Source organism: Choloepus didactylus, chromosome 8, assembly GCF_015220235.1.
Source record: "Choloepus didactylus isolate mChoDid1 chromosome 8, mChoDid1.pri, whole genome shotgun sequence".
Lineage (NCBI taxonomy): Eukaryota > Metazoa > Chordata > Mammalia > Pilosa > Megalonychidae > Choloepus > Choloepus didactylus.
Window position 1 is genome coordinate 91222110 of NC_051314.1, and position 72089 is coordinate 91294198.

A 72089-nucleotide genomic window follows, 5' to 3' on the forward strand; every position below is an offset into this window, starting at 1 on the left:
AGTCTCTTGGCCTTAGGAGATGTCTTTAGTCCAGACCTCAGCTTCCATGGTTCTGCCCTTGAAGCAATTCTTCCTTTAATTTGTCCCTTCTCTGTCCCTTTCAGTCTAGGCTGGCAGTGGTTCTGCTCATTCAAATACCACAAAAAACTTGTTGGCTTTATATGTAGTTTGCAGGAGTCCAAACCATCAGACAAAATGACTTTCTACAGATCCATCCTGGATAACTGGGTTTCCAATCCTGACTTCCATGGAAATTGCTGACCGGTTCCATATTCAGCTAAACTTTCATATGGAGCACTATTCTTCAGGGACTCACTTTCTGGAAATTCAGGGAGGTTCCTGATAGAGCTGCTTCTGTTCCTAGTCTCAGAACACAAAATCTGGCTAGGCTCAGAATTTTCCAAACCATCAGTTTCTGGTTTCTTGTGCCCAGATGTTCAGTTCTCAACTTATACCTTTCCTCTGACATTTTATTATAAGCTGCAAGGAGAAACCAAGCTGCATGTTGCACATTTAGCTTGGAAATCCCCTCAGCTAAATATCCAAGTTAATCCCTTTCAAATTCAGCTTTTCATCCCAAATCAGAATTCCGTTTTGCCAAGTTCTCTGCCACTTTAAAACAAGGATCGCCTTTCCTTCATTTTCCAATGCCACCATCGTTTCCTTCTAAGGCCTCATTGGAAGTACCGTTAGGATCCATATTTCTACTGACAGCCTCTTCAAAGCCATCTAGCCTTTTTCTATCAAGCACCTCACAATTCTTCCAGCCTCTACCTATTATCCAATTCCAAGGCCATTTCCACATTTTTTGGTATTTGCCATGGCAGTACTCCACTCTCCTGGTACCAAAATCTGTTTTTGTTTCCTAGGCTGCTCAAGCAATTACGACACAAAGGGATGTCTTAAACAATGGGAATTTAATGGCTCTCAGTGTTGAGGCCAGAAAACAAGTCCAAATCAAGGTATCAACAAGGCGGCGTTTTCTCCCTGAAAACTGGCATTCTAGGGCTGGCTGCCTTGTTATTCTCCCGGCAGCCCGGGAGAGGCAATAGGAGAACTCTTCAGAGGAACACTGATTGCCTTGTGGAGGAGGGGCCTCTGCAGTGTCTTCCCTCATGAGGGATGTGTGAGCTCCTAAGAGAGAGGGATGGGTCACTTCTGAAAATTCTGTGGCTTCAGAATACTCAACAGAGCCACAATCCTTGCGGCCACCCACCCAGATGTCCCTGTCCCATATTTCAGGGTCCCGAGTTTTCCTCTCCAGGGCCCTGATTTCCCTTCATGGAGCAACTATGGGGGGACATGATTCTGCCTAGCACACCATGTAATATGTGGCCACAGATAGTCCTTGGCACCGGGTGGCTGCCCCATTGTTAAAAGTTTCACCATTGGTGACCTGCCCTTGATGATTTTAAATAGTTGAAATCTAACGGGGGGAACAAATGCGTGTAAGGACAGTGGTGTTGGTTGGTCTTTAGAGGTTGTATTAATGCTCTGCAGAGAGGTAATGAGAAGCTGAGGGTCCTTAACAAACAGCTAAAGTTTAAATATGAGAGCTAGAGGGCCTTTCTGTAGGGGTTCTTTAGTTTACAAACAGGCCCTTACCTCCTGCACTGAAGAATTGATGTAGCTGAGGAACAAAGTTAGAACCATGGAGCTCCAGAGACTGAAAGGAAATATGTCAAAATGTTCACAGTGGTGTTGGAATTATGGATAACTTTCCCACTCTTTTGTTCTTTTACATATTTCCAAATTTTTTCCCTTGAGTGTGTAATGGGAAAATTGTACTTAGTTCCAGTTGGAATTATACCAGGTTAAAATGGTAACACTTGCTTTCAAATGAATCAAAAATTAATTTTTACTTAATACAGGTAACATGGTAGCTCAAATCTTTATTGAAAAATATGGAATTCATGGTAGAGAACTAGTAAAGGTGTCCTTGGTAGTGAAAAGTTTGAAAGCCACTGGACAAGAACCCAAAGATATTTTCTGTCTCTGGGATTCTATGGTGGAAACTTCCGGTGTTCCTCTGTGTGTACCCTTTTGATATGATGTCTTCTAAGAAAAGGTATGTGGTTAATTTGACAGTTATCCACTGATCTTGCTGCCAGGTATTCATCCTTTTAGAGTCTTCACAAACCATGGAGCCCACCTAGTAATTTTAATTTGATTATTTCCCAGGGCAACCCTAAGAGGTTGGTATTTTGTGTGTCAGAAAACGGAAACTTAAGGATCAAATGATTTGACTAGAAAGTTTCAATTAGGACTAGATATTCAGATTGCTAGAACCTTCTTCATCAATAAGCTTTGAAAGAGAATACCTTCAGAGTTGTTGATGAGAATCCCTTTTGCTGCTGCTGCTGTCTTAAGCAGAGCTGGTTTGCTTCTACGCTCTGGCGTTATCCATCCCTTACCTTCCCCGAGAGCCTCCCTGCAGTCTGCGTGCACGTGCTCCCTCCACTGTAAAACTCATCACGCTTTATTAGAATTACATAATGTTTGTCTTTCCAATAAACTAAGTTCTCTGACCTTTTCATTGCCTTTCCCCAATGCCTAAGACAGTGCCTAACACCAACTAAGTGGTCAACAAGTAATTGATGTATAAATAAATAAATATGTGACTTTGGGTCACATAATGGCCTACACATATTAGTAAAGTGCTTTCAATGTGCCAAGCAGCGTTCTAAGTGTTTTTTACATGTATTAACTTATTTAATTCTCCCAACAACCCAAGTTGATAAGTACTGTTATCACTCTCACTTTACAGATGAGGAAAATGAGAAACTGAAAAGTTAATTAACTTGCCAGTCACACACTCAGGTAGCAAGTGGTAGAGTAGAGACTTGAATCCAGTCAGTCTGATTCTATAGTCTGTGCTCTTAACTATGATTCTATACTTCCTTTTAAGTCATTTAACCTCTCCATGCCTAAATTTTCCTAACAGAAAAAATGCGGTTAATAATACCTACTCACTGGACCGTTGGAAGAAGTTTTTTTTTTAAAAAAAAGGAATGTACGTATACAGCTTTGTACATATTAAGTATTGTTATTACTTTTATTATTATAATTAATATAGATTATCCAATATTATACTTTCCTATCAAACAAAATCAGATATTATGATTATAAAAAATACATTGCTGGGTAATTGATAACAGTGGATTAAGAGCTGTGGTTTTTTTGGTTTTAATTGTTTTTTAGATTTTCTGAATGACTTTGGGAAGATAATTTCTGGTCGTTTTGATGGGTTTCATTCATCTCATCCCATAAATGGCATTTGCTGCTTGGGCAATTCTATTCATCAATCATTAAAATTGATGCTATTCAGGAAATGCCACTAGAGCCTTGGGGTGGTGACTGAGCAAGGGAATTTACAAATGGTTCTCATCTGAGAAGGGAGAGAGTCTCCCCCTAGTGCTGGTCTGTGTGCAGAAGGTCCCAGCCCTGCTTCAGGCTCTTCACAGAAGCTTTTTGGTTTCGCCCAAGTCTCCTGTAACTTTTGGAGCTAAGGTTTCCGAGTTCCAATTCTACAGCAGCAGAAATGACCACATATCTGGCATATTTAGTGTTTTATTTCAGCTATGGAGACTGTAGCCACACACTATAAATAGCTGTACATCCACAGATGTTCTGGCTGTTTTACTCTTCATAATCTAGTTTTAAGATGCTTTACCCTCTATCAGTTCAGAACCAATAGTAATTCCTTTTTGACCCAGTCTGGGACTAACTTGAACAACACTGGAGTAAGTAAAGGAAGGAAACTAGTCTTCCTTGGGCACCTACTAAGTGACATCATCTTTTCAATACACATAAATTTTAACAGGTATTAATTTATCCATAGATATGAGGACTGAGGCTATAGGGGCTTATCCAATTATTATACATTGAATATATGATAAATGTTGTCTTCCCAACCCAAGTTCCACCTCGGTCCATTACTCTCTGCTACCCAGCCTGCTGCTCTTGACGTCCCCATTATAGCACCTCTACAGCTCCAGCCTCCACTGATTTGAGAGACCTCTTTCTCTGAAGCTTTTCCTTCCTTCAGTTAACTTGCCTGTCCTAGTATCCATGTCCTTTAGGGCTCTGTTCTTTGAGAATTAAACTGATAAATTGCCAATGTTACTATTTGTGGATAATAATTTGGTTTTGAATAGGGATCTTCTGTAGAGAATAGCTTCACCCAAAAGGGTGGTAACCATAGATAGGGTAGAGCTGAATGGGGCATTATTTAAAACATCCTTTTTCTTAATAACCTCAGTATTTGTAGATCATATCTTTCGAAACCTGGGTTTGTGATGGTGAAATAATGAAAGTGCTGCTTGCTGGTGAAAAGGAAGACCTCAAGTTCTATCTTAAATGACAGCTTTTTCATTCTCCATGTGGGACTGCTGAGCCAGGAATTTATGATGACCCTATGTATATTATCTTAAATTCTCCTAGCAATTTGGTGTTTAACTGGAATGCAGGAGCAGGGGGAAATACTGTTTGGTAATGGGCCAGTTCTATAAGCAAGTTTTGGTTTTTGTGGTTCTGTAGTTATTTCAGTGAATAAACTGCCCCATTCACAGAGGCCAGACTGGTTATAAGCTGGCATGAGTGATGGTCAATTACAAGTTATTCACATTTGGATCGATATCCCAGACATAAGCTCATTAACCCCAAACCCTATTATCTCACACATGTGAAGCAGATTGTTTTTAATGTGATGCCATTTTCCCTGTCTACAAACCTGAGTTCTGATGTAGTAAAAAGCCTCAACAGAAGTAAGCAGCTGTGTTGATATCTACACAACCAGTGAAATGACACATGCAAATTAATAGATCTCTGCTTGTGCCACTCTGGGGTTCAGCTTGAGAGCTGATAACCTTGGTACATTTCCTGTCATTCCTCATCTTATTCCCCATCTCCTTGGGATGCCAGCCCTTTGTTGCATCTAGAATCCACTCTTCTTTTAATGCCTGTAGATTATGTTTCTCTGTCTGCAGGCTGTTTCTTTATTTTCCAAGACATTGGTTTTTAGGCCTGTTGGTGCTCTGGCTTTTATCTATTATAATCTTCCTTGTGTCTTCCCATAACAATTTTAATTAATGGGCAGGTTTTCTTTATAGACAGGATGCTCATACCTCCTAAAGATATATCATCGCAGCGATTAGAATCATTTATTCACATGCTATCCCATTTTCCATCTCTGCAGGAGCAGGCAGATTTTTCTTCAAACCATTATCTCTACAGCTAATGAATTCAACCAAAAATCAACTCTAGATTACATGGCTGCATCTCACACTTGTCTGTCATTTAAGGGTTCCTCTCGGAAGCTGCTGCCTGATGTCCCCTTTTGTGGAGCTCAAGAAAGGGGGGAAAGCTTTGACTGTTCATTTTATAAAAATATGGTTTTAAAAAAATGAAACAGACTTTTTTTCTTCTGGTTAGACCCACAATGCCATCTCAGTAATTCAAAATTAAAATTTTGACTTCACAACATTTAGAATTATAGGATCATGTTTCCCTCATCTGTAATGAACAGTTCCTGTTCACACAACAGATGGGAATATTAAATGTATTTTCAAATTTTGAAATGTTGTATAAAACATCACGTACAGAAAATGTCATTAATGCCAGGGTTGAGAAACCCCAAATACAAAGACTATGATATAAAAAGCAGACATTAAGTATTGTTTAATAATCAGCCTTGCTCCTGCTCCTCTCCCATGTGCAACTGTAGTTTATAGCTATTCTCTTAGCTAATCTTTCCCCATTATAGGCCAGCTAAATTAGGTAATGAAATGGTAATTGAAAGTGCCACTCCTACTACTGGTTATTAGACAGAGGAAGCAAATTTGATAAATACTATTTTTAACCTTTCTTATTAACAAACAAGCATCTTGTGAATAATATTTAGTTGTTGGAAGGATCAGGATGTGCAGCTATTCTGTTATTTCCATACCCTAGTTTATCTTTAATACAGTAACTTGTCATTAAAGCATAGAATCCTAGAGCCCAGAGTGGTGGCCAGAGATGATCTGTCTCACCTTCTGTAGGTCAGTGCCAAAGTCATCAGACAGATGGTGTCTAATCTCTTTCCCTGTTAATTGCCATCCTAATAGCAATGATCACCAGCATCTATTGAGCATTTAGTAGGGTTCAAGCACATTATATACATGATCTTATTTCATCTTCACAACAACCCTGAAAAATAGTCATATCATTGCTAGTCAAAATCTTTTTTAGGTCAAATAGAACTCTCTGCAGTTAAACCTCATTTTTGCAGCTTTTTCAGTTCTTCTAACATGATCAATAAATAAACAAATATTTATTGAGAGGTTCCTGTCTGCTGAGCTCTTTGGGAATTCAGTGACAGACATTTCTTCCATGAAATGTCTGCTTTAGTTTGGACACTACAGCCCAAATCCTAATAAATACTATGTAGCCAGTAAGTGCTCTGAATGTCCACTAACAAGGTAATGGTTATATAAATTATAAAATAGATCTTCATATCTTGACATAGAAAGATGATCTTAATACATTAAATTTAACAAATACACTGTTTGTGGGACAATGTGTATAATATGATACATTTTTGTTGAGCAATGTTCCTACACATTCTTAAATAGGTAAATTATTGTGTGGAAGTAGATTTGCCAAACTGTGTACTGTGGTTACCTTGGGGTTGAGATTACAGAGAAATGTTCTGTTTCTCTACATAATTTAAAATGTTTATATTGATTAAAAAGCAATCAAGATATTTGTATTTAAAACATAAAAATTAATAGAAGCTCAAGACAGCCATGCAAAATCCAATTGATCACAAAGTAGCAATCATACACACAAAAAAATAGCTAATATTAATTGAATACTTACTTTGTACCAGGTATAATTCTAAACATTGTCCATACATGAATTGATTTAATCATCACAGCAGCTCTATGAGATTAGTCTAATTTTTATTCTCATTTTACAAATGAGAAAACTGAGGCACAGAGAAGGTAAGTAACCTGCCCAAAGTTACAGAGCTAGGATGTGGTTGAGCCAAGATTTGAACTCAAGCAACCTGGCTCCAGAGCCAGGGCTTTGAAGGAGGAGGGATCTAGGGACTTGCGGTCACCTCTAGTTCTCTCTGCAGGTAATCACCAGACTCGTACCAAGCTGTAAGCTCCTGCAGGACAAGCAGAGTGCCTGGGTCACCTTTATTTTGCTCTCAGCACCCAGGCCAGGGTCTTCCACTTATAGACAGTGAGTATACAACAAATGCTTACTGGATTTAAAGTTTTAAAAGTATCTTATGATTAACCAGTTTTCCGGGGTGCCAATATTTAAATTAGAATAATTTTCCATCCTATGTAGACAAACTCTTCGTATGGAAAATGTTTGTTTTGTGTCTGGTCAGAGGTGAGAAGGTACAAGAGGTAATAAAGAGTGTTTATTCCGTCAGTCATTCGGCAGCATTTTGAACACCTGCCACATAACACAAGACACAGAGTCTCTGCTTTCCTAGAGTTTACATCTTAGTGTGAAAGTCATCAGAGACAAATAAATCAGGAAAATGCCAGCTGAACATATAGTTTTAGACACATAGGGAAATCACAAACACTGGGTATTGAGAGTTTTACAAAATGTATATTTTGTAATAAAGTTTTACTTTATTGGATAACTGGAAGAAAAAAGTTCTAATGTCAGGCAAGTCACTTGGGCTGTATTATTAAAACAAGGAAATTAAACTTAATGGCACCAGAAGGAAAATGGTAAAAATGATTTTCTGGTCACATGTTATTAACCATAATAAAATAAAAAGAGAAATGGTAAGTGGGGAAAGGGCTGGGCTATTAATACGCTCAAGGCAGAGGAACAGTTTGCAGCAGCGGAAAGCTTCTTCCTATTTCCAGCTTAACTCTTTCCTGAGTTTTACAGGACACTCCAAAAGGTATCTGTGGCTTTGGTATTCCTATGGGGCATAAAGTCTACCTTAAATAATTCTTGTTACAAGCTTCAGAGTTACTTTATGTTGTCCTTGGAGACAGAAAATAAGCTTTTACCTCTCTTCTGGATTCATTTTCAAAAATGATTCTTGGAAATGAGTTTTCCTTAGACACATTTATATATAATGACAAGCTAATATCTTACACACCATTACTGTATGTAATAACAGTGTGACAAAACTGACAAGAACTAGACTATAGATATAAGGCAATTAGTATGGCAGGAGAGTTATCTAGCAGAAAGGATGAGCATCATCATATCGTGTGGGGACTTAATGGTTACTAAGTGATGAATGTGGATATCACCAGAGGCAAAACTTCAAATGAGTGAAATTTATCCTTACTGCCCCACTTTTCTTTCTTTTTTCTTTTTCTTTTTTGCATACACCTTCTGGCTGCCAAGTCCTCCCCATCATGGAGAAAAGTTCTAGCCTAGAGCCTATGACTTAGTAGGTGCTCAGTAGCTCTTATTGAATGAATGGATAGATGAACTCATCCTTTCTTTGGTGGAAGGAGCTCATCATGTCACCCATATAAGTTTCTGACAATGCTTACCTTAGGAATGAAGAGTTAATGATGGGATGTTAAGGAAAGTGAGATTTTTTTTTCTTCTAGCCAGAAAGGACTTTTTTTCTGGTACTTTTCAGCTCCTTGTGCAGGAACCCAGTGTGTGGGGATGAGAGGCTAAGTGACATTGAATCCCAGCTCGGCCACTTTCTAGCCGTGTCATCTTGAGTGTTTTTCTTAATCTCGTTGGGACTCAATTTCTTCAGCTGGGAAATGGGCTAATTACCCCATCTACCTCACAGAGTTGTTTTGAAGATCAGATGAGGTAATTCATGTAGAGCCTGCCATATAATTAGTACTCAGCAAACATTATTGCTTATTTGTTTCCATCATATTTCAAGAGGAGCCAGAAGTGACTAGATTTCCAAAAAGAGGATGGTCAGATGTAGCATTTCTGATCTGCACAGGCAAAGATACTTGCACTGCTCCCTCTTTCCTTCTCCTCCTTCCCTTCATAAAAGAGCCAATTACTTATCAAGTCATTTGCTCCCTCTTGGATAGAATATTCATTTCCCGCTACTTGTCCTCTTGCTCACTCTGCTCCAGTCACAGCAGCCTCCTTGCTTTTCTTCAAACACAACAGGCACACTCGCACCACAGGGCCTTTGCACTAGCTCTTCCCTCTGCCAGGAATGCATTTCCCCGGACATCCATAATTCCTTCATCTCCTTCAAGTTTTTACTCAGATGTCACCTTCTAATTGAGGCTTATTCTGCCATCCTGTAAAAATTGCACCCCACCCTCTCACTCTCAGTATTCCTGATACTTATCCTGCTTTTTTCTCTTTTTTTTTTTCCAATAGTTTTCACCATGTTCTAGTATACTCTGTATTTACTTATTTATTTTGTTATGTTTATGTATGTCTCCCCCAGCAAGGAGGTAAGCTCCCTGAGGGCAGGAATTTTTGTGTTTGGGGGTCATTGGTGTATCCCATAGTAGGCACTGAACAAATGTTGAATAAATGAGTGGCTGAAATGAATGAATACACTGTAAAGCAGTTGTAAGCAAATTCAGACATAAAGATGGATCAGCATTCTCCCAGTCATCTAGACTAGAAAATCTAAGATTCCTTCTCTCCTTTCCTCTCCATATCCAATTACTCATTTGGCCCTGAGGATTCTGCCTCAGAAATATCCTTCAATCCACCCTGTTTTCTTCATTTCTACATCTGCTGCTTCATTATTTCTCACCAAACTCTAACACCAATAGTTTTTCTCTTCCTACAGTTCCTTGCAACAATAGGATTCCTGGATTATTTATGTAAGATGTTGATTAATTTACATCAGTGCTTAAAAACCTTCAGTGGTTCCCTGTTACCAGGATGAAAGTTGAATTGGCCCTAATCCAAAAATACTACCACAAACAAACTATGTGTGATAGGCATATGATGTCCCCCCCCCCCCCCCAAGGTGCTGATGCCCTGATCTCTGGAACTTGTGAATGGGCTCCCTTACATGCCAAAGGAGAATTAAGGTTGCAGGTGGAATTAAGTCTGCTAATCAAGAGTAGCCTGGGTTTTCCAGGTGGGCCCAGTGGAATCACAAGGGTCCTTAAAAGTAGAAGAGAGAAAGTCAGAGTCAGAGGGAAGTGTGACTGCAGTGTCGGAAGGAACCCGTTAGCCATCACTGGCTTTGAAGATGGAGGAAGGGGCCACAAGCTAGGCAGTAGGGGAGCTGGAAAGGACAAGGAGCTGGATTACTCCCTGGAGTCTCTACAAGGGAACACAGACCTGCTGGCACCTGGATTTTAACCAAGCAAGACCTGCAGCAGACTTCTGCCCTCCAGGACCGTAAGATAACAAATTTGGGTTAAGTCACTAAATTTGTAGGAATTTGTTACAGTAGCAGTAGAAAACTAATACTTTAAGTAACCTTTTTGCTTCCTTGGGTTTAGCTCTTTGACGCTAAGCTGTAATAATTGCAAGGCTCTTAAATACAATTCTTTGTAAAATGCCTAGCCATGAGACACACATAGTAGATGCTAAATAAATAATAGCCCTTAGCTCGTGTCACTACTTCCTTCCAAAGCATACTGTTGCTTCCAAGGAAGACCCATCTTTCTCCCTTTGATATTCCTATGGAGAACAAATCAATGCCTGCCTAGTAAACGTCTTCTCCTCTTTTAAGACTCAGCCCAGTGTTCCCTTATCAGACAAGCCCTCCCAAATTCCACCCCCCATCCTAGGTAAAAGTAATCTACCCTCTCTCTATTTTCTTAACTCCATGATTCATACAGTAGCTATTAGACCTCAGCATCATTATTCCCAGAAGCTAGGACAAGGGTGAGGCAAGCAAGGCACAAAGGTATGAAACTTAAGGAGAGGCTAACCCTCAGGTTTATGCAAGTGCTTTGCTTGCCTCACCCTAGACTTGGTCCTGATTAGTACCATTTGCTTGAAGTGGAAACCCAGGTTCAGGGAAATGAAGTGTTTTGCTGGCAGGTGCCCAAAGGGACAAAGCCTGTGTTCTTGACTTTACATAAGCTCCTACAGCAGAACCTGGCCTATAGCCAATGCCCAGGAATTTGTTGAGTGAATGAATTGAGGTGATAGATGGGTAGCAAGTTGGCCTGATATTTGATGTAGTAGTAGTAATAATAAATACTCAATATTTACTGTATAGACTGTGTACTAGCTACTATCCTGAGTGCTTGGCATGCAATTCTCCTCACATCAACCGCATGAGGTGGGCACTACTGCTATCATTCTCGTACTAACATAAAGAAACTTCTAGGCTCAGGGAAATCAACAGCCTTGCTTGAGGCCACCCAACTGGTAAGTTCGCCTTAACCCTGGGATGTGAACCTGAGCTGTTGGGCTGGGGAGTACTCCAACTTGATTTTATTGCTTTCATTTTAAACTACTGGTTGAATGCTTTATCTCTCTCAGAGGAGTCAAAGGCTAGTGACCCATCTAAGGGTTAGACCCCAGGTTTCAAGGGTCTGACAGGCTTCAAAACACCTCTCTAAGGAGGACAAGCCTCTCCAATGCCAGCAAGGCCAATATGAGAATGAGATATTTAAGAAGGCACTGAAGCTGAAGGAGACCAATTCAGGATAGCAGACATGCCAAAGCCATTCTTGTGAAGTGTGTTTACTCATCTGTTATGAGCTCACTCAAATGCAACTTTACTTTTGGTGTAATAAATTGTGTTAACTTTATGCTTGAATGAGTTATCTCTCAAAATAGAGAAATACGTATTTCTAGGAGTCTTCTTTCATTTACACATAGAAGTCTTTGGGAGCTTTAAAAATGGATTTTAAGAGCCTCAGTGATGGCTAGGAAATTGCTATTTCAGTCTTGAAAATTGCCTTTTTCTACCAGAAACACTGAGCAAGGAAATCAGACCATCTGATCTTGCTGGATTGGAAAAAATTACCCAGGTGCTGAGATGGTATCTCAAATGATTCCCACTCTCTCACCCCCCACACACAATATGATAAAAATTAAATCCTGAGTTCCCTCATCAGAATGCCAAATAAACAGGATAACACAGAAAACCAAACCATCATGTCTTTTAAATAAAGAAGGCACCCAAACATTCTGAGCCCTTTTCTCTACAGTGGCAAGATTCAGATAACTCTATTGAGGGTTGTGGTGAAAATTGGGCCTAAAGAAACTCATGACTTTAGTATTGACTTTTCTTTTGCACAGAGTTTCATTTTCCATCTTTAGGCCAGAGCTAGCTTACATAGGCTTCATGACAAACAACTGTACGCCTATAATTGAGTAATTCCCATTCTACAGCATTCTGAGATCATTGTTCGTTTTAATGAACTCACAAAATTAGTTGATCCTCCTTTCCACATAACTGGGGGAAGTCAAAGAGCCTTCACAATCAAATTCTTCCCATTGTGGAAAGAAGTGCATGTATTATTCTGGTGGTTGCCTTCCACCCTGATTGCAAATAACTGCTGTCAGTACAGTTCTTGATCACCTCTTGGTCATCTTCCAGTTGCTGTCTTCATGTTCTACTGTTGCATCCCAAGCACATCCTTTTTCATCCTTTTGCCAAAGTCCCTTTAATAATGCATATATAGAATATAATGGACTGCTACTGAACATGTAAGGACCAATGGGAACTTTATTGCATAGAATAGGAAACTATCCAAAATTTAGTATCAGAATTTACAACTTCCAACTAGGATGTATAAAGAATGTTGCCCCCACCCTAATAACAAGAATAAACCTAGATAACCAAAAAGAAAAAAAAAAAATCATAAATCTTGACTCTATCAGAGAATTGAGGCCACAAAAAGAACCAGCATAAAACCAAACAGAAGGCAGAGATCTCTAAGGAGAGACTGAGCCCCAATAGTGGCTAACTGTTGGCCGAGATCAGGAAAAAACTGGGGCCACAATACCAACAGGTAAGAAGAATACACTAATTTTTTAAAATTAGTTGCTGAGGGGTAGATGTTCTATATTCTTATAATATCCCACACCTGAGTGCCACAGAAGCAACAGGAATCCACATCTACTTGCAGGTCTTTCTTCACCAGTGATTACAAGAAAGATTAGGTACAGGTGGGAGCCCAGAAAAAGCATACCTTAATGGTGCAGGCCTGGAGGAGGGTAGCATCTGTTGCTGTGAGAAAGCCATGAAGCTCTGTCTGAAACTTCTCTCCTTAAGGAATGAAAGCCTTGAATCACGGGGAGGAGAGCAACTCAGAAACCCCAAGACACAGTGAAGACCCATTGAGAGTCAGGTAAAAGAAAATGCCAAGAAATGGAGCAAAAAACTCTTTGAGGCCCATGACCTTAGAGGTCTCATGCCTCTAATTCCTGGGTGAAAGGCAGGATCACAAGGAAGACCCAGGAGCACAGCGCTTAAGGACCAAGGCAGGACCAACGCAGCAGACAAGTTCCCTGTCTCCCTCCTCCATCACCCCCAAAAGCCAGAAAGCACTGAGAAATAAGCAATAACCATCTACTTCTGGGGGAAGGGAAGGCCTTCTTTAAGGCACAGGTGCACAGGTAAGGCAGAAGGCTGAAGATGGAGCAGAAACATTAAGAAAATCCCTCAGGCAAGCCAGCCTCCAGGTAACACTAGAGGAATTTTAAGTGCGTGGTGCATTGAAGGTAACCATAGCAACAACAAAACCCAAGCCCAGCTCAACTCCTGACTAGAGTGACTCCCTCCCCCCACAAACACAGACTAATGCCCTAGCAGGAGTGTGCCCATTTCTAGGCGGAAACGGTGTCTCAGCATACTGTCCTACACATGGTGTCCAGCATTCACTGAAAAATTATGAACAAGCAAGAAGAAAACTCAAGAGACAAAATCAACAGAACTGGACTCAGTAACTCAGATGTTAAAAGTATTGGATAGGGTATTTAAAACAACTGTGGTTAATACGCTAAAGATTCCTGTGGAAAATGTGTGCAACACATGTGGACAGATAGGGGATATTGGCAAAGACATGGAAACTATAAGAGTTGAATGAAAATGCCAGGGAGAAAGAACATGGTAGTCGACATGAAGAATGCCTCTAACAGTCTCATCAATAGACTAGACACTTCTGAGGAAAGAAAGGGTGAATTTGAACAGAGGTAGATAGAAATTACCTGAACTGACATACGAAGGAAAGAGTGGGAAGGAAAAACCCAAACTGAGCATCCAAGAGCTACTGAACAATATCAAAGGACTGTGATTTTTGGAATCATGGAAAGAGAAGAGTGAGAAGACAGAAAAAGTATTTGAGGAGATAACAGCTGAGAATGAAGGACATCAAACCAAGAAACTCAGAACACCAAGTAGAAGAAATTTACACTTGGACTCATCATATCCAAGTGCCTAAAAACCAGAGACTGCAGAATGAATTAACAAGTGTGTGTGGGGGTTGGAGTGGGGGGTGGGGTGGGGGTGGGCCTATATGCTATCTACAAGAAATTCATTTCAATAACAATGATACAGTTGGTTGAAAGTAAAAGAATGGAAGAAGGTATATCATGCAAACAATCAAATGGAAGTTGGAATGGTTGTATTAATATCAGACAAAGTAAAATTCAAAACGGGGAATATTACCAGGGATAAAGAGGGACATTAGATGATGATAAAAGGGTCAAGTCACTGAGAAGGCATCATAACAATCCTAATTCTGGATGTGCCAAATAGGAGAACTTAAAAAACTGATAGACTTAAAATGAAAAATCGAAAATTAAATCCACTCCTCTCTCAATAATTGTTAGAACAAGATAGCATAAAACAATTAAGAATACTGAAGAGCTGAACAATTCTATCAACCAACTTGATCTAATTGACATTTAGTACATTAAACTGACAACAGTAGAATATACATTCTTCTTAATTACACATCAAGCATTCACTAAGATAGACTGTATTCTGGATCATAAAACAAGCCTCAACAAATTTAAAATAATTGAATCATACAAGGTAAGTTCTCTGACTAAAATGGAATTAAATGAGAAATTGATAACAGATATCCGATAATCCCCAAATATTTGAAAATGAAACAGTACACTTCTAAATAAGCCATTGGTTAATAACAGGAGTCACAAGGAAAATTAGAAAATATTTTGAAATGAATGAAAATGAAAATAAAGAATATCAAAATTTGTGGAATGTACCTATACCAGTAATAGAGGGAAACTTCTAACATGCAATTACCAATGAACGTATTTTTCCTTTTCTTATCACATTGGCCAAAACCTCCAATACTGTTTTCAACAGCACAGACAACAGTGGGTACCCTTATGTTATTCCTAACTGTAAAAGGTATGCATCTAAAGTTGCTTTGTTAGGTATAATGTTAGGGTTTTTGGTATTTAAGTTTTACTATGTTAAGGATGCCCCCTTGTTATTTCTACATTGCTTTTTTTTTTTTTAAATCTAAGTAGTTGTTGAACCTCATCAAATGTTTTTCTGTATAATTGCAATAATCACGTAATTTTTCTTTCAGTCTATTGTCATAAATTATATGTCTTCTGAGATTCATTTTCTGATGATCCTTATTCTCTTGATATATTGTAAATATTGATCTCATAGATTTTAACACATTTAATTAAATATATTTTATTTATTACATATATTTAACAATGTAGAATTTGGTTCACTAATATTTTATTTAGGATTTTGGAACTACATGCATAGGTGAAATAGGACTATAACTTCCCTTTTTTGTATGCTCTTTATTGTTTCCTTCTTTAGCTGTCACTGTTTTGTTGTGCCCCCTTTCTCCCAACAAAATCTCTTAACCACTTCCTTATAAATCAGCAAATTTCCTGTTATTCTGAGAAATTTAGTGCTCTTAGTCTCAACAATCCCATTTCAAGGTAAACCCTGGGCATTGTCATTCATAGACAAAATCCCATTAATGTGTTGTCTTGGGTTTCCTTTTTAAGCACTACAAAGAACCCACAGAAGCTTTGAATTTATAAGTATTTTTCAATGGCTTTACATTTCAAGATCATATTCTTAAAAGGGCTCAGGTCAAATAATTGCTTCTCAATCCAATCTACAGTCTCTGTAAATGGAAGGAAGCACCAGATTTTGTCCATTTCCAGAGCAAAACTTTGGAGGTATGCCCCCACCATCACATCCCAAACATGAGACATCCAAAGTGAAAAAGGGAGTGTATATGTGAAGGGCTTAGTTAAAGCCCTCATGTTTCCATCTCTTCAGAAGAAAGAATAGACATTCTGGTTCATCTATTCCTTAAAACTGGGAGAGCATTAAATCATTCTTTCAGTCAACAAGTATTTTAGTGCCTATCATGCACTCTAAGAGCTGAGGATAGGAGGATAAGACAGAACAAAATGAAGGAACTGCTGCATGGAGCTTACAATGTAGTGGGTGAGACAGAACCAACCATAAACATGTGACTTCATACCGGCTGGTGATAAGTGCTTTGAAATTAAAAATAAAGAATGTCTGGTAAAGAAACAAAAACATGATGTGAGATGCTATTATGAGTAATGAGCTAGAAAGGAGTCTCTGAGGCCTCTGTTCTGTCTTTATTCAATGTCTCTTCTTTCCTACATCTCTGAGGAATTGGCATTTGAACAGAGACTTGAACAAAGTAAGGGAGCCAGGAAGACAGATTCTGACTGAAGTATCTTTCAGGCAGACGGAAGGTCAACTATGCTGAAGTGTGTGTGTACTTGGCTTGTGTGAGGGACAGCAGTGCGGCTGAGCAAAGTGAGGGCGGCTAAGCAAGGTGAGGGAGAGATGGAGGGTCAGGAAGCCTGAAACACAGGCAGGCCTGGATGTAGTAGGACCCTGTGGGCCGTGGGGGGACGTTCCTAGACTTTCCCTGAAATGCCGTGGATGACTTAGTCTTGGGCACGCAGACACAGGGACATACTCAAATGTAGCCTCCAAAAGGGTCTTTGAGGGTGGGTAGGAGGTGGGGAGAGAGGATACTCATTTTTGTTGTGATGGTGGTTGTTAGAAGGACTCCTTGGCCCTGGTGCAGGGAGAAATTACTCAAGCTGGATAAATACAGGGAATCCCTTACTGGCCTTGCAAGCCACAGGGAGGCTGAGCAAGGCAGGGATCAATGCAAAGGCGACTTCCAGGAAATTTAGATGAGTTTTATATGCCTTAGGGCTGGGTGCATAGTAATGGGGTCACTCTGGTATTTTTTTTTTTTTAAGATCACTTCTTATTCCCCAGAATACTATTGGTTTTCCTCTTCTAGCAAAAGGGGCATCTGTTTCTATGTATAGAAGAGGCTTCAGGCCCTGAATTATACTGTGGTAATTCGTGCTTAACTGAATGGCTGCATAGCCCTCAGCCTTGCATTTCCTAATGCCCAAGATACTAATTATTACGCTATAATTCACACTGTATGAGTTCTTAGTGACTATCTTTCTTGTAGGCTAGAGATCTGGGAACATATAGTGCCTGCGAATGACCAGTATGCTCACTCAAATAACATTAGGCAAGCAATTCCCCACAACACTGAAGAAGGTAAGAGTGTTAAAAGAAATAACAAAATGGCCTTTGAGAGTCAGAGAGGGGTGGGGGGCTGTAATTGACAGTAGTAGCAATAGCATACAGCCTGCTCAAATGGAAACTTTATGTCAAATCTTTAGTCCCTCTTATAAGGAAAAGGTCCTGTCAACTAAGCATGTAAGCTTTTGAAGGAGATTATAAAAAGGCATTGACATTTGCTAGTGAATTCACCTACATATCTGATGAAACATTTGTGATGGATTTGGGAAACCTGTTATTTTCTCAGCACTTAAGGAAAAAGCTGTGGTATCTTTTGACGGTTCAAGAACTAGAACTTGTGAAGCCATGGGAATAATACAAATTGGTGGAAAACAATAACATTCTCACAGCTGGACCATCTGGCGGGTTATTCGAATATAGCCCCGTATATCACTGAATGGCTGCCATAAAACACAGATGAAGATAAGAGCTGGCATCTTCTTCTAATTTTCCAAGGCTTAATTGCCTTTAGTTTCTTAAGTTCTGAAAATGAGGACTTCGTTTATAATGGTCTCAGCATCTTCCATAATGTGATCTTTTAAAACAAATTATGACGCGGTAGACTTTAAGACAAGAACCTTACAACTTCATCGTCTCCTCTGTGCCATAAGGTGTGTCCTTTAAATAAATGTCATATGTTCTATTATACACTTCCCTGTATAAATAACACCTTTTGCTTTAATCTTATTTTTTAAAGCTTTCCTTCATTTATCACAGCATGGAGGGTACAAGAACACATCTGAAACCAGATTGCCACCACTTATTGGCTATGTGGCAAGTTACTTAATCTTCCTGTACCTGTGTTTCCTAACTTTAAAGTGGGGATAATAATAGCAGTGACCTCATAGGGTTGTTGTGAGGAATAAATGATTTAAGAACTTAGAACAGTGCCTGTCACATAGTAAGCATTATATAAATGTTGGTCGATATAACAACAATATTCCTAATTTTTAAGTTGATGAGGATGTAGTCTCACCCTCCACTTGTTTCTAGATGGCCAATAGAATGGTTCACAGAAAAAAAGATCTCAATAATAGTTAACTGACAAAGTCAGATTATATTATATACAAGGAGAACAACAACAACTCCTTTATTGTCCACCATTGTGGAGCAGACGCTATTCTAGGTGCTTTAGACAGTCAACAGGTGCTCATGAGATGCCTCCGGGGTGAGTAGGATATTAGAGATGCAGCGGCGAACCAAACAGACTTGTTTCCTGCCTTATGAAGTAGGTCTTGTTGCCAGTATTTTGTAGGTAAATAAATTGAGGCCCTGCAGATTTAAATCACTTGCTTATTTACACACTATTAGTAAGTGGAAGCTTCCTGAAAAGCTGTCTAACTCCCAAACTCACATTCATCCCACTACCTTTTGCTTTCTCCCTTGGCATAACACCTAGAGTCTTTGAGAGACTTAAAAATACAAGGTAAGTATGGGGCATTTTGAGCATAAAAAAGAATTATGTTGGTATTGGGTTGTAATATGTTGAATAAAAAACAAACAAACAAATAAAAAAAAAAAAACACACGAATCCATAGCCATAAAGGGAAGGGATGGGAAGAATTTTTTTTCTTTAGAGAAGAATGCCAGCTAATAGGTAGAAAGAATTATTGAATTAGAAAGTCACCATTTTACAACCCCCAATTTAATAATTAAATTGGGGATTTAATTATTAATTAAATAATAGGTCCTAAAACCAGTAGGTAGAAATTTATTAGGGATCTAAGTGTTACCCCTCAGATTACTTATTCCTTATAAAGATACTTACAATAGATCAAATTTAGCATTTCCAATAGTGAGACAAGTTAATCTTATGTGGTACACAGATGACACTGTGCAGTTACTCTGACTCTAATCATGAGGAAATAATCAGACAAATTCAAAATGTAGAAAAGACATTCTAAATGACAACTGACCTGGGCTCTTTAAAGCCAATGTCATGAAAAACACAAAAAGGCAGGAAGTTTTTCCATGTTAAAACACTCTTCTATGAATGAACATAGTTTGTCTCTGAATCCAAATTTCTGAGAGATGGAATCTAATTGATTTAACTTGGTTCAAATTCTGTCCACTTCTGGACCAATCACTGGTGACTGAAGAGTTTGGATGTGGGATTTGAAATTACCTGCTGTCAAACTCCCTGGAAGTCTCTATTACAGAGGGTGGCTCCTGAGCTACACTCATGTAAAGGCTGAGTAGGAGTTTGCCAGGAAAAGAAAGCATAATGAGTAGCACACTCAAATAGGAATGGCCTCTGCTTAGGTCTTACTCTGCAAGGCAACAGTCTCCATGTTTTAAGGGATTGTAACACTTTAAGAAATGAAAAGGACACCCACCTCTGACATATGCATATTTATTTAACAAATTATTGTATTATTACATTATAAAACATAGATATAAATTAACATGTATGAAATGAAAACCATTAATAGGTCATTTATTTTCTTCCCTTACTCTAGTGTTTTATACATCCCTCTTGCAACCACTTAAGAGGTTGCTAGTTACCATTGGGATTCAATTATGTGCATTTCCATTTATCTTTATCAATATCTGAGGGAGCTTTTTATTTAATTTCCTACAGCAAACAAACTTGTTCTTTAAATTCATGTAATTTAGAATGAATTGTATGTTTTTTTCCCCAGATGTTTATTTTTCTCTTATCAGTGTCTTAAGCTCATCAATATCTGTGTCTTTCCTCAAAATAAAATAGGTACCTTAGCCTGCTTAGCTTCTTCCTGGCCTCTATTTCTCTTTTCCACCTTCCTTCCATTTTGGTATACACTAATTTTCACCATGGACTCTTGTGGGATGTATTATTTACTCAATGTTTAGACTAGTGATACTCAAATTTTTTTTTATTGTGTGCCCACATTAGCAAAAAAATTTGAGCATGCACATGTATTCTTCAATTTTAATGTTATAATATACACAAAAAATTATGTACATTATGAAAGTTGCACTAAGGCTAATTCTTTTTAGAAAGGAGATTTAAAAACGAATATAAGTAGCCATTTGAATCGTTTCCTATAGCATACAACTGTATCCTCTTATGTTGCCCTGGGTTTTATTCATCATGCTTTGGAGCCCACTAGTTTGACAAAGAATATTTGCCATCTTATCAGTGCAACTTTCCATATCTTGATAAACTTTTTGAGTATTTTTAAGAAAACCTTTATTGCACCCTCACATTCAAACAATAGTTTAGCTGGATATAAAATCCTAGGTTCAATAAATGTTTTCCATCAAAGCTTTACTCCATTATCCTCTTGCATTCAGTGTTGTTGAGAAGTCTGGTATCAGTCTGATTTTTCTTAGGCAAGTGATCTGCTTTTCACAGCAGGAGGCCTTTAGAATGTTCTCTTTGTCTTTGTTCTCAAATTTCACCATAATGAATTTACATGTAAGTTTTTTCTTGCGTTTTCTGTGAATCCTGCAAAGAGGATTCCTTTAAATTTGAAGTCTAATACTTTTCTTTTGCTCTTGGTTATTATTGCTTCAAATATTTGCTGCTCTCACCATATCAATCTACTTTTATCTCCTTCTGTGACTTTTGTTATATAGATCTTGGCATTTTTACTGCTTTCCTCCATATCTTTTAAAGTTGTCTTTCATTCTCTTTAGTCCTTTCAGATATCTTCTCACAGAGTTCTTCAACCTGAGTTTTTGGCTCACTTATTTGTTCTTTGGTTTTACCCATTCTGCTATTCAATCTATCCATTAAATGTTTATTTCAACAAGTATATTTTTTCATATCCAGGGTCTCCAGTTGTTTATTTTTCAAACTGTTTTTTCCTGCTTTGTGTTTCTAATTTTCTCCCTTGTGTCTTTGAGAATTTTTGTTTCTTCGTTTTTAAATGAGAATGACGGTAATTGTTTATATGTCATAGAGTTTTGAAAATTAAAGTATATTAAAAAAAAGCATTTAGAATTTTGCCTGGCATATCAAGTATGTATTTCCTATTTTTTTTTTTTACCAATTAATTTCCAAGGTTTCTAACATAGGGGATTAAGTGTATTCCATAAAGATTTGTTGAGTGGCACACAATTGGGCCTCTGTGTTGAACGTCTGAAAAGTCCATCTGTATTCTCTGATTCAACTTGCCTACTCACTTCTGGCTCACTCTCTCTACTTTAGGACATTCTACCATATCTGCAAGAAACCAGAAAGTTTGGGAACAAAGCTGATGCTTTCTGGGAAAGGAGGAGAATAACTAGGGAGACCCATGTCTATGTGTTATCCAATCTGCTTTCTTTAACTCTTACGGGGTACAAGGGGAGTGGGGTATCTAACAATAAAAGTTGCATCATAAAAATTTCAAGTAGTCTAAGACAGTACATTTGTTTTTAATATTTCTAGATATAAATATATGAACAGCATTTGAACACTTTTGGTATGCAGATAATTGCTATAGGGAAAGAGGATTAAAGCAGAGAAATCAAAGAAATTGAGAACTTGGTTTCTGTCTTAAAGAATATGCAGAGGAAATCTTGGGGATACATATAAAGCAAGAAAGAAGAATGTATCAAGACAGCTTTTAGATTAAGAAGACCTGAGTACAAATACTGCTTCTACCCCTTCGTAACTGTGTGGGTGACCTTGGAGAAATTACCACAGATGTTCAAATTAGGGAAACCTGAAAATAAGGTGAATCCTTGTTTTTCCAGTGAGAGCATGTAAAAAACATTCTTTTTGATCAATTGAAATATATGTTTGTAGGGAAACAGATGACATTGTAAGGTTTAATTTATAATATTTATACATTTAGTTACACATATTTAAAATCTTATATGAAATCACTTATTAATTTAGAAGTATTTGCTTTTGTCCTGTGTCACACTTCATGAAGTAATTTGATTCAAACTCTTCCCATGCATGCTTTTTAAAATCTAAGTTAATTTTGTTTTTTATTAGAGAAGTTGTGAGTTTACAAAACAATCATACATAATATACAGGATTCCACATACCACCCACCACCAACACTTTACATTGGTGTGGAACATTCGTCCTATTAATGATAGCACTTTTTTTTTAATTGTACTTTTTTTTAACAGTAGTTACCTTTGTTACAATTGATGAAAAATTATTAAGACAGTTGTACCTATCATTCATTATTTACATTAGGTGTGTTTTTCCCCTATACCCACCCTGTTATTACCACCTTGTATTAGTATCATCCATTTGCCATAATTCACAGAAGAGCATTTCTCTAGTAGCACCATCAACTATAATCTGTAGTCCAAAATAGGGCTCATTGTGTTAAACAGTCCTGTTTTATCTTTTAATTTTTATTCTAGTAATATATACATCCTAACGTTTCCCCTTCTAACATTTACCTCTGTAGTTCAGTGCTGTTGATTATACTCACAAAAATGTGTTACCAACACCATCATCCATTTCCACATCTTTATCATCAGTCTAAGTAGAAATTCTCTAACCCCAGCCTATCATCTGGTAACCTATATTCTAGGTTATTATTATATGATTATTATTATTATAATGTAATAGTAACTTATTATAATTAGTTCAGAACAGTGAAACCATACAATATTTGTCCTTTTGTGTCTGGCTTACTTCACTCAACATGAAGTCCTCAAGGTTCATCCATATTGTTGCATGTATCAAGACTTCATTCTTTTTTTTTTTTAATTCATTTTATTGAGTTATATTCACATACCATGCAGTCATACAAAACAAAGTGTACATTCAGTTGTTTACAGTACCATTTTATAGTTGTGCATTCATCACCAAAATTAATTTTTGACATTTTCATCACCACACACAAAAAAATAATAAGAATAAAAATTAAAGTGAAAAAGAACAATTAAAGTAAAAAAGAACACTGGGTACTCTTTTTATTTTTTCTTCTCCCATTTTTCTGCTCATCCATCCATAAACTAGACAAAGAGGAGTGTGGTCCATATGGCTTTCCCAATCACATTGTTACCCCTCATAAGCTACATTGTTAGGCAATCATCTTCAAGATTCAAGGATTCTGGGTTGTAGTTTGATAGTTTCAGGTATTTACTGCTAGCTATTCCAATTCATTAGAACCCAAAAAGCGTTGTCTATATTGTGGGTAAGAGTGCCCACCAGAGTGACCTCTTAGCTCCTTTTGGAATCTCTCTGCCACTGAAGCTTATTTCATTTCCTTTCACATCCCCCTTTTGGTCAAGAAGATGTTCTCCGTCCCACGATGCCAGGTCTACATTCCTCCCCGGGAGTCATATTCCATGTTGCCAGGGAGATTCACTCCCCTGGGTGTCTGATCCCACGTAGAGGGGAGGACAGTGATTTCACCTGCCAAGTTGGCTTAGCTAGAGAGAGAGGGCCACATCTGAGCAACAAAGAGGCATTTGGGAGGAAGATCTTAGGCACAATTATAGGGAGGCCTAGCCTCTCCTTTGCAGCAACAGTCTTCCCAAGGGCAAGTCCTGTGGTAGAGGGCTTAGCCCATCAATCCACCAGTCCCCTATATCTGTGAGCACATCAGCAACCATCAAGGTGGGGAAGCCCAACACCCCTGCATTCTCCACCAGCTCCTCAAGGGGGGCTCTGCATATTTTTTTCATTTTTTTTTAATCAACTTTTTTTTAAAATCAACTGTATCAAAAGAAAAAATTAAAAAAAAAACATACATTTAAAAAAAAAATTTCAAACAAACCATAACCATGGAGTAAGAAAAAGACAACTAACCTAAGATTACTTTACTTCCAACATGTTCCTACTCTACCCAAGAAAATAACCTAATATAGCAACATTTCTGTGAATTTGTTCCTACCATACTGTCAGAAATTAACAGACCATAGTCATTCCTGGGCATTCCAAGAAGGTTAAATTTACCCACAATAGCTTATCTGTTCTTATTGGGTTATCATTCCCCCTTCCTTATTTGCTCTCTATCACTAGTTCCCCTACATTCTACATTATAAACTATTTGTTTTACATTTTTCAATGTTCATATTACTGGTAGCATATAATACTTCTTTTTTGTGCCTGGCTTATTTTGCTCAGCATTATGTCTTCAAGGTTCATCCATGTTGTCATATGTTTCATGACATTGTTCCTTCTTAAACCACATAGTATTCCATCGTGTGTATATACCACATTTTATTTATCTACTCATCTGTTGAAGGACATTTGGTTTGTTTCCACCTCTTGGCAATTGTGAATAATGCTGCTGTGAACATTGGCGTGCAGATATCTGTTTGTGTCACTGCTTTCCGATCTTCCGGATATATATCAAGAAGGGCAACCGGATATATATCAAGAAGGGCAATTGCTGGATCGAAGAGTAACTCTATATCTAGTTTTCTAAGGAACTGCCAGACTGACTTCCAGAGTGGCTGAACCATTATACAGTCCCACCAACAATGAATAAGAGTTCCAATTTCTCCACATCCTCTCCAGCATTTGTAGTTTCCTGTTTCTTTAATGGCAGCCATTCTAATTGGTGTGAGATGGTATCTCTTTGTGGTCTTAATTTGCATCTCTGTAATAGCTAGTGAAGCCAAACATGTTTTCATGTGTTTCTTGGCCATTTGTATTTCCTCTTCAGAGAACTGTCTTTTCATATCTTTTGCCCATTTTATAATTGGGCTGTCTGTACTATTGTCATTGAGTTGTAGGATTTCTTTATATATGCAAGATATCAGTCTTTTGTCAGATACATGGTTTCCAAAAATTTTTTCCCATTGAGTTGGCTGCCTCTTCACCTTTTTAACAAATTCCTTTGAGGTGCAGAAACTTCTAAGTTTGAGGAGTTCCCATTTATCTATTTTTTCTTTTGTTGCTTGTGCTTTGGGCATAAAGTCTAGGAAGTGTCCACCTAATACAAGGTCTTGAAGATGTTTCCCTATATTATCTTCTAGGAGTTTTATGGTACTGTATTTTATATTGAGAACTTTGATCCACTTTGAGTTAATTTTTATGTAAGGTATGAGGTAGGGATCCTCTTTCATTCTTTTGGATATGGACATCCAACTCTCCCAGCCACATTTGTTGAAAAGACTGTTATGTCTCAGTTCAGTGGTTTTGGGGGCCTTACCAAAGATCAGTCGGCCGTATTCTGTCTATCTCCGAATTCTCAATTCAATTCCATTGATCAATATGTCTATCTTTGTGCCAGTACCATGCTGTTTTGACAACTGTGCCTTTATAATAAACTTCAAAGTCAGGGAGTATAAGTCCTCCCACTTCGTTTTTCTTTTTAGAACGTCTTTAGCAATTCAAGGCATCTTCCCTTTCCAAATAAATTTGATAACTAGCTTTTCGAAGTCTGCAAAGTAAGTTGTTGGAAATTTGATTGGGATTGCATTGAATCTGTAGATGAGTTTGGGTAGAATTGACATCTTAATGACATTTAGCCTTCCTATCCATGAACATGGAATATTTTTCCATCTTTTAAGGTCCCCTTCTATTTCTTTTAGTAGAGTTACGTATTTTCTTTGTATAGGTCTTTTACATCTGTGGTTAAGTTTATTCCTAAGTACTTGATTTTTTTAGTTGCTATTGAAAATGGTATCTTTTTCTTGAGTGTCTCTTCAGTTTGTTCATTTCTAGCATATAGAAACATTACTGACTTATGTGCATTAATCTTTTATCCCGCTACTTTGCTGAATTTATTAACTCTAGTAGCTGTATCGTTGATTTCTCAGGGTTTTCCAGCTGTAAGATCATATCATCTGCAAACAATGACACTTTTACTTCTTCCTTTCCAATTTGGATGCCTTTTATTTCTTTGACTTGCTGGATTGCCCCAACTAGCACTTCCAGCACAATGTTGAATAACAGTGGTGACAGCTGGCATCCTTGTCTTGTTCCTGATCCTAGAGTGCGGGACACTGATTACGTGCTTCGACTTGGCAGGCCTGGGCCAGGGGATCGGCCACCCCTGGGGAGGGTAGTGGGTACGGGTGAACAGCGCCCTTCACAGCCCCCCGGGCCTGGGAAAGTGAGGCCGGAGGCAGGCCCCATTTCCTCACCCAAAATACCACTGTTAGGGGAGGCTTGCCGGAGGGAACCGCCTTTTCCCCACCCCCTTATCTTGCCCGGACACTCCCCGTTGCCAGTGCAACTCCCATCACCACCAGTGCGCATACATTGTTGCCAGACACCGTTGCCAGAGCAACTCCCGCCCCTTTTCAAACAACCTCCGTGCTCTCTTAGAACCAATCCTAACCTCCGCACCCTCTCAGAACCAATCCTAGCCTTTATCCCCTCAGCATTGACTTGTAACAACCCCCGCCCTCTATGCCAGCCTATATAACCTGTGCTCACCCCTAATAAACTCTCTTGGCTTCTTCACCCTCAAAGAACCGTGTCCTGCCTGTTCCTTCTCGCCGCCCTCCACACCTTGCACGCCTCCGCCGGGGACCGGGCCCAGTCCCCCGCCTCGCCCTCGCCTCCGGGAAAGAGCCCCCGCCGCCGGTACCCTCCGAGCAACGCCAAGAGCCGAGGGTTCAGCAACCGGCCGCCCCCCCCCCCCAGACAAATCAACTGCGACCGCAACTGGCGCCCAACGTGGGACACCTGCACTTGGAAGTCCTCTCCACGCAGCGGTCCAGTGAAGCCACTCGCTCGCCTGGACGCCTCTCCAGCTCTCCTTCTCCTCGCCTGCAAGGTAAGGGCCGCCTCTCCTTCGCCGCTCCCGGAGCCGCCTCTCCCTCGCCGCTCCGCGTCAGGAGCCGCCTCTCCCTCGCCGCTCCGCGTCAGGGGCCGCCTCTCCCTCGCCGCTCCGCGTCAGGGGCCGCCTCTCCCTCGCCGCTCCGGAGCCGCTCCTCCCTTCCCTAATTATCCCGGCTGCCTCTCGTCCTTTTCTTCTATAACCCCCATTCCTCCTAACGCTCTCCCTCTTTCCCTCCATTACTTTGCTGTAGTCCTTTGTGTGTTTCTTTCTTTGTTTGGCGCCGTGTACCTCTTTGCAACCGCCCCCCCCAGACTGCTCCAAAATGGCGAACTTCCTCCTTCTTCTTCTACTGAGGGGAGGAAGTGCTCCGTGATGACGTCAGCCCTAAGCCGGGCTGGAAACCGCATGCGCTTTACCCCGCCCTTTCACAGGGCGGAGCTAGTCCGCCATCTTACGCCTTAGGCCCCGCCCTTTCACAGGGCGGAGCTAGTCCGCCATCTTACGCCTTAGGCCCTGCTCTTTCACAGGGCGGAGCTAGTCCGCCATCTTATGCCTTAGGCCCCGCCCTTTCACAGGGCGAAGTTAGTCTGCCATCTTATGCCTTGGACCCCGCCCTTTCGCAGGGCGGAGCTAGTCCGCCATCTTGTGCCTTGGACCCCGCCCTTTCCCAGGGCGGGGCTAGTCCGCCATCTTGTGTCTTGGCCACGCCTACCGCGCCGCCATCTTGCGACGCTTGGGGCCTCCCACTTTCACCTCCCCCTTCGACAAGCTCCCCCTCGGAGCCGCTACCGGCAGCTGCCGCCGCTCCTCCCACCCCGCCGACTAACAACCCCTGGCTGCCTTCTACACCTCAAGGCAACCCTTAGAACAACGCTGCCCCTACCCCCACTGCCGTGCCAGGCCCTCTACTTTGAGTGCACCCTGCTAAGAGCCGGCTTAGGAAAATTTGCCCCGCAGTGCGGCTCTGGCTTCAGATCTAGTCACTCTAGCTGTTCATGTATTTGGAGAGCCGCCGGAAAAAATTATCTGGCCCCTGGACGCAGGCCAAACCCGCCTGCTTATACGTGATAACCCGGACATGCAAATCCTCTTAGAAGGATTTCATGGGGAATTCAGCTGCCACTATCCTAGCCATCGGCTGTTACAGGGGCTCGCCAAGCTTCCCTTCCGCAGCCCCTTCCATCCTTTCCCCTCCTCTGCACCCATCCTGGGTGCCACTACCGTCTTCACTGACGCCTCCAAAACCCGTTTCACCTTCCTCTCTTATTCCCAGGACCACCCGGAACCCCGTCTATTCAGTTATGTCAACCTTCATTCAGTCCAAGTGGGGGAAATTATGGCAGTGTCATACGCGCTGAACGCCCACTGCAACCACCCAGTAAACATTTTCACTGACAGCCTCTACACTTATCAGGTCTGCCGAGTCCTCGCGTTTTCCACCTTTTTCCCGGGAGACTCGGCCATTGATAAAGCCCTTTCTGACCTCAGAAGCATCCTGGAGCATCGACAGGATCCTTGGTTCATTAGCCACATTCGTAGCCACTCAGGCCTTCCGGGGCCCCTGGCTAATGGCAATAGTATAGTGGACCAAGCGGTCTCAGCTCAGAATACCCGAGCTATGCTAACTCACACGGCAGCCCCTCCGGGGGATGCTGTTAACCAGGCCAAGTTATTGCATTCCAGGTTTCACTTTTCGGCTACGTCGTTGCATCATCTATGTGGCCTCCCCCTAGATACCTGTAAACATCTTGTCCGCAATTGTGCAACTTGTGCGCCCTTTGCGCCGCTTGGCCCCCTGCAACCTCAGGGAGTCAACCCACGAGGCCTAAAGCCCAATTCTAGATGGCAAATGGACGTAACTCACGTTCCGTCCTTTGGACGCCTCAAATATGTGCATGTAATAATTGACACCTTCTCGGCTATGTGTTATGCAGTCCCCCTTGCCGGGGAAACGGCCAAACACTGTATCAAGGCCCTGAGACAAGGAATTCTCTTCATGGGAATTCCCTGGGACCTAAAAACGGACAATGGGCCTGCCTATCGCAGTGCCTCCTTTGCGGCCTTTCTTCAATTATATAACATCACCCATCATTTCGGCATCCCCTATAATCCACAGGGGCAAGCCATTGTGGAAGCAGTCCATCGCCGCTTAAAAACACAAATTGAAAAAGAAAGGGCAATGCTCCCCCAGGCAACTCCAGGGGACCTTATCATAGCAGCCCTTATTCACCTTAATCTACTCACATTCAATAAAGAAGGGCTTTCGCCCCTACATAAACATTGGGGGCCCTCGTATAGGCCCACCCAGGCCCCAATGGTTTACTGGAAGGACCCAGAGAATAATGCCTGGAAGGGTCCCTCCCCACTCCTCGCCCAGGGGCGCAGGTTTGCTTGTGTTTTCCCAGATGATGCAGCGCAACCAATCTGGATCCCAGGAAGGGCAATCCGGCCCGCCACCAGCAGCCACACGTCTAACGAGACGAGAACGCCGTCGTCTTCGCAACCTGGTGCACCAGATGACAACAGTACACCTGGGCCTGGACCCCAGTCCGAGTGAATTCCTCCAACCCCAATCTTACCTCCTCTTGTTGGCTTTGCCTCTCCACTTCCTCCCCCCTGTATGAGCCAATTGCCTCCAACCTCTCCTTTTCAGAAAACACAGAGGACAGCCCCTCGGAATGCAATTGAAATACCTCTGCCGTCCCCCTAACCTTTCATTCAGTCTCCTTTACAGGAAAGTGCATCCGCCCTCGCTCAAGTAACTCTCCCAACCTCACAGCTTGTGCCAACTACTCATCTCCCAGCAGTTCTGCCAAGTTTCTTATTCCCCACAACTCCTCCCAATGGCTTTGCTCCTCTACAGGACTTACCCCCTGCCTTAACGTGCAAACCCTCAATACAACTAATGAAACTTGCCTCCTAATTGTCCTTATCCCTAGGGTCCTATACCACAGCGAGGAAGACTTCTTCCTCCGCCTGGAAACAACTGCAGCTCCTGCCCCTCTGCAAAAGCGAGAGCCCATCACCGCCCTCACGATTGCCTCCCTCCTAGGTCTCGCAGGCGCTGGCACCGGAATCGCTGCATTAGCCAGTCAAGGTTCCGCCCTAACTCACCTCCGGGCGGCTGTTGACGAGGACATACGTCACCTACAAAACGCTATTTCCCATCTTAAAAATTCTGTTAACTCCCTCTCTGAGGTAGTGCTCCAAAACCGCCGAGGTCTCGACTTTCTTCTCCTCAAAGAAGGAGGCCTTTGCGCCGCTCTAGGAGAAGAATGCTGTGTCTATGCCAATTCCACAGGTCTCGCCGAAGACAGCCTAAAGAAAGTCCGAGAGGGACTAGAACAGCGCAAAAGGGACCGTGAAGCTGCCAACTATTGGTCCCACATCTTTACCTCCCTCCTCCCTTACCTCCTCCCCCTCATAGGCCCCCTACTAATAATTATTCTAGCTCTCACCCTAGGACCCTGGGTTATCCGCAGACTTCGCCAACTTGCTACAAGCCAGGCCAATACCAGTGCTGTCCTCTCATCATTTGTGCAAGTCCAGTATCAACAACTTGCCTCCACTGAAGAAGCTAACCCTCCTCAGCGTCGCCACCCTCGTCCATCCCGCAAGCAGCAAGGCCCCTGTCAAGCGCCCGGGCGCCACACCAACGCTGAGCTCCAGCCTTGCTGAGCCACCGCCAACCCTTTTTCCCCTCCCCAACCTTCCCCTTCCCTCATCCTTTAGCGGACCTCTCCGGTAAGCTTCTTCCTTTAATTAGAAAAAAAGGGGGAAATGCGGGACACTGATTACGTGCTTCGACTTGGCAGGCCTGGGCCAGGGGATCGGCCACCCCTGGGGAGGGTAGTGGGTACGGGTGAACAGCGCCCTTCACAGCCCCCCGGGCCTGGGAAAGTGAGGCCGGAGGCAGGCCCCATTTCCTCACCCAAAATACCACTGTTAGGGGAGGCTTGCCGGAGGGAACCGCCTTTTCCCCACCCCCTTATCTTGCCCGGACACTCCCCGTTGCCAGTGCAACTCCCATCACCACCAGTGCGCATACATTGTTGCCAGACACCGTTGCCAGAGCAACTCCCGCCCCTTTTCAAACAACCTCCGTGCTCTCTTAGAACCAATCCTAACCTCCGCACCCTCTCAGAACCAATCCTAGCCTTTATCCCCTCAGCATTGACTTGTAACAACCCCTGCCCTCTATGCCAGCCTATATAACCTGTGCTCACCCCTAATAAACTCTCTTGGCTTCTTCACCCTCAAAGAACCGTGTCCTGCCTGTTCCTTCTCGCCGCCCTCCACACCTTGCACGCCTCCGCTGGGGACCGGGCCCAGTCCCCCGCCTCGCCCTCGCCTCCGGGAAAGAGCCCCCGCCGCCGGTACCCTCCGAGCAACGCCAAGAGCCGAGGGTTCAGCAACCGGCCGCCCCCCCCCCCCAGACAAATCAACTGCGACCGCACTAGAGCAAAGGCTTTCAGTCTCTCACCATTGAGTACTATGCTGGCTGTGGGTTTTTCATATATGCTTTGTATCATATTGAGGAAGTTTCCTTCAATTCCTACCTTTTGAAGTGTTTTATCAAAAAGGAATGTTGTATTTTGTTGAATGCTTTTTCAGCATCTATTGAGATGATCATTTGATTTTTCTCTTTTGATTTGTTAATGTGTTGTAATATGTCGAACCATCCTTGCATGCCTGGAATGAATCCCACTTGGTCATGGTGTATAATTTTTTTAATGTGTCTTTGGATTCAATTTGCAAGTATTTTGTTGAGAATTTTTGCATCTATATTCATTAGGGAGGTAGGCCTGTAGTTTTCCTTTTTTGTAGCATCTTTGCCTGGTTTTGGTATTAGATTGATGTTAGCTTCATAAAATGAGTTAGGTAGTGTTCCATTTTTTTCAATGTTTTGAAAGAGTTTGAGTAAGATTGGTGTCAGTTCTTTCTGGAAAGTTTGGTAGAATTCCCCTGTGAAGCCATCTGGCCCTGGGCATTTATTTGTGGGAAGATTTTTGATGACTGATTGGATCTCTTTGCTTGTGATTGGTTGGTTGAGGTCTTCTATTTCTTCTCTAGTCAGTCTAGGTTGTTCATATGTTTCCAGGAAATTGTCCATTTCCTCTACATTATCCAGTTTGTGGGCATACAATTGTTCATAGTATCCTCTTATAATTTTTGAAATTTCTTCAGGATGCACAGTAATGTCACCTTTCTCATTAATTATTTTGTTTATATGGGTCTTCTCTCTTTTTGGTTGTGTCAGTCTAGCTAGGGGCTTGTCAATCTTGTTGATCTTCTCAAAGAACCAACTTTTGGTGTTATTTATTCTCTCTGTTGTTTTTTGTTCTGTATGCCATTTATTTCTGCTTTAATCCTTGTTATTTCTTTTCTTCTACTTGGTTTAGGATTGGTTTGCTGTTCATTTTCTAGCTTCTTCAGTTGATCAATTCTTTGATTTTGGCTCTTTCTTCCTTTTTAATGTATGCATTTAGTGCTATAAATTTCCCCCTCAGTACCACTTTTGCTGCATCCCATAGGTTTTGGTATGTTGTGTTCTCGTTTTCATTCATCTTTATATATTTAGCAATTTCTCCTGCTATTTTCTTCTTTAACCCACTGATTTTTTAGGAGTATGTTGTTTAACCTCCAGGAGTTTGTGAACTTTCTAATTCTCTGAAGGTTATTGCCTTCTAATTGTATTCCATTGTGGTCAGAGAATGTGCTTTGAATAATTTCAATTTTTTAAAATTTATTGAGACTTGTTTTATTTCCCAGCATATGATCTATTCTGGAGAAAGTTCTGCGAGGACTAGAGAAGAATGTGTACCCTGGTGATTTGGGATGTAATGTTCTATATATGTCTGTAAAATCCAAGTCATTTATCAGATTGTTTAGCTTTTCAATTTCCTTATTGGTCTTCCGTCTGTTTGATCTATCTATAGGAGAGAGTGATGTGTTGAAGTCTCCCACAATAACTGTGGAAACATTAATTGCTTCCTTTAGTTTTGCCAGTGGTTTGTCTCATGTATTTTGTGGCACCATGATTGGGTGCATAAACATTCATGATTGTTATTTCTTCTTGATGAATTGCCCCTTTTATTAGTATGTTGTGGCCTTCTTTGTCTCTCATAACATCCTTGCAGTTAAAGTCTATTTTATCTGAGATTAATATTGCTACTCCTGCTTTCTTTTGGCTATAGCTTGCATGAAATATTTTTTCCATCCTTTCACTTTCAAATTCTTTGTGTCCCTGTGTCTAAGATGAGTCTCTTGAATGCAACATATTGATGGTTCATTGTTTTTGATTCATTCTGCGAATCTATATCTTTTGATTGGGGAGTTTAATCCATTTACATTCAATGTTATTACTGTGAAGGCCTTTCTTGAATCAGCCATCTTACCCTTCGGTTTAGGTTTGTCAGATATATTTTTTCCCCCTCTCTCTTAATGTCCTTTAATGTACCCATAATGAATCTCTTTAGTACTGAACGTTTCTCCATCTCTCTCTCTCCTTTCTTTGTTTCTCTGTCAGTAGGGCTCCCTTGAGTATCTCAAGTAGGGCAGGTCTCTTGTTAGCAAATTCTCTCAGCATTTGTTTGTCTGTGAAAAATTTAAGCTCTCCCTCAAATTTGAAGGAGAGCTTTGCTGGATAAAGAATTCTTGGTTGGCAATTTTTCTCTCAGAATTTTAAATATGTCATGCCACTGCCTTCTCACCTCCATGGTGGCTGCTGAGTAGTCACTACTTAGTCTTAAGCTGTTTCTTTTGTATGTGGTGAATTGCTTTTCTCTTGCTGCTTTCAGAACGTGCCCCTTCTATTTTGTATTTGACAGTGTGATCAGAATATGTCTCGGAGTGGGTTTATTTGGATTTATTCTATTTGGAGTTTGCTGGGCATTTATGATTTGTGTATTTATGATGTTTAGAAGATTTGGGAAGTTTTCCCCAATTTCTTTGAATACTCTTCCTAGACCTTTACCCTTCTTTTTCCCTTCTGGGACACCAATGAGGCTTATATTTGGATGTTTTATATTATCTATCATATCCCTGAGGTCCATTTTGATTTTTTTGATTTTTCCCCCATTCTTTCTTTTGTTCTTTCATTTTCCATTCTGTCATCTTCCAGGTCACTGATTCTCTGTTCAGCTTCCTCTAGTCTTGTACTATGAGTATCCAGAATCTTTTTAATTTGGTCAACAGTTTCTTTCATTTCCATAATATTGTCTATTTTTTTATTTACTCTTGCAATTTCTTCTTTATGCTCTTCTAGGGTCTTCTTCATGTCCTTTATATCCTGTGCCATGCTCTTGTTGTTCATCTTTAGTTCTTTGATTAATTGTTTCAAGTACTGTGTCTCCTCTGATCTTTTAATTTGGGTGTTTGGGTTTGGGTTATCCATATCATCTATCTTTTTCATATGCTTTAAAATTTTCTGTTGTTCTTCGCCTCTTGGCATTTACTTAACTTGATAGGGTTCTTCTGGATTTGTAGACCAATTCAAATCCTTATCTCTAATTTGTCAGGTCTACAGCTTCATGGAGTATACTTTCTCTAACCAGCAGGTGGCATCCGCGAGCTACCTAGTCCCCCCAAGCCAGTTGTCCCCTACTTTGTCTTTGTGGTGAGTGGGAGTGTGAGTCTTGTGGGGTCCAATTGGTGCACCAAGCTTGCATGTGTAGTTGGTGTTGCCAGCCCTGCATATGGGGTGTATGTCTGAGTGGTTAGGGATGGGGGCAGCTTTAATAATCAAATCTCCCAAGTGTTCCTGGAGATTTAAAGCTGTTGCAATAGTCTAATCCTTCAGTTCAGTCTTGCCACAGTTTGTCTGTGCTGCTGACCCACAAGTCCTTGGTAATGGTGTATGGTCCCTGGGACTTGTGAGTGGGTTCCTCTTCCAAGCTGTGCCCTCCTAGGTCCTCTGCTGAGGGGCAACTGTGCTATGTCACAGGTGAGTGCCATCCCCCAAGGGAACTTCTGGGCTGCATTGCTGTTTAGGGTTGTTCCCAGTCTGCTGAAAGGGTGGCTGAATGGGGCATGTTAATTTCCCCCTTTTCACACAGCTCTGCCTTCCCAGCTCCGGGACAATTAGCTGAGGGTGTGGGAAAGGGTATTGTCCATGCCCAGTATTGTGGTGTGTGTGTGTGTTGTTGGTAACACTTCCCATCACACTGGGTTGTTTGGGGCAGCTCTGGGCTGTGGCACTGGCACCAGGCAGGAGCATTCCCAGCCCACCGGGAAGGTGGCTGTAAGGGGATGCCCCCTTTTCTTGGGAAGTTGTGGTGTTTAGCGAATTTTCTCAGCCACTGGACTTATTGCCTTGTGTCTCAGAGCTCTCTTAGCTCTGCTCTTATCTGGGCCCAAATTATAAGTCTTTGAGGCTTTCTGTAATGGGCTTCTTAGAGTAATTATTTTAGAAAAAGAGAAAAAGATTAAAAAAAAGAAAAAGAAAAAGAAAAAGAAAGGCCCTCCTTGCAGATCTAATGGGCTATTGAAAGAGACAAGGAGATTAGGGCCATTAAGGAACAATCAAGGAAGCAGAGAAACCAGCTCTTCAGACAAGAAAACTAGCTTACTGGATTTGCACATGAGCCTGACTCTGTTTGAGCCCTGCCCTTCTCCATTCTATGTTCACCAGAACTCCAAAAAGTCTCTGTTTCTATTTTTGGGTTGTTTTTTTTTTTTTTGCTGTTTTTGCTAGCCTGATCTCCTCTCCGCCAGACTGACTGCTCCTGGATTCTCCGGTGTCTGGTCTCCGTCTATCTATGTTTGGAGTTTGGATCAGCAGACTGAGGTTTCAATGACAGCCGAAACTTCAGTTCTCCCTCCTCTTTCCCAGCACCGACGGCCCCTCCTCCCATGGGACTGAGCCTGGAAGGGAGGGGCATGGGGTCCCCTGGCTGTGAGAACTTATGGATTTCACTGATCTCAGCTGTTCCACATGTTCATGAGTGTTGTATGAAGTGTGCACAAAGTCAAATGGCTCTCTGGTGTCTGGTCCACACAGTTCCTGGCTTTCTACCTACTGCCCTGGAGGAGTAACTAAAACCTACACCTCACCACTGCCATCTTGCCCTGCCCTCCTATCTTCATTCCTTTTTACAGCTGAATAATATTCCATTGTATGTATATACCCCATTTTTTGTTATCCATTCATCAGTTGATGGACACTCAGGTTGCTACCATCTTTTGGGATTTGTGCTTTGAACATCAGTGTGCAAATACTGTTCAAGTCCCCGCTTTCAGTTCTGGGTATATACCTAGCAGCAGGATTGACAGACCATACTGCAATGCTATACCTGTGTGCCGGTTTGGATGTATTATGTCCCCAAAAATACCGTTATCTTTGATGCAATCTTGTGGTGGCAGATTGGTTAATCTTTTTGATTAAGGTGTGACCTCTTGATTGGATGTTTCCATGGAGATATGACCCACACAACTGTGGGTGATGACTTTGATTGGATAATTTCCATGGAGGTGTGGCCCCGCCCATTCATCATCGGCCTTGATTGCTTCACTAAAGCACTATATAAGCTCAGACAGAAGGAGCAAACTTGCTACAGCCAAGAGGGACACTTTGAAGAGCACACAGGAACTGAGAGAGGAGCTTAAGCTTACAGAGACATTTTGGAGATGGCCTTTGAAAGCAGACCTTTGCTCTGGAGAAGCTAAGAGAGGACAAATGCCCCAAGAGCGACTAAGAGTGACATTTTTGAGGAGCTGAAGCCTAGAGAGGAACATCCTGGGAGAAAGCCATTTTGAAACCAGAATGAGGAGCAGATGCCAGCCACGTGCCTTTGCAGCTAACAGAGGTTTTCCGGATGCCATTGGCCATCCTCCAGTGAAGGTACCCGATTATTGATGCGTTACCTTGGACACTTTATGGCCTTAAGACTGTAACTGTGTAACCAAATAAACCCCATTTTATAAAAGCCAATCCATTTCTGGTGTTTTGCATTCAGGCAGCATTAGCAAACTAGAACAACATAGCTTACTGAGGAACAGCTAAACTGTCTTCCACAGCAGCTGCACCATTTCACATTCCCATCAGCAGTGAATGAGTCTTCCTGTTTCTCCACATCCTCTCCAACACTTGTAGATTTCTGTCTTTTTAATAGTGGCCATTCTAGTAGGTGTGGAATCATGTCTCATTGTGGTTTTGATTTGCATTTCCCTAATAGCTACCGATGTTGAGCATATTTTCATGTGCTTTTTAGCTGTTTGTAATTTCTCTTTGTATTATTCAAGTCTTTTGCCCATTTTTTAATTGGGTTATCTTTTTATTGTTGAGTTGTAGGCTTTCTATATATATTCTGCATATTAAACCCTTATTGGATATGTGATTTCCAAATATGTTCTCCCATTGCATAGGCTTTCTTTACAATTTCTGGATGAAGTTCTTTGAATCACAGAAGTATCCAATTTTGATGAGGTCTCATATATCTATTTCTTCTTTTGTTGCTTATGCTTTGGGTGTAAAGTCTAAGAAGCCACCTCTTACTACAAGATCTTGTAGATGCTTCCCTACATTTTCTTCTAGGAGTTTTATGATCCTAAAATACTATATAGTTTTCTCAGAATTACATATAATGGCTGTAAACATATTTTAAAAGCAAGTAAATTTCCCTTCTATTTGTAGTTTTCAAAGGGCTTTTATCAGGAAAGTTTGTAGATTTTGTAACAGGCTTTTCTGCATCTAATGAGATAATCACATTTCTATTTTCCTCTTCATTCTATTTATGTGATGCAATGCATTGATTGATTTTCAAGTGTTGAACCCCCCTTGAATTCCTGAGATAAATATCATTTGTTTGTAGCAAATGATATTTTTAATATACTGTTGGAGATTTTTTGCTAGTAATTAGTTAAAAATTTTTGCATCTATATTCATAGGGAAAATTGTCTTTAAATTCCTTTTCTTCCAATGTCTTTCTCAGGCTTTGGTTTTAGGACAATGATGCTCTTGTAGAATGAATTAACAAGAGTTCCTGTCTCATCAATTTTCTGGAAGAGTTTGGGAAGGATTTGTATTAATTCATCAGAAAATCCATCTGACACTTGACTTTTCTTTAGTGGAAGGTTACTTAGTTATTTTTTCAATCCTTATACTTGTTATAGGTTTGTTTTTTTTTTTTAATTGAGATTGCTCAGATACCATACAACTATCCAAGATCCAAAGTGTACAGTCAGTTGCCCATGGCACCACGATACAGCTGTGCATCCATCAACACAATTATTTTTTTTTCAATTTTTAGAACATTTTCACTACTCCAGAAAAGAAACAAAGACAAAAAAAAAAAGGAAACTCACATCCTCCCATACCCCTAACCACACCCCCCCTCCATTATTGATTCATAGTTTTGGTATAATACATTTGTTACTGTTGATGAAAGAATGTTAAAATACTACTAACTGTAGTATATAGTTCGCAATAGGTATATATTTTTTCCCTATATGCCTCTCTATTATTAACGTCTAGTTATAATGACATACATTTGTCCTAGTTCGTGAGAGAGTTGAGTTAGTTTTTGCATAAGGTATGAGATAGGGGTCCTCCTTTATTCTTTTGCATGTGGATATCCAGTACTCCCAGCACCATTTGTTGAAGAGGCTATTCTTTTCCAGTTGAGTGGTTGGTCAAATCAATTGACCATAGATGTGAGGGCCTATTTCTGAACTCAGTTCAGTTCTCGGTTCAATTGAACTGAATATACCTATCCTTTCAAGATACATCTATTCAATATATCTAGCCTTATTCCAGTACCATGCTGTTTTGACCACCATAGCTTTGTAATATGCTTTAAAGTCTGGAAGTGTGAGATCTCCAACTGTGTTCTTCTTTTTCAAAATGTTTTTAGTTATTTGGGTCTCCTTACCCTTCCAAATAAACTTGATAATTGGCTTTTCCATTTTGGCTAAGTAGTCTGTTGGAATTTTTATTGGGATTGGGTTGAATCTGTAAATCAATTTGGATAGAATTGACATCTTAAATATATTTAGTCTTCCAGTCCATGAACATGAAATGTTCTCCCCTTTATTTAGGTCTTCTTTGATCTCTTTTAGCAATGCTTTGTAGTTTTCTGTGTATAAGTCCTTTATATTCTTGGTTTAATTTATTACTAGATATTTGATTCTTTTAGTTGCTGTTGCAAATGGACTTTTTTAAAATTTCCTCCTCAGATTGCTCATTATTAGTATATAGAAACCCTACTGATATTTGTGTGTAGATCTTGTATCCTAACACTTTGCTGAACTCATTTATTAGCTCTGGTAGCATTGTTGTAGATTTTTCAGGACTTTTTATATATAGGATCATGTAATCTGCAAATAGTAAGTTTTACTTCTTCCTTTCCAATTTGGATGCCTTTTATTTCTTTTTCTTGCCTAATTGCTCTGGCTAAAATTTATAGTACAATGTAGAATAACAGTGGTGACAGTAGGCATCCTTGTTTTCTTCCAATCTTAAAGGGAAAACTTTCAAACTTTCACCATTGGCTACAATATTAACTGTAGGTTTTTCATATATATGCTTTATCGTGTTGAGGAAATTTCCTTCTGTTCCTATCTTTTGAAGTGATATCAGGAAAGGATGCTGGATTTCATCAAATGCCTTTTCTGTGTCAATCAAGATGATCAGGTTGCTTTTCCCCTTCATATTGTTAACATAGTTTATTATATTAATTGATATGCTTGTGTTGAACCACACTTGTCTACATGGGATAAAACCCACTTGATCATGGTGTAAAATTCTTTTAATGTGCTGTTGGATTTGATTTGCAAGTATTTTGTTGAGGATTTTTGCATCTACATTCTCATGAGAAATTGTGTAGTTTTCTTTTCTTGTAGTATCTTTATCTGGCTTTGGTATTAGTATGAGGTTGGTGTCACAGAATGAGTTAGGTAGTGTTTCCTCCTCTTCAATTTCTTGCAGGAGTGTCAGCAGGATTGGTATTAATTCTTCTTGGAATGATGGGTAGAATTCACCTTTGAAGCCATCTGGTTCTGGGCTTTTCTTTGCTGGGAGGTTTAGATGACAGATTCAATCTCTTGTAATTGGTCTGTTGATTCTTCTATTTCTTCTTGAATTAGTGTAGGTTGTTCCTGTGTTTCTAGGAATTTGTCCATTTCATCTAAGTTGTCTAATTTGTTGGCATACGGTTGTTCATAGTATCCTCTTACGATCCTTTTTATTCCTGTGGGGTCAGTATAGATATCCTCACTCTCATTTCTGATTTATTTGTATCTTACCTCTTTTTTCTTTGTCAGTCTAGCTAAGAATTTGTTAATTTTATTGATCTTCTCAAATAACCAACTTTTAGTTTTATTAATTCTCTTTATTATTTTTTTTCTCATTCTCTTTTGTTTCTGCTCTAATCTTTATTTCCCTCTGCTTGCTTTGGGATTAGTTTGATGTTCTTTTTCTAGTTCCTCCAGATGTGCAGTAAGATCTTTGATTTGGGCTCTCTCTTCTTTTTTAAATGTAATCTTTTAAGACTATAAATTTCCCTCTCAGCAACTTTCTTCACCACATCCCATAAGTTTTTATATGTTATGTTCTTATTTTCATTCATCTCCAGATATTTACTGATTCCTCTTGCAATTTCTTCTTGGATCCATTGATTATTGAAGAGTATGTTGTTTAACTTACATATATTTGTGAATTTTCCAATTCTCTGCCTGTTATTGATTTCTAACTTCAATAGCAGAAGCAAGTGCTTTTATTTAATTTCACTCTTTAAAAATTTTATTTAGACTGGTTTTATGACCCAATATGTGGTCTATCCTAGAGAATGATCCATGCACTCTTGAGAAGAACATAAATGCTGCTGTTTGGGGGTTCAGTGTTCTGTATATGTTAGGTGTAGCTCATTCATCATAATTTTCAAGTTCTGTTTCCTTATTGATCCTCTGTCTAGGTGTTCTTTCTGTTGATGATAATGGTGTATTGATACCTCCAACTATTATTAGTAGAGACTTCTATTTCTCCCTTTAGTTCTGCCAATGTTTGCCTTTTGTATTTTCGGGCACCATGGTTAGGTGCATAAATATTTATGATTGTTATTTTTTCTCTTGGATTACTCCTTTTATTAATATATCCTTTGTCTCTTATAAAAGTTTTGCATTTAAAGTCTATTTTGTCTGATATTAGTATTGCTACTTACCCCAACTCTTTTTTTGGTTACTATTTGCATGGAATATCTTTTTCCAACATTTCACTTTCAACCTATTTGTGTCTTTGTATCTAAGATGAATCTCTTATAAACAGCATATAGTTGGATCATACTTTTAAATCCATTCTGCTAATCTGTGTCTTTTGATTGGGGAGTTCATTCCATTAACATTCAATGTTATTATTGTAAAGGCAGTACTTACTTCAGCCATTTATCCATTGGTTTTTATATATCATAGATTTGTTTCTCTCTCTTTCTACCCTTCTTGTTAACTTTACTCATAATCTTCATTTTCTTCACTCTATTCCAAGCCTCTTTCTCCTGTCTTTTCCTTTCAGCCTGCAGACTCCCTTTAGTATTTCTTGTAGGGCAGATCTCATGTTGACTAATCCTCTCACTTTCTCTTCATCTGTAAATGTATTAAACTCTCCCTCATTTTTGAAGGACAGCTTTGCTGGATAAAGAATTTGGGGCTGGCAGTTTTCCTCCTTCAGTACCTTAAGTATATCATTCCACTGCCTTTTCATCTCCATGGTTTCTGATGAGAATTTAGCACTTAGTCTTATTCCAGATCCCTTGTATATGACGAATTGCTTTTCTTTTGCTGCTTGCAAAATTCTCTCTTTATCTTTGGCATTTGACATTCTGATTAGTATATATCCCTTGAGTAGGTCTATTAGGATTTATTTTGTTTGGAGTATGTTGTGCTTCTTGGACATGTATATTTATGTCTTTCAGAAGATTTGGGAAATTTTCAGCCATTATTTCCTCAAATATTCTTTTCGTCCCTTTTCCCTTCTCTTCTCCTTCTGCTACTTCTATGACATGGATATTTGTGCACTTCATGATGTCAATCAGTTCTTTGAGACCCTGCTCAATTTTTTCCATTCTATTCTCTATCTGTTCTTCTATCTGTAGGATTTCAATTGTCCTGTCTTCTAGTTTGCTGATTCTTTCTTCTGACTGTTAAACCTGCTGTTGTATGCCTCTAGAGTATTTTTAATATCTTCTAATGTGCCTTTCATCCTCATAATTTGTTATGTTTCTCTTTATACTTTCAAATTCTTTTTTGCTTACACATTCTCTTCTTAATAGTCAATATCTCTCTAACCATATTTTTGTTCATCTCCTCGAATTGATTTAGGAGATTTATTTGAACATCTTTAATTAATTGTTCCAGATTCTGTGTCTCCTCTGAAGTTTTAATTGTTCCCTTGACTGGGCCACACTTTCCTGTTTCTTAGGTTGGTTTCTAATGCTGATATCTAGGCATCTGATTATCTTGATGAATATTACTCTGACGGTCAGTTGTCAGTATCTCCCAGACTAAGTAGAGCCCAGGACCCATGAAGGGGGCACAGACCAGCTCCAAAGTGCCCTGGAAAGGAGATCAGGAAGGACACCAAAAGCTTCTTTGATTCCCCCGGAAGCTGTGTTTTCCTGGCCTGCCCAGCAGATGGTACCCTTCAGCAAACCCTACAGCCCTAAGGAGGCACTGTGTCTTTTAATCTCTACCACCTCCTCCCCTGTTGGGGATGGGTTTGAAACAATGGCTGCTGCCACCTTTGTCCAGGGTGGGTTGAAACAGTAACTTGAAGCCAGTTATCTGACATCACTAATCAAAAGCCATGGTTGATGTTCCACTGTGTCCACCCCTGTGCTTGGGGAAGAGGATTTATATGCCCCTTTGTGGCAGCAGCAGCCAGCCAGGGACTGGATCCTAAGTTGATGTTCAGTGAGGGGAATGGGCATGGCAGCTGCTGCATGGAGACAGCTACTCACTGTTTATCTTGGTTCATTAGCCTCTTTCTCCTGTTCCTCCCATGGTGCGGTACAGTGTTCTTCTGGCCTCTGGAGCTGCAGAACAGTTTTTTAAGACTGTCTCTGTTTAGTACACACTGTGGTAGGAGGACTAAGTCCTGGAGCTCCCCACTCTGCCATCTTCCCAGGGGTCACCCCTCCCATGCAACTTTGATATCAGTGTCTTTGTCATTCCTGAGGCCAGTTTCTGAGTTGCCACACAGTTTTTCAAAGTAGATCTTCAGACCCATCTAAATTGTGTGAGAATTTGAATATTTTGAGTCTGTTTGATGCTGTCATTTGAAGTTTTATCCCATCCCATAAGTACGTTTGCATAATATTAGGAAAGTGGATCTTTAAATTCATTATGTAAACATTCATTATCTTTAGACCATGATTTCTTTAAGTGATTTAAAAAGACTTGAATACTATTACATGGAACTTTGAAGAGGAAGTGAGATATGGTAGGTCTGTATAGGTTAGAGTGAAATAGCAACACATCCCAAAGTAATTTGGGTGGAGAAAAATATATATATATATTCAGGGGCCCTCTGAGGAGCTGGGGGAGGATGCAGATTTCCCCTTTATCCAGTATATGGATGGATAAGTAGAAAAATGGGGACAAAAACTAAATGAAAAATAGGGTGGGATGGGGGGATGATTTGGGTGTTCTTTTTTATTTTTATTTTTTATTCTTATTCTTTATGTTATAAGGAAAATGTTCAAAAATAGATTGGGGTGATGAATGCACAACCCTATGATGGTACTGTGAACAGTTGATTTTACATGGATGATTGTATGGTATGTGAATATATCTCAATAAAACTGAATTTAAAAAAAAGACTTGAATACTGAGATCTATTCATTGGCCCCCAGGAAAATGTTAAATTTCTTTGTCTCTTTTTTTTTTTTTTTTTTTAAACTGATTCTACCAGATGACTTTCATGAGCGTCCAAAACTAGCACCAATTTTGGTCATTTCAAGTAATAGGTTTTTCTGAAACTATTTTGATGTTCAAAGTTTAGTAATTAAAACAATGCCTTGTAAAATATGAGAACTTTATGAGGAATTTAATATAAAGCAAATTTTTAATGAATAGCTTTAGGAAAATAAAACCCTACCTTATATTTAGGTATATATGGTTTTTTGTTTTTGTTTTTGTTTTTCTTTTTCGTTTTCTTTTATGGGGTTAATGGCAGTAATTAACTCATTGGGTTGCAGTGAAGATTAAATGAGATGATTTAAGTCAAGTGCCCAATACACTGTAAAAGCGCTAAAGAATCAATTATTATTTTATTAATAAGCAATGTAACAGTATGTTGTAGATGTAACCTATCTCCAAAGTAAGTGGAAAACAGGATAAGAGGGGCTTGTCAATTTTCCTTTCTCCTTTCTCCAGTTGTAGACTAGATATCAGGCTTGTATTGATAATACAACCTTCCTCAAAGCTGTTGGAAGATTTCATGGGGTCCATAATCACCGTGGATGTGGCCACCCTGCATCCTTCTGCTCGAATCCCATTAGAAAATCATAAAAACTGGATTACATCCTTACTTATTTTGCCATATTTAGACAGCTCTATTTCTTAGGTAACAGCTACTGATTGTAGGCAGTTTGGAATTCTCACGTAATCCAGGATCAGTTCAGAATCCTATAAATATTAGTTACCATGCAATAATTTTGCCTCTTTCTGAATTTATATAGATGTATTTCCTTTCCTCACTCCCTTAGCTAAAATTGAGCTAGATAATGACTTCAGAAGCCACTTTAGTTAAGACTTTTGAAAACATAGCTGAAGAGTGAAAACAACCCTCAAACCTCCTTGGTAACAATAGGAAGAGAGTCATTATTTAAGCACTTCTGTCATTTGAGTTACAAGGGAGGGAGAGAATGTCTTGTGTTACCCTGTTGGTCTTCCTGTTTTTTTATACTGAAACTATGAAAACACTGGCCAGTTTCAAAGAATAACAGCAAAGTTGAAATTTTTCCTGTAACTGTTATCCTCTTCTTCCTATAAATTTAAAGATCAATCTGAGAACGAGTTGTGTTGCAGTGATTCAAGTAAATGTGATTATTAGGGTGAATCAGGAGAACTTGACAACGTGATTTCTTGTCACATTAAAGGAAGTACTATCCTTATGGTTCATAGAATGAGGGGTACTTTAAGGCAATTTGGCTCAAGTCTGGAGAACATTTCACTGTGAGAATGGATTTTAGTTTTACATGGACAGCAGGCAGACAGATGTGTATCAAATAGCATTTGCAGCATATGAAAGTTAATTTTTCACAACCAGCAAGGTATAAATATAGTAATGTTTCTCATTTTACAGTGTCATTTCCATCAACTAGAAATGTGTTATATATTAGGGAAAAAATCACAGCCTATAAATAGTACTGCCTTGGAGTTCTCATCTTTGGGCAGATGAGCAAGGGTGGTAGGGATTCCTCTCCTTGATGATGAGCTTAAATCCAACTGTCCATGCAACATTTACATTTGGTTGTTTCAAAAGCATATTGCACTCATCGTCCTCTTCTCCAAACTTGGTCTTCCAACCCCCTCTTCTTCATCATCTTATCCAATTTATTTTATCTCTTCTCTAACTGTCCACTTTTCTTCTCTACTATGACCTCCCAAGTTCAAGCCACCCTCAGAAGGCACCTGACTGACCATAGTAGCCTTATAATTAGTCTCCTAGCCAGCATGATCCTTTAAAAATACAAATATGAAAACATTACTCCTCAGTCCCAGATCCCTCAATAGCTTCCTCTTGCTCTTTGGCCTCATCTTGCACCCTCTTCCCTTTGTGAACTCTTGCTACACAAGCTTGCTTTCTGTTCTTTACATGTGCTGTGTTCCCTCCCTGAGCCTTTAGATGTGTGGTTCTCTCCAAGTGGAATATTCTTCCCCACCTCCTCTTCCCCATGTTGGTACCTAACATCCTTGGTGCTATCAGTTTAAGCATCAGTTCTTCAAGGAAGCCTCCCCTTCCAGCCCCCAGGCCAGGCATGACCCTCCCGTTTTAGGCTTCCATAGCATTTCAGAATCCCTCAGTGTAATTATTAATGTTTGTGACTATATGCTTATTTGTGTGATTAATTTCTGGGATTCATGAAGACAGGGACTGAGTCCATTCAACTCATATTCCTACTGCCTGGCAGGATGCCTTAATTAATGTGAAAGCCCTCAATAAATACAGGTTAAATGAGTGAATAAATGCCAGTTCTAGTTTAGGATTAAGACAATATTTTCATCTTACAGACTGAGTTTGGGAAAACAGAAATGGTTTTCCTGAGACTGTTTAAAAACAAACAAACCCAAAGCTGCTGCATAACTGTTCCGAGTGATGTGTGATCAGAAGTGACAGGAAGCGGGCTGAAAGGGCTCTTCTGGGCATCGTATGCCCTGGTGATAAGACACCTAATGTGTTTTGGAACACAAGGGAAATAGATTTTGAAAAAGCACAAATATATGGAAATTTCTTCCCTTCTCATGAGGATCGTCTGAAAATTGTTCTTAATGGCCGATGGCATGTTGTATGGCTGACTCCTCAGGGGAGATGAGGAAAGGTCGTTGGCATGAAGATTTTTTAGATTGTATGTAGAAAGGGAAACTTTGACTTGTATTTCTTTCACTCACTTTTATAAGAATTTAATTATAAAGATATGATACAATAGTCTCCAGCTTTTTATTATGAGGAAATAATTCTAAAAACAAGCATCTATACACAGGAGTAGTTGAAACTAGATTTGTTCTCTGGGCACTCTAGAAATAGTGGTCAGATTTCAAAATTTTTAAAAGAGGATGTAAATGAGTAATTTAGCATTACTACAGCACCATAGAACAGGGTAGACAATTCCCTGTCAAGGCTGCACTTTGCTAATGTAGGATGTCAAAACCCTTTGTTCTTTATAATTTCTGAAGGAAAAGTGGATTTTTTAAACTTTTATTTGAAATACTTTATAACCTATAGGACAGTGACAAAAGTAATACAAATCCCATATAGAGAACTCCAACATACCCCTATGTCCCCCAGATACACCAATTTTCACATTTTGCCACATTTGTCATATCTATCTGTCTGTGTATATCATCTACCTCTCTATCAATCAACTATATCTGTCCATTTTTTGAGCCCTTGAGTGTAGGTTGTATATATTATGTTCTTGAACATTTAATATTGCCATGTCAATTTCCTAAGAACAAAGAATAAACGCACTTAAGGTGGTCACTTACGTAACTACCTTAAGTGTATTTATCAAGTTCAAGAAATTTAACATTGATATGAAGATTGCAATCTATATTTCAATTTTTTCATATCCCAATAATTTCCCATTGAGCCTTTTCTCCTCCCTTGCTAGATCTCATCTACAACCATGTATTGTATTTAATTGGCATTGTCTGTTTAGTTGCTGTGCTGATTTGAAGCTGTTATGCACCCCAGAGAAGGTGTGTTCTTTTAATACATTCCTGTGGGTGTAAACTTGTTGTGGGTGGGAACTTTTGGTTAGGTTATTTCAATTGAGATGTGACACAGCACATTCAAGGTGGGTCTTAATCCTTTTATTGGAGTCCTTTATGAGAGGATAAAAGACAGAAAGAAAAAAAAAAAAGGAGAGTTGAAAGGAAAAGCCCCAGAGAAGCTAAGAAGCTAAGAGAGGACCTAGAGAAAAAGCCACTGGAACCAGAAGCTGAAAGCAATGAAACCTGGGAGCAAAGGACCAGCAGTCACTGGCCATGTGCCTTCCCTGGTGATAGAGGTGTCCCAGATGCCGGCGGCCTGTCTCCAGAGTCCAGGTATCATCCTGTTGATTTTCGCGGCCTAAGAACTCTAAATTGTAAATTATAAATCTCCATTGTTAAAAGCCAGTCTTTTTCTGGTATATTGCATTTTGGCAGCTTCAGCAAACCAAAACAGTTCCCATTTCTTTTCTTTTCTTTTTTAAGTTGTGGGAACATATATACAACATAAACTTTCCCATCTCAACCATTCCTAAGCCTATCTTGTAATGGGATTAATCATACTTTTAATACTGTGGTATCCTCAACAATTTCCATTACAAAAACTTTCCCATCTCTCCAAACAGAAACCCTACACCTATTATCTATTAACTCCCTATTCCTATTGCATCCCTACCCCTGGAAACCTGTACTCTAATTTCTGTCTCTAAGAGCTTGGATATTCTCCAATGTTTGCTTTGTAGTTACCATGGGGCTTAAATTTAACATCTTAAATCTATAACAAGCTCATTTGCTTTGATGTAAACTTAACTTCAATAGTATGTAAAAACTATGTTCCTACACCTCTTTGTTCCCTCATCTGTGTAGTTCTTATCACAAATTGCATGTTTATACACTGAGTGCAAAACCACTAATTTATCATTACATTTTATGCACTTGCCTATTAGATCTCGTAGGAATTAAAAGTGGAAGTACAAACTGAAAATGCAAATAGTACTGGTATTTATATTTACCTAGGTCATTACTCTTACTGGAGACGTTCATTTCTTCATGTGACTTTGATCTTTTGTCTGTTGTCCTTTCAACCTGCGGAACTCTCCTTAGCATCTCTTGTAGGGCTGGCCTAGTGGCAACAAACTCAGTATTTGATTATCTGGAAATGTCTTATTCTCTCCCTCATTTTTGAAAGACAGTTTTGCCAGATATAGAATTCTTTATTGACATTTTTTTTTTTGCTTTCAGCATTTTAAATATGTCATCCCATTAGCTTCTTGCCTCCATGGTTTCTGATGAGAAATTGGCATTTAATCTTATTCTGGCTCCCTTGTATGTGATATGTCACTTCTCTCTTGGGGCTTTCAGAATTTTCTCTTTATCTTTGACATTCAGTAGTTGGATTTTAATATGCCACAGTGTGCTAAACGTTTATCCTGTTTAGAGTTTGTAGAGCATCTTAGCTGTGTATAAGCATGCCTTTTTTCGAATTTGGAGGTTTTCAGCCATTATTTCTTGAATATTCTCTTCTTCTCCTTCTAGGACTCCCATAATACATATATTGATACCCTGGGTGGTATCCCACAGGTTTTTCAGTCTATGTTCACTTTTCTTCATTTATTCTTCTTTCTGTTCCTCAGATTGAATAATTTCAATTGTCTTATCTTCAAGTTCTTGGATTCTTTCTTCTGCCAGCTCCAGTCTGCTCTTGAACCTCTCTAGGGAATTTTTAATTTCTATTATTAGTGTCTTCAGCTCTATTTGGTTACTTTTCATAACTTCCATCTCTCTATTGATATTCTCTTTGTGTTTATGTATCATTTTTCTGATTTCTTTTAGTCCTTTGTCTATATTATTTTTATCTCTTTGAAAATATTTTGGTCTATTTTTTAAAAGTCTTTGTTTGGTATATCCCAGGTTTGGTCCTCCTCATTGATGGTTTCCAATATTTTAGTCTTCTCCTTTGGGCATCACTTCCTGTTTCTTTGTATGTTTTGTGACCTGTTGTTGAAACCTGGACATTTTGATATTTTAACATGTTATCTCTGGGATTTAGACTCTGAAGTTTAAGCTTGTTTCCAGCTAGTATTACAACAGAGCTTTCCTTGATTGCCAAGAACTAACAAAAAAAAAAAAAGAAAAGAAAAAAAGAAAACACCTTTCCCAGTCTTTGCAGATTGGCCTGTTTGAGTGCTCTCCTTCAGAGCTTATCCGTACAATGAGTTTAGAGAATAGCATCTAACCAAAGTATAGGCGCCTCCCTGATCCTTTCTGCGCATGTCTTATCTTGGGCATGATGTGTGACCCTAGGAATCCCCACACTTAGATGGCTCTGAATATCCTCTCTTCCCTAGGATACAAATGTCCCCTCTTCCTCAGGGAATAGTTTCCTTATGGTCCTGGGCAGTGAATTGTGTGTACTAGAGTCAGCAATCCCTTGCCCCAGGTAGCATGACTTGACTGCTCTCCTGCAGTGTTCTGTAGGAGAGTTCTGAGAACTGCCTTCTACATGCAGGGCAGGTTCTGGGATCTTTAAGTCCCTCGGGCCTTCACCAGACAGATTGGGCCAGACATACATGCTTCCAAGGTTACTTTGCACAGGGATCTGCACTGGGAGTGTAGGCTGACTCTGCACCAACTCAGTGAAGGGTGGGGAATAGACCAGTCAGGGTGCCAGGAGATCCTACTGCTTTTATGTAGCCTTTTTCCTGATTTGGCACTCACCCTGCAGTCCTTTTAACTGTCTTCTGGAGCTTTGAGGAAGATGTTTCTCCAGTTCTTGCTGGTTGCTCAAAGCTTCTGTGAGGTGATGGGGTCCTGAAGTGTCTCACTTTGCCATCTGTAATGGGATGGTCTCCACCTTTCAGAAACAGTCAATTTTTAAAAACTTTTCTTATAGTAGGACTCTCGACTCCCCACTTCTCCACTTTTCCTTCTCTAGGGCTTATTTCCTCTTGAGCATAGAGGAAGCAATACAAAAATTTAGTCATATGAAACAGAGAATTGTGCAATTAACTAGATTAGATGTTGCAATTGGATGGTCATGGTGGCTGTGGTATATATTTGATCTGCATATTACTTTTGTTTGTCCTGCAAAGGGTTTACAGTATTTAAAATTGTAACATTTAAAAATTGGGAGATCACACATTAAAAACATATCTTTTATTGGAAAATCGGAAGCCTAGGAGCCCTGGGCCTGCATTCCTGCACAGCCCTATCAGTCTTGCTGAGCTGAGCCCCTTAAACAGAGTATATCTTCTCCAATGTACCACAGTCCCTACTTGACCCTCCTCCCATTCTTACATTGCCTGCCTGCAGGCATTTGACTGTGTAACTTAAAATATAGGAGAGCATTTGCATTAATTCTCAACTTATTCTGGCTGTTAAAAAGTTTCTTTGTACAGCTAATCCACATTAAAGAGCTCCTTTCTAAAATTGAGAAAACTAGCATAATTTACAGTAGCAAGTGGGATGACATATCTCTGGATCACCTCTCTGCGAAGTTTATATTTAATTCCCTTAGCCCTCAGTTTCTTAATGATTTTTAAAAATTATTTCTTACAAAATCTCCAGGTGCTTCCCTTCTTCTTTGTGGTTAAAAAAAAAGAAAGGAAAATTTGCTGGATTTCTTAATTACTAGTATCTAAAAGATGGCATGCAGTGGGTATTTGTAAATGCTGCTGAGTCATTACCTTCTTTTGTGAATATCCCTTAAGTACCTTAGTTTATGAATACCCTAAGTTGTTATAGGAAAAACCACACATGGGCCTGATGCTCACCTAGAAGGCAATCCATGACTGTTTGCTTTATTTTCACTTCTAGATTCACTCTCAAATGTAAGACATAACATTATAACAATTAGGCAACCTAGGACCACAAGGAAGTGGAATCAAAACATGGACAAGGAAAAAAATATCGGATCAGCTTGTACACCATGGGACTCATCTTTTCTAATGTTAGTGTATCGCTACTGTTTTTTACTTATTTATACTGTGATAAAAAGTTAAATTCACAAAATTGGAAGCTACATTATTTGCTATTGTATCCTTAGCACATAGACTAGAAACTGGCACATAATAGACATTCAATAAAATAGAAAAATAAATTAAAAGTGAGTTTTAGACACACAAACACACACACACAAGTCAGTCAGCCATTTTTGCCAAGGACAAATCAAAGCTATAAGCAATACTACACACTGAGGTAATTTAGAATTTTTAAGAAATAATCTAGATTGGGTTATGTCATCCCTAAACTCGTAAGCTTGCAAAATGTTCATTTCTCCACACTCATTCATGTTTCCATGACATCTTCCCTTCTTGTGGACATTCTTTATTTCCTAAGAGCATTGCTCTTCAACCAGCAGTATCTCCATAATTATTGACTGGCAAACCATTCCCACCCTATTCCTGGAGTGCTGTCACCTGAAACCCTGTTGGCATGGCAGCTGACTTGGTTGAGTCCTGCACAAGCCTCTCAGTGACTGCAGGGAACCTCACCGTCTGTTCTATCCTTCTCTCTAACTGACCACTTTGCTCTACTTTGTCTTCTTATTTATCTTGCACATTGACCAGCATGGCTGCCTCTGCATGTTTCTATAATTTTTTTGCTTAAGAGCCTTCCACAGACTGGTACTTCTATATTTCTTTATTCAAAAACAGAATGAAGGGAGGATTGTGGGAAGATGGCAGAATAGGGAGCTCCAGGATTCAGTCCTTCCACAGGAACAACTGTTAAACAGGCAGGAACTGTCTAACACAACTATTTTGAAACTCTGGAGGCAAGAAGAACACTTGCAGTATCCAGGGAAGAGCGGGAGGAAAGGGCTGATAAAGTATGGTAAACAACAGTAAGTTGCTCTCTCTGTGCAGTGGCTACCAGCACCGACCTTCCACTCTTGGGGCAGGCCTCCATAGGGTCCAGCCCCTGGCTAGCTCACTGGTGACAGAAAGGGAAGTAAAAATCCTCTTTCCCAAGACCAGGGGTGGGGATGGCCGGTCACTGATCATGGCCTTTGGTTAGTGACTTCGGATAGCTGTTGGCCTCTGCTCTGAGAGCAGCCATAGTTTTAGCCTACTCCAGACAAAGGCTGGGGAGGAGGAGACTTAAAAGATGCTGGGCTTCCTCAGGACTGGGGAATGGTTATTTCAAGGGCTGCATTTGCTGGGCAGACCAAGAAAGCTCAGTTTTGGGGAGCCATGGAAGAAGCTCTTGGCATACTTGCTGATCCCCTCCCCAGGGCACTTTGGAGCTGGTCTGTGCCCTCTTTGTGGGTCCCTGACCCTGTTTTGGGCAGGAAAGAATGACATGGGGAAGTCCTCTCCTGCATGCCTCTCCTCCCAGAATTTGTCCTCTGGGCAAAAGCTCCTTGAAACAATGAAAGAGTTATGAGAAATGATAGGGGTGGACAGTCTGGGGCAAAGACTTGCTAGCTTCACACACCTGGGAGAGGGAGGTCTGTCTCCTGGCATACAGAGGGGACAACCAGAGTCCTGTAAGCAGGGGAACTCCAAAACAATTAATAAGTGAAATCCCAGGACAGGACACAGACCTAGAAAGAAGGGAAAACCCTGCACACAGCATTCACTTTGCACAGACCTTCCTGAAAAGAAGGCTGAAGCTCAAGAAAATTTCTGTTCTATCACCAGCTGGTTACAAATTAAGAAACAGCCTTCTCAGGGAATAAATCCCAGAATTCTTCAGCCTGAAAGAAAAGAACACCAGACAGTGGTTGAAAGCACCATATAGAAATAAAGGCCTATGGTAAAGGTAACCATCTGGGTAATTATAAATGCCAGTATCATTATAGTGTTTTATATATATATATATAGTATTGTAGTGTATATATGTAACACCATGTCTTCCTACAGGTGCTAAAAGGCAAACGTTTGAAAAGTAATGATAAATCTGTGATTTCAGACATATAATGTAGAAAGATATAAATGGTAACAAGTACAAAAACATGTGAGGGGACAGTTGGATGTAGGAAAAGTATATGTGTATGCTATTAAAGTTAAGTTGGTATCAAACCAAATATGATTGTTATATATATATATATTTAGGATGTTAAATTTTAACCCCTAGCAACCACAAGGAAAATATATATAAAATATATCCAGATAGAAAAGAGACATCACTCAATATGGTATAAAACAAAAATCAAATAAATATGAAAGTAGATAGTAACAGAAGAATTGAGGGACAGAAAAGATTTAAAACATACAAAAGCTAAATAGAAAAATGGCATAAGAAAGTCCTGCATTATCAGTAGTGACATAAAATATAATGTATTAAACTCTCCTGTCAGAAGGTAAAGATTGGCAGAATGGATAAAAAAAAGCATGATCCAACTATATACTGTCTGCAAGAGATTCACCTCAAATTCATAGATACAAGGAGGCTGAAAGTGAAATGATGGAAAAAATATACCATGAAAATAGTAACCAAAAGGGAGCTGGGGTAGCTGTACTAATATCAGATAAAATAGACTTTAAATAAAACCAGTTATGAGGAACAAAGATGGTTATTATATACTGATAAAGGGGACAATTCAATAGGAATATGTAACAATTGTAAACATATTTATATACTCCTAATAAGAGAGCCCCAAAATATGTGAGGCAAATACTGAAAGATTTGAAGGGAGAAATTGTTGGTTCTACATTAAAAGTAAGAGATTTTAATACACCTTTTACAATAAGGAAGATCAATAAGGAAATACAAGACTCAAACGATACTCTAAACCAACTAGACCTAACAGACGTATATAGAACACTTCACCCAACAAAAATAGAATGTACATTTACTTGAGTGTATGTGGATCATTCTCAAAGATAGATCATAAGTAAGATACAAAATAAGTCTCAATAAAATTCAAAAATATTGAAATCATACAATATATATTCTCCAACCACAATGGAATAAAGCTAGAAATCAATAACAGAGGCAGAAATGGAAAATTCACAAATATATGGAAACTAAACACCATACTCTTAAACAACCAGTGGATTAAAGAGAAAATCAGAAGTGAAATTAAGAAATACCTTGAAGGGAATGAAAATGAAAATAGAACATACTGGAATTTATGGGATGCTACAAAGGCAGTGCTGTGAGGGAAATTTATAGCTCTAGATGCTTATGTTAAAAAAGAAGAAAGACTTCAAATCAGAGATGTAACCTCAAAACTGGAAGAACTAGGGTATTGAGGGAAAGAGTATAACCAATGCAATTGAGTCTGGGGTCCACACTAACATTGTAGTATGCTCGCATTAAATGTGACCGGGGCAATAGACCAAAGCTGAATGTCTGGGAGGAGGGAGTGTAGGAGAGGGGCATGGGATTCTTGGTAGTGGTGATGTTGCCTGACCTTATTGCTGTATTTTATTTTATTATTTTATTATTTTTAATTTTATTTTGAAATAAATTCAAACTTACAGGAACAGTTGCAAAAACAATACAAACCCCATACACAGCATACCCTGACCCCCCTCCCCTGATACCCCAAGCCACCAACTTTAACATGCTGTCACACCGCCATTTCTTTCTTTCCCTCCCTCCCTCCCTATCATCCATCATCTATTGCACTGTCTTCTGAACATATGAGAGCAAGCTGCACACATCCTTGAACAAACAATATAATTCACATATACAATTCCCATGAACAAGAACATTCTTTTATGCAATCCAATTGAGCACAGCTAAGAAGTTCAAGAAATTCAACATTGATACAAAGCTTATGTTCTATATTTCCTTTTTTTTTTTCCTTATGTCCCAACTGTGTCCCTTTGAGCCTCCTCTCCTCCATCCTCAGATCCCATCCAGGATCATCCTTGGCATTCAATTGTCATCTATTTAGACTGTCTTTTTTTTTTTCAATTGTGGAAACATGTATACAGCCTAAATCTTCCCATTCCACCCCCTCCCTTGCATTCCATTAGTGGGATTAATCACATTTAGAATGATGTAATGCCATCACCTTCCCACCATCCATTACTAGAAATTTCCCTTCACCTCAAACAGCAACCCTACACTCATTTCTTAACTCCCCATTGCCCCTTCCCCCACTTCTCACAACCCATACTCTACTTTTCATCTCTATGGCCATATTCTCTGATAATTTCTTTGTGTTTACTGTGGAGCTTAAATGTAACCTCTTAAATCCATAACAATCTTGGCTTTCTTTGATACCAACTTAACTTCAATAGGACACATAAACTATGTTCCTATACTCCTCCATTCCCCCGCCTTTGTATAGTTCTTGTCAAAAATTACATATTTTACCTTGAGTCCAAAACCACTAATTTGTCATTAGAGTTTATATATTTTATATCCTGTAGGAAGTAAATAGTGAAGTTACAATCAAAAAGTATTGACTTCTATTTGTATTCCATTGTGGTCAGAGAATGTGTTTTGAATATATACAATTTTTTTTTTTTAATTTGTTGAGGATTGTTTTATGTCCCAGCATATGGTCTATCTGGAGAAAGATCCATGATCACTAGAGAAAAATGTGTGTCCTGGTGCTTTGGATTGTAAGGTTCTATATATGTCTGTTAAAATTCTCTGTACCTCTCTCTCTTTTCTTTGTTTCTCTGTTGGTAGGGCTCCCTTTAGTATCTGAAGTTGGGCAGGTCTCTTATTGGCAAAATCTCTCAGCATTTGTTTGTCTGTAAAAAATTTAAGCTCTCCCTCATATCTGAAGGAGAGCTTTGCTGGATAAAGTATTCTTGGTTGGAAATTTTTCTCTCTCAGAATTTTAAATAGGTCATGCCACTGCCTTCTCGCCTCCATGGTGGCCACTGAATAGTCACTACTTAGTCTTATGTTGTTTCCTTTGTATATGGTGAATTGCTTTTCTCTTGCTGCTTTCAGAACTTGCTCCTTCTCTTCAGTATTTGAGAGTCTGATCAGAATACGTCTTGGAGTGGGTTTATTTGGATTTATTCTATTTGGAGTTCACTGGGCATTTATGCTTTGTGTATTTACATTACGTAGAAGGTTTGGGAAGTTTTCCCTAACAATTTCTTTGAATACTCTTTCTAGACCTTTACCCTTCTCTTCCCCTTCTGGGACACCAAGGAGTCTTAAATTTGGATGTTTTATTTTATCTATCATATCCCTGAGATCCGTTTTGATTTTTTCAATTTGTTTCTCCATTCTTTCTTTTTTTTTCTTTCATTTTCTGTTCTGCGGTCCTCTAGGACACTGAGTCGTTGTTCAGCTTCCTCTAATCTTGTATTATGAGTATGCAGAGTCTTTTTAATTTGGCCAACAGTTTCTTTTATTTCCATAAGATTGTCTATTTTTTTTATTTACTCTTGCAATTTCTTCTTTATGCTCTTCTAGGGTCTTCTTTATGTACTTTATATCCTGTGCCATGTTCTTCTTCATGTCCTTTATATCCTGTGCCATGCTCTCATTCTTTGACTGTAGTTCTTTGATTAATTGTGCCAAGTACTGTGTCTCTTCTGATTGTTCGATTTGGGTGTTTGGGATTGGGTTCTCCATATCATCTGGTTTTATCACATGCTTTAAGATTTTCTGTTGTTTTTGGCCTCTGGGCATTTGCTTTGCTTGGTAGGGTTCTTTCAAGTTATAAAAAATACCAATCTAATTTTTCAGATCTACAACTTGGTGGCATTCACTTTCTCTAACTAACCAGCAGATGGCATCTGCGAGTCACCTATTCCCCTCAAGTCAGTTCTCCTCAACTTTGTCTTTGTGGTGTGTGGGGAAATGTTTCTTGTGGGGTTCAATTCGTGCACTCAGTTTGGGTGTTGTCGGTGCTGTCGACCCTGAATGTGGGGCGTGTGTATGGGTGGTTAGGGAGGCAGGGCAGCTTTAATATTCAGACCTCCCAGGTGTTCCCAGAGATTCAAGGCTGTTGCAAGAGTCTAAGCCTTCATTTCAGTCTTGCCACAGATACTCTCTGCCGCTCACCCACAAGTCCCCAGCATTGACATAGGGTCCCTGGGTTTTCTGAGTGGGCCCCCTTCTCAGCTGTGATCTTCCAGGACCGTTGCTGAGGGAACCTGTGCTACATCACAAGTGCACGCCTTCCCTCAAGGGAAGCCCTGGGCCACTGGGCCATGCAGGTGCGCTCCCAGCCTGATGCAAAAATGGCTGAATGGGGATTCTCAACACCCCCCCCCCTTTTCACACAGCTCTGCCTTCCCAGCTCCGGGACAACTAGCTGTGGGCGCACCCAAGGCCACTGTCCACGGCCAATATTGTGACATGTGTGCAGTGCTGTGGGATACACTCCCCGTCAGACTGGATTTCCTGGCACGGCTCTGGGCTGTGGGTCTGGCCCCGGGCAGGAGTGTCTCCAGCACGCTGGGGAGCCAGCTGCAAGCGGTGCAGTTTCTTTCTCCTTTTGGCTCTCCCCTCTGCCCTCCTGGCCATGAGGGAATCAGCAGCGGTCTATCCTCCACGTCAGACACCGAGAGGTTGGCACAGCCCACTCCTGCTGTGCTTCACTGCGTGGTTCTCACCATCGTAACTGCAGCCGCTCCTAGTGTTTGTTTTGTTTTGTTTTTTTTAAACTAGTCCATCTCCAAACACCAACCCACGGTTTCCCCACATCGCAGCATGGCCGCAAGACTTTCAGCCGGCTTACTCACTCGTTTCAGAATGCAGACTCCCAGTTTCACCAAGTGCATGGTCCCTGTGGTTTTAGTAGACCTTGTCCAGCTGGTGCATCGCTGGAACTGATGTTTTGGGTCACTTTCTGGCTTTTATCTAATATTTTTCACAGAGGTGTTTTTTTGCCCTGTCTTACCTAGCTGCCATCTTAGGTTTTCCACTATATTTTATTTTATTTTTATTTTTAATTTTATCCTTTTTATTATTTTGTTTCTTTTTTTTCTTTTCTTTTTTTGGGGGGTGAGGTAATGAACATGTGTAAGTGCTAATGTGGTGATGAATGCACAACCATATGATGATAAGTGTAAACAATTGGAAGATTGGAGAGCAGGGACACAAATGGACATTTTTGCACTGGTATATATGGTGGCAGTATTCACTATTTGCAATAGATGGAGGTGGCCTAAGAGTACATTGACTGATGAACAGAATGGTGAACTGTAGTGTGTGCATGCAATAGAATATTGAGTGGCTACAAGAAGAAATGAAGCTGTGAGACACTCAACTGGGTGAACAGATCTTGAGTACAGCATTTTGAGTGAAGCGCACCAGAAACGAGAGGACAAACATTATAATGCCTCACTAATATGGACTATTGTGTGTAAACTCTGAGAACTGAATCTTAGAGCACAGGTTATTAGGGGAATGCTGATTGTTCTGGGGTTTGAAGAGACAGAGATCTTTGGGGCATGAGCAATTTAGGAGTGGCAGCCCAGGATTTGTAAAGGGAAGGCCATTTACTCTTGAGAGGATATTAGTGTAAATAAGGGACCTGGCTACTGGAAAAATGAGGAATTTGGACAAGTGCTTCTGCTTTGCTACCCCTGAAAAATCTGAACTGACTCATCCAGTCAGAGATTATCATATCCTTCAGTCATGCTCACCTCAGGTAGCGTCAAGGATGCGGCTAAGGGTTCACAGACTAGGAACCTATTATAGGCACAGATTTCATTGATGCAGCTCTTATCTGATAACACGAAGAGGGCCCAGGTAGATTTGCAAGCTGCAGCAAATGTTCAAGAGTTTTCTCCCCAACAATGATTCTTATGAAAGGTGGAGAAAGTCATTTCTTTTAATAGTAATTGTCATGAAGACCTTTCTCATTTTCTCTGTGGGCCTGGGAATATATAGATAAATAATTGTTTCATGTTCAGAGTAGATATTCTTTTATCTGCATTGGTTAATCAAGTAAAATGTGATAATGTCTATGAACCAGGCTTGGTACTTCCCTTTGAAGCCAGACTATTTGACAGAATTTTTAAAAAAGCTCCTGGTCACTTCTATTCTCTACTTGTACTTTCTGATCTACCTAACTCCTAAAATGAGTACAAAGGACACCAGATAAGGTCCATTTATGTTAGATATCATGGAAATAGACAAGATGACCCAAAGACTTTCTACTTTGATTACATTAAAATCAGCCTAAATCAGAGCTTTTCCATGTCTATCAGTTACTTGTTACAAATATCATCTGTTCATCATTTACGTTCTATCCTGGCTTGGTAATAAAATTGATGGACTTAGATATGTAACATTCACACACACTAATAAAAGTGTTACAGCCATGGTTATAAATTATTTTCAAAGATGCATATTTGAAGGAATTGTTAAGTACTGTCCTTAAGTTCAGACCCAGATCTGTCTGCAGCATAACCTCAGAAAACATTGATTTTAAATTAAGTATGACATTTAATCTTTTTTATCAAAACAGAAGACCATATGAAAACAAAAGGAAGATAGAACTTGGACATTTGAAAACAAATGAAAAAAGATGCAACAGTAGCTTTTAGATAAAACTGAGTAATACTGAAAAGGTAACACATTTATGAATTAGTGAGTTTAGTTAGCATGTCTTTTAGAACATTAGCTTAAATCTAACTTTTTTTTTCAATCTTGGTTGATGAGACAGGTTGTGGAGAAAATCAAATTGCTTGTATAATTTATTTGTGTTTCATTCTCTATTTATTTATTGAGAGATGTCAACTTTCACTGTTTGCTTTCTAACACAAAACTTGTGGGATCTCAAGGTTGCCACAGGCTTTGTCAATGGGTAAATCCAGTAGGTCACAATTGAATCTACTTAAAACCCCAAAATAAGTTCTTCAAGAACCATGTGAAACTTTTTATTCTTTTAGTTGACTCACCCAACAGTTGGCCTTTGGGAATAATGGCTACTCCTTTCAAGCCCTAATGCTGGGCTGAGTGTCCTTTGTTAACTGATATTTTAATGAAGTTATTTACAATGTATTTGAGGTTGCATGACCCTTGTGCATCATATTTTAGGCCAGATTCCTTTGTGTCAGACTGAGGACATGTGGAGCTGGGCGTTTTCTTTTCCTGATAAAGGACATCTGAATATGAGTCATGGAATTATGTACTAATCTCCAGTGATCAACCTGTCAGCAATTCCCAACAACTCTGCCTGTTGCCATTAATACAAAATTTTCTGGTCATATTGGTTATGCTTATTCAATTCAATTAGACCAAAAATTATTGAGCCTATAAAGTGTAAGTCACTGTGAAGTTTGCGAATATAATAAAATATATAATATAGGAAAATATTATAATGACAACTTGGTTGTTAAAAAAGTACTGGCACATTCATGATCTCATTTGATCTCAACAATCCGCCCCTTACACTTGAGGAAACTGAGGAGGGCCCGAGGGGCTGACTGACTTGCAGTGGTTTATACTGGTCCTTGGTGACAGAACCCAGACTAGAACTTATCTTCTGATCAGAGTTCTCCCCATTTCTCTTATCTCTGCCCACCTTCCTGTGGAGCAAGTTGCTATAAGATGTGTCATAGGAACACAGGCTCAGGCATAACAGAAACTTTCAACAAATGGCCACTTTATTACTTACATAGCACACAGTGTCCAAAAGTGCAGGGAAAGAGTTTCCATCTCAGCCAGTCTCCCAGGGAGGCCAACTTGCTCAGGTCAGGGTTGATGGATGGTAGTTCTGTATGCCCCATTTCATGATAGAGAAGAGAGACAAATCTGTGTACTACCTAAGGGTGGGGTAATTTGTACAACCCAGGGGGAGAGGGCCCTGCCACTGAGAGTTCCTGCCCTGATGAGAAGCTGGAACTGCTTACTCCCAGTTTTGGGTTTTTAGTAAGGTCAGGCTGTTCCATTAGACCTAACATCTCCTCTGGGCTGTAGAATGGAAACATATTGAAATATCTACACACAATAGAAAAGAAGGGGTGGGGTAGGTGAGGGCTAGGAGATGGCCGCTAAGTGTGTCATGACTTCCCCAGCAGTCTACCCCTCAGGCTCTCCACCAGGCCTAGCCAACTACTCCCCATTAGCTTTTATAACATAAGCCACCTCCTTCCCTCAGACATGAAGGCAGAGACAGATTGGGCCCACCAGTCTGTGGCACTCAACAATTTTGACAGTAAAGGTTTGGGAACACCGGCAGCTACAGCACCTTGGGAGGGCTTTACCTCTGCATACCATCGCTCCAAGCAGGGTGAGCAGGCCTATCTGGAGTCACGGTTGCATTTATTCCTTCTGATTCCCTGGGAGCCAGCTAAGGAAGTCCCACATAGTATCTTTTTGGACATTTTGCAGCTAGTAGGCTTGCTGTTGAATTTTAGTCACCTCCTATTCCATGTCCCCTGGGATATTAACCCATGTAAGGCAGGAGGTGTTAGCAATAGCATATATGTCTACTTGTTGGGCCAGGAGGAAGTCTAAGACAGTGCAACTTTGAGTCATTTACAGGCAAGATGAGAGGATCTGATGACATGGAAGTACAGTGAAGGGTCAAATGACACATCCAATAGTAGGTCAGGTCCGTGATGCTGCGATGGCCCAGGTCATCTGGATGAAGGTGTTATTTCCAGGTGCCCCCAAGCCAAGTTTGTAGAAAACAAGAGGGTGAAGAAGTGGCTAGTCCTGACAGGACAGTTGAGTAACCACTTTCCCTGGGACGTGCTTTTCCAAGGTATCCCATGTATGTAAAAGGCAAGGGCATAGCTTGAATAGATGTTTACTGTGACTAAGACATAGAACATGACTTGGGATGGCAGGAGAGGGCTGATGTAGTCTACTTGCCATGAGTGGCCCAGCATAGTCTGAGAATAGTCTCTAAATGCCCTTTTGGGGTTCTGACCTGTAGTTGACACCTTTCACTTTGGTAAATGGCAAGTTGGGCCTCTTTTAATGAGAGGTACTCTGTGTTCCTGGGCTCATGATTTCATGGTGTCAGTGTTTCCATCTACAGTGTGGGGAGGGATCCACCCAGAAGCAGAAGTAGGACATGGGAAATTAGGTATTTTACAAATGTCACCAAGGTTAAGTTTATTGTCTTTATCCTCTGGACAGAGTGCCTCCTCTGCCTTTCTCCCAGGAAGATCTCCAGTCTCATCATGAGCAAAAAGCAGCTTGGGGCATCTTTTATGGGTTGGGTCATTCCAATGATGTTCACCATGATATGGGCCCTTGCCATGTGCATCAACTTGGGTAGCATAGATGATGTCCTTCCACAGCCAGTTGTTTCCAGTGGTTCCTTCCCCACATGAGGGCACCTTTGATCCTCTTCCTCCATGTACCTGATCAGACTGTTAGCCATTGTCAGCAGCCCATGAGTCAGTAAACAGGTACACGGGGGTGCTTGGGTCCGAGTGTTCTAGGACTAAGAAGTTTTTCTGGTGAGTGACCAAATCCCTCTAGTGAGGATGGAATACCCATGTGCCAAGACCTAGTTGTTGCAGTGTGTCCACGGTTTCCTCCTTGTTTCTCCAATGCTTGGGTGGAATTCAACCAAGAGTGGGATATATTTGTCTGACTCCCCGAAGGTTGCAGTCAGATAGATGCTGTGGCCGCGGAGCACCTGCAGCTGCATGGTCACTTGCTCCTCCTCCTCCTCCTCCCTTAACGCCATCTAAGAGTTGTTGGACGATAAGGTTGGATGCGAGGCAGCCAAGACTCCTCCACTCAGCCTGGTTGATCAAGGTGGTAATGGTACCCTTATCAAGCGTCTGTTCATACTTCATAAAAGCCCTCTGGGTCCCCATCTACAGTTCTAATAGTCTCCTGAATAATGAGCAGCCTCACATCAACCTTGAGATCAGTCTGGGTAACCCAATTGCGGGTATGCCCAATTCCAGAATGAGAACAGACAAAAGAGGCCATGAACCAGGGGAGTGTACACTGGGTGGTGGAAGCCCAACCTCATTGTTCTCAGTGTGGAACCTGCTAGCCAACTCCCTGGCATTCATAGGGGGATTATCAAAGTTCCATTTATCTCCATCTTTCCCCCAAAGGACAGAGACAGCATGCCCTAGGTCTACCAGCTGTGGATCAGTACTTCTACCCAGGCTGGCAGAGTGAGGGTGCTCTTCAGTTTAGCTCACAAATCCACGAGTCCTATGTTGGCCAACATGCTCCTGTACAGAAGCAATGCAAGAGCAATGAAAAGAATGGCCCCAGTTCAACCCACTCCATACTTCCTAGTGCATCCTATTCATTGGGCCAAATTCTTTGGAGCAGGTTGCTATATGGTGAATTGTAGGAACATAGGCTCAGGCACAACAGAAACTTTCAGCAAATGACTACTTTATTAGTTACATAGCACAAAAGGTCCAAAAGAGCTGGGGAAGGGTTTCTCTCATGGCCAGTCTCTCAGGGAGGCCAAGTGCTCAGGTCAGGATTGGTGGATGGCAGCTCTCCATGCCCCGCTTCATGATAGAGAAGAGAGAGAAATCTGTGTTGCCCAAGGGTGGGGTATTTATACAATCCAGGGGGAGGGGGCCCTGCCACTGAGACTTCCTGCCCTTATGAGAAGCTGGAACTACTTGTTCCCCAGTTTCAGGTTTCAGGTACAGTAAGTCTGCTCCATTAGCCCTAACATCTCCCACAGCTGCAGAATGGAAAGTATTGAAATATCTGCACACAACAAAAACAAGAGGGAGGTAGGTGAGGCTTGACTGCTAGGCGTGTCCCTGACTTCCCCAGGACTTGCAACATAGCAATTGATTTGTTGCCACCACTCTTTATTAATGAACACCATGAAGCGGAGAACATTAGTGTACACAGGGCTTCCACATTGCTGAGCCAATCTTGGTGCTAGATGTGAAACATGCTGCCTGTCAAGTAAACCTGACCCAGTATGTGAAGGTTTACAGCATTAACAGGTGCATGTGATGTCATCATCAATCATAAAAGTGCTGCTTTCATTCTTTTTAACTTTGCTCCGAAGTGTGATGCATTGTTAAGACTTGACTTATCGAAGAAAATAATTATTTCTCTTCTGAAGAACATGCATACTTTAATAAATGCATCTAAGGACAAAGCAAACCCCACTCCTTCCCTGACTTTGTGTGAAACCCTCTGTCTAGAGTATACTGAGATTCTCACCTGATTCCTTCAAGCGTCAACATTTAGCTGCTTATTAACATTTAGCCCCAAATTTAGGCAAACTCCATGATTCCTTTCTTATTTCACTCCCTTATTGAATTTGTAAGTCCTCGTGCTCTATGTCCAAAATCTCTCCCCCCATCTGTCTGTCTATCCATCTCCACTGTTACGCCCTGACTCTAAGACACCGACACTTCTGGACTGTCCTTTTTGTGTATGTTCCTAAGAGTTCTGTTTGCTTTCACCCTTGCCCCCCATCACTGTCCAACCTCTACACCCTAACCAGACAGATGCTTTTTAAAATGTAAATCCTGTTTACAAATTTTTAAATCCCTGTTTAAAATCTTTTGCAGGCTTCCTGTTGACATTAAGATAAAACCTGCATTCTTCCCCCACAAGGCCCTGTCCTCCTCTCAACCGTCGTGGCTCCTCTTCTCCGTCTGCGCACGCCACTCCAGTCGCACTTGTCATGAGAACATGCCAGCCTCCTTCCCTTCTTAGGGCTTTTGTGGTTCCTTCTGCCTGCAACCTATTCCAATGAAACCTGTTAATACCTGCTTCCTTTTGTTCTTAAGGACACAACTGAAATATCACTCTCTAGGGAGTACCATGGCATGCTAAGGTAGCCCACTCCACCCAGGCCTCTTCTACCACATCACCTATTTCATTTCTTCATCATTTGTTTGAAATTATTTATATTTATTTTTTCTTTGACTTATTATCTTATTCCAGAAAATAAAACAGCATCTAGTGCCTAGTAGATGCTTATTAAATATTTGTTTAAAAAGAAAGATATAGTACTAATTATCTGGGGATAAAGGAAAAGTTATTAATAATCCTCTGGGCTTTTGAGAAAATTCTTGGCTTCTATGATGAACATCTTCTATATATATGCCAGTAAAATATAGGATGCCTGGTTAAATTTAAATTTCATATAAGCAATAAATACTTTCTAGTATAAATATGCCCCACAAAATATTGTATGGAAGCTGCTTATACTAAAAATTATTCAGTTTATCTGAAATCCAAATTTAACTGGGTATCCTGCTTTTTCTTTTCTTTTCTTTTTGGTTTGCTGAAACTGTCAGCCCTCACTGTAGAACACTACAGCTCACTGTCATAAACAGAGATTGTTATCCTGTCAAACAAAGGGATAAACCAAAAATCCTTCCTTTGAAAGTCTTTTCTTATGCAATTATTCTTTGAAATTTTAGAACTATTTACATGTCAGTGAGTTTATTCTCCTTTCTTTGAAGGAAAACTAAAGATAGGCTTATTTACTCATGACACCCAAGGAAAGGAAGGCACCTGTTCTGCTGAAGGCAAGTCCTGATGGTTTTACCTGTGAATCACTGTGCATAACACCATTATTGCTAATAGACTGGTTTTATGCTATAGATTGTTACACAGAGAGAATATTCATACACAGGAAAGCAATATGTATATCTGGGGCATATTTTGATTCCTTGTATATGTGCTTTTGGGGGCTTAGGATGATTTTGCACATGAATTCTTTTACTTGCCTTCCCCCTGTCTCCCCAGTATCCTGTCTGATAGACAGAAGATGTATTAACAGTGATGATGAAATACTATCAGGTCTCCCTGGCATGGCTCATTTGGAGACCACTCTGGGGCCTCTTAGACCCACCCCAATGGAAGACAGCAGATCTGCAGGGCACATACTCCCTGGGTCCTGAGCCAAGAGGGAAAGCAGTCTTGGCAGCTCTTGGCAGAGGCAGCCCTGTCTCGCTGGGCTGACCACACAGCGACGGGAGGAGCAACCCTTGGCCAGGAGAGCAGGAGACAAGCCACATGAGCACAGTGGCTCTTAATGAGCCAGATCCACCCATAACCACCAGGTCTGACCGGCAGACCTCTGGGTAGGGGAAGGTGGGTAAGAGGGGGGTGGAGGCTGCCTCCAGAATCTCCCCCTCATGGTGCGGGGAAGTGTTTTTGGATGTTTGGGTCTTCTCTTTGGGTCAAGGCAGGAAGATGAAAAGAACACAATTAATTCTCCTTAACATGCCACGTGAGGAGAAAGAGGCTATTTCCAGATTGAAGCTGACTGTACCAATGTTAGAAGTGACCAGCCCCACAGCCTGCTAACATGAGACATTCATTGTGAGAAATGAAAGGTTTCTGCTGTGCAGCACAACTGTTCTAACAACCAACAGAGCATCCTACAATAGTTATGTTTCCCTTGGATCTTTGGATTCTGAAAATAGGAAGCTCTTGTTGAGAGGAAGCATAATTTCATGACGGCCATCGGTAAGGGAACAGACGGTACCAGCCATTCAAATGAAGAGCCCCAACTCCATGTCTCAGCTTATCCAGTTATACAGTGGGGAGCTCAATTCTGCTCAACTCTTCTTACTTCTCCATCACAGTGTAAGAAAATATTCTAGAAGAAGAAATTTAAATAATGACTAGAAATTGTAATGCATCTCGAGGGATAATCTTGTTTTCTTTTTAATATCGCAAACAAAATTCTCCTCAATCGTCTTAGAAGAAAAGGAAATCAGAGAATTGTCTTAACAAGGGTCTCCATCTTTCACAAATTTCTCTGGAAATTTGTTTCAGAGTTCAGACTATTACAAAGGCAGTCTCTTTTTTATTCAGAACCAACTAAAAATAAGTTTTGTGATTATTTTCTATTCTAAAATGCATTAATTTTGCATTTTAAAGAAGAGACTGAGCCCTAGTGGTTACAAATAGAATTTAAGTATATTTTTTTCAAACATTTAAATTTCAAGAACTAAGCCTGAGGTAAATTCACTCTCTGGATCATTATTTAATATTTCCAGTAGGTCATTTGCCCAGTTCTATTCTAATGCCTTAAAGAAATAAATGTAAATTTCATAGTTGGTCCTTGCAATTGGATTAGTGTATTTGCTTTAAAAAGCCATAAGGTCTTGATCATGTTGTGTGCAAGAAAATTCTCAAGATGAGCTTCAGTGCCTATTATATGCTTCTCCTTCTGTAAATTTCTAGCAATATTTGAGACTCCTTAAAGTTTTATACATTTGAAAACTCTCTGTAATGTATAATCACCCAACTAAAAAAAGTATTAATTAGGAAAAAAGCAGTCTTACACATTTACATTTTCACTGTTCTTTCTAACTAAAAAATAATATATATGCTCATTGTAAAAAGCTCAAAGTAAAAAGTAGAAATCTCTCTTCTTTCCACAGCAAATCTACACTTCAGAGATATCCATGGTTAACAGCTTAGTATGTAACCTTTCAGATTTTGTTTTCTTATGTACATAGAAACATATAAGTAAATATTTTAAACTTTATTATGGAAGTTTTCATACTTGAAAAAATAATATAATGAGCCACTATTTAGCCATCATCCAGCTTCAACCATTAACTTGTCAATCTCGTTTCAACCATATTCCTGCCCCCTTCCTTTCATCCTTCACTGGATTATTTTTAAGCAAATCCAAGACATTGTAATGTGTCATTAGTAAATACTTTACTATATCTCTCTAAAAGATAAGGAATTTTAAAAATCATTACCACACCTAGAACTTTTAAAGATAACTCTTAAATAACATTAAATATCCAGTGTTCAAATTTTCCCAAATATATATATATATTTTTCTTTATAAAAATGTCACTATAAATATAGTGTTATTTAACTTGCAGAAAAATTTAAACTTTAAAAAGACATTAGACCAAAGAACATTGCTGGGATCCGATGGAACGCTTGAACCTTTTCAGCCCTCCTATTAATAAAACCCAAGGCCTGGCTTTAGACTCACTTCCTCTATGAAGGGCATCTAATCTTGGACCCCCAACCTCAACTCCAGTTACCCCACAGTCAGAACCACACAGTGAGTCATTTAGTTACTCTCTCAACGGGAAGTATCTCTTCTTGTTCCCCAGCTCGTGTGTCAATTCCTTGAGGAAAAAGACCACTTCTTATGTATACATTTTAAACATTTTGCTTTGAAATAATTATCGATTCACAGGAAGTTGCAAACATAGTACAGAGAGATCCTGTGTACACTTCATCCAGTTTCTCCCAATGATTACATCTTACATAATTACAGAAAAACATCAAAACCAAGAAATTTCGTTAATGGAAAGTATGTGCATAGTTCAATGTCATTTTGTCACATGTAGATTCATGTAACCATCACTGCAATTAAGATACAGAACTATTCCATCACCACAAGGACTCCCTCAGGCAGCCCCTTTGCAGGCACACCCCTTCCCTCCCTGCTCACCACCTTTCCTAACCCTTGGCAACCCCCAATCTGATTGCCATCTCTGTAATTTTGTCATTTTGAGAATGACATATTGTGCTATTCATATTGAATGGAATAGCACAGAATATGGTCTTTTGCGATTGTCTTTTTCACTCAGCACAGTATCTTTGAGATTCATTCAAGTTGTTGCATATATCACAATTTTGTTCCTTTTTATTGCTGAGTAGTGTTTCATGATAAGGATGTGCCACAGTTTGTTTACCATTCACCCATTTAGGGACATTTTGGCTGAAACCAGTGTTCACTTCTTATAAATAAAGCAGCTATGAATATCTGTGTTGTAAAGGTTTTTATGTGGACATAAGCTTTTATTTCTCTGAGATAACTACCCAGGGGTATAATTGCTGAGTCAGACAGGAATTAAATGTTTAGTAGTTTTTTTACATTTTTTTATTGTGAAATGTAACATATATACAGAAAAGTGATGACTTTCAAAGTACAACTTAACTAGTAGTGAGAGAGCAAATTTCAAAGAATATGGGTTACAGTTCCACGATTTCAGTTATTTCCTAATTGTGAAACATAACATACATTCAGAAATGTGGTAGCTTTCAAAGTACAATTTAACAAGTAGCTAAATGGAGCAAATATTGAAGCATGTTACATGTTACAGTTCCACCATGCCAGTTATTTCCTTCTAGCTATTCTAGTACCCTAGAAACTAAAAAAATTATTTATATAAACATTCGGTATTCACGATCCTTTGTTAAATCCTATCTTGTCAGTTGCTACCCTGTCTCTCGTTTGATCACTTTCTCGATCTTCAGGGATATCCAGTGACTACCTTAACTTTTTCATATTGAAAAGGGGTGTCGACATTATGGGGATGGGGGCTGCATCTGGTTGATGTTCTTGGACAGGCTCTTGCCCCTGGGTTTGGGGATTTATCTGGCATAGGAACACTCTGGGGGATTTAAGTTTCTGAGAATAAACTTACTGAGTGAAACTTTTACAGAGTCTCAGATAGGTATTCTTTAGTATTTTCGGGACTACTATTTTAGTATTGATTAGGGCTTGGCATACTGTGGGCATTTGGAATATCTAGCAGGAGCTTGCATAAGAGTAACCTCCAGAGTAGCCTCTCAACTCTATTTGAGATCTCTTAGCCGCTGAAACCTCCCTGGCAATCCCTGGCAATGTGGGACACGGCTCCCAGGAATGAGCCTGGCCCTGGCATCGAGGGATTCAGAATGTCTTTTTGACCAAACAGCGGAAAAGAATGGTAACAAAATGTGTTTAGTTTTTGGAAACTATTTCCCAGAGTGAGTGAAGCATTTTATGTTCCTTCAGGCAATGTATTAAGGATCCAGTTTCTCTGCATCCACAACACTTAGTATTTTCATTATTTTTTATTTTAACAGTTTTAAAAGGTATGTAATGATATCTCATTAGGTCTTGATTTGCATTTCCCAATTGATTAGTAACGGTGAATATCTTTTCATGCAGTTATTTTCCATCTGTATACTTTCTTCAGTGAAATGTCTCTTCACATCTTTGTGCATTTTCTAATTGGATTGTATTTTACTGTTTATAAATATTCTGCATGTGAGTTCTTTGACAGATATGTGGTTTGCAAATATTTTCTCCCAAGCTATAACTTGTGTTTTCATCCTCTTAAAAGGCTCTTTTACATAGCAAAGTTTTAAAATTTTGATGACATGCAATTTATTAATTTTTCTTTTATAGATTGTGCTTTTCATGTCAAGTCTAAACCCTAAGTGCCAAAGATTTCTCCTATGTTATCTTCTAAAAGTTTTATAGTTTCACATTTAAATCTATGATCTATTTTGAGTTAAACTTTGCATAAGGAGTGAGACATAGAGCAAGGTTGCTCACCCCTACAAATATCCAATTGACCCTAGCACCACTGGTTGAAAAGAAAATCTATTCTCCATTGAATGACTTTTGCACCTTTGTCAAAAATCAGTGGGCTGGTCTTATGAGGGTCTACATCGGCATTCTCTATTCTGTTCCACTGATCTGTGTGTCTATGCCTCTGCCAGTGCACAAAGTCTCAATTAGTTTAGGTAAATAAGTCTTGAAATTGAGTTGATTTATTCCCCCCACTTTGTGTTTGTTTTTGTGAATGTTTCTATCAGGTGGATTTTGTCAAGTGCCTTTTCAATTGAGATGATCATGTGGATTTTTTCCTTCATTCTATTAATGTGGTTTGTGTATTATATTTATTGGTTTTCTTATGTTGAACCATCCTTGCATATTTAGGATAAATCCTACTTGGTCATGGTGTATGATCCTTTCAATATGTTGTTGGAATCAATTTACTAGTATTTTGTTGAGGATTTTTGCAACTATATTCATAAGGAAAATTGGTCCGTGATTTTATTTTTTTGTGATGTCCTTATCTGACCTCGGTATCAGGGTAATGCTGGTCTCACAGAAAGAGTTAGGAGGTACTCCCTCTTCTTCCGTTTTTTGGGAGAGTTTGAGAACTTTAAATGTTCAGTAGACTTCACCAGTGAAGCTATCTGCTCCTGGACTTTTCCTTGTTGGACTTTTCTTTTCTGATTACCAATTCAATTTCTTACTTATTATAGGTCTGTTGAAATTTTCTATTTCTTCTAGAGTCAGTTGAGGTCATTTCTATGTTTCTAAGAATTTTCCCATTTCATCTAGATGATCCAGTTTGTTGCTATACAATTGTTCATATAATATTCATATAAGTTTGTGTAAGTATTCTTTATAATTTTTTTTAGTTTTGTAAGATCAGTAGTAATGCCCCTACTTTTATTTCTGATTTTGGTTATTGTTTCTAAGAATTTTCCCATTTCATCTAGATGATCCAGTTTGTCGCTATACAATTGTTCATGTAATATTCATATAAGTTTGTGTAAGTATTCTTTACAATTTTTTTTAGTTTTGTAAGATCAGTAGTAATGCCCCCTCTTTTATTTCTGATTTTGGTTATTTACATCTTCTCTCCTTTTTGTTTGTCAGTCTAGCTAAAAGTTTGCCAATTTTATTGATCTTTTCAAAGAACCAACTTTTGGTTTTGGTGATTGTCTAAGTCTTTTGATGTGAGTAGCCTCATGTCTTTTTTGGAAATAAATATGTCATAAAAATTGAATAAATAAACAAATTCTCATCACTTAAGAGAAAAACAAATTATAGAATATTAACGTAATTGTGCTTCAGATAGTTGAGTGGATGAAATTAAGACTTTCTTTGTGAGATCAGTGCTCAGATTAAGCGCTTAAAGATCCTGAAGAGGCAATGAATGACAGTGGTTTAAATAGTT